The following is a 70,394-nucleotide window of genomic DNA, read 5'->3' as shown; positions in this document are numbered from 1 at the left end:
GATGACGGCGGAAAGCGATTCGCATCGGGCGGGCGACGATGTGGTTTCAACTGTTTCAACCTTCGCTTTTGGGTTTTAATTGCCGGACTTCGTTAACTTCGGAGAACAAGGCTCAAATGAGGGTGCTTACAGGAGGATTTGTATCTCGTGGTCGCGAGGAACTGCAACTTTCGGACAGGTGTACGGTCGAAACAGAGTCTGTCGTCATTGCCTGAACGGCTTCGTATATATACGCTTAGGGTAGGTTTGCGTGGGCACCGGAGCTACTTATGTAATGCACGTTTTCTTTTTTTTTTTGTAGGCTGGGGCCTTCCGTTGGTCCCAATATGTTATTCTTACAGGAGCAGCAACGAGAAAACCTATAAACGACGCTTACGTACAAATAAAGTTGTTTTTTAACGCTCGGAAGGTCAACTGCATTGGGGGAATTTATGGTTATTGATATGAACTATATGTGACATAGGACCGCTTGGGGATTACACAATTATCGTTTGTGCAATTGTTTTGCGTTGTTTGTACAGAGAGTCTTACACTGCGTCAAAATGAGACATATATAATGCGCCCCGTACTAATGAACATTCTGCTTCCAGAATAACACCAAGTGATGGACGTGCTTTTGTTGATAAAAAAGTCGACGGCTGACCGCGAAGAATGAGGAAGCGAACCAGCCTGGGAGCGCGTTGTGGGAATGTTGCCGAACGAGGTTTGAACAACGCGAATGCCACAGACAGAACGGCTGTATCGGAAACGCCTAGAGGAAAACTCCCGAGGCAGCGCAAACGCTACAAAACAGCAGCGAAGGAACTCAAGACGAGCGGGCAACGAGCGAAAACAAAACGCAACGCGAAGAGACAGCCAGAAAACTCAGCGGACTGCGTGCAGCACGGCGGCGACCGGAAAAGTGCCCGCACAAAAGGCGATGCACATAATATGCCCTTGCACTTTCAGGTTTTTTGCGACGACGACGAAGGCCTGCGCTGAGCGCGCTGTACGCGGCGCCGCTCGCATGCAGCTAGGCACACACACCCGCATCGACACACACACACACACTGGGCGGCAGCCACACACACGTTCTGCACTCACGCACACAAACACGCACGCACACTCGCGCTGCAGCAGCAAAGCCCACACGCACGGGCACAATGTCTGCCGAAGCTCCGCCTCCGAAAAACCATTTATCATCGGCGAGACACTCTCCGACAGCGCCCGGGAGGAGAGCGGGTGCTCCGGTCCCGAGGGTGAGAGGGAGAGAGCGGTGGCGCGGCCCCAAGCAGGCAGCAGCGCGGCCCAGCCACGCTTTTGTTTGTATCCCGGGGTTTCCTCGGCCTGCTGCTGCCAGCGGGCCAGCCAGTGCAACGAGAGTGAACCAGGGAGATTCCTGCCAAGGGTTGCACATCTTTCCCTGGCCGGGGGAGCAGCCGGCCGCCTCTCAGAGCGTGCAATGGCCGGCCCAAGAGCGGTCGAGCTGTGCCCGCCGCCGCCTCTGCCACGCGTGTTCCGCCGGCGAAGGCGCTGCGTAGGCACCGTGGTTTGCCCAGTGCCGCAGGTTCTGCTGTGTGGAGAAGCATGCATGGCGATAGGAACTGAATGCCGCTGGGGCTTTGCTCGTGAGCCTCTCGTGCGGTCCTCACTTCAGCGACGCTGCCGTGGCCTTCTGAAAGCATGAAGTTTACTAACAAGAGTCCTTGCTCTCTGTATAGGCCGGTATTTTCATGATAACAGCACTTTCTGCTTTTGAATGGGCTGAGGACAAAGTGCTATGAAGTGCTGTCAGCAGAGTCAGCTGGACGGGGTGAAGCCGTGCACTCTAAACATTAATACGCCTATGAGGAAGTAAAGAAAGGAGTAAGTTGCTCTCCAGCACCCCCTTTTATACAAAGGAGTGCGCTAGAGGACAGTTCACTCCTTTTTTACGCCTTTCTGTTTAGAGTGCATGCTAGGCCTCTTTTCTCCTCGGATCCGAAGCGAAAGCAGTCCTTTGGCAGCAAAATAGCGATCTCGTTATTCAGCGACTATTTCAGATGTTTCTTGGGAAGACAGTTTTACCAGGCTGCTAGGTTTACAAAGTGACCGTGATTGGATAGTTCAAAGGATCAATCCGTGCTTGACCCACATTTTCACATAAACGTGAGCTCGTTGGGTTTCCTTTGATAAGAATAGCCGCAATTTCACCGAAGACGGGCTCGAGATGAAACTGTCGCATAAGCGCGGATGCGTTGTAAGGAGGAAGCGTAATCGTTTCGCTCCGCCTTCAAAACCCAGATTCTCTCCACTTTCTGAGCCCGGCTGCATAATTTGCAGAATGGAAACGATGACTCAAATCACATGTCATAGCTTTCAGATAGTCGTTTAATTATCGTCACTGCCACTGAAAAAATGCGACCATCTCGAAGCAAAACACAAAGCTCGTTTAAATTCGCGCAGCTTGTTCGAAAGGGCCACTGCGTCGCCTGGGAGGAAAATGAACGGCTGCTTAATTAAATTGCGGCTAAACCGGTTGTTTTGCACTTTTTAAATTAACAGCCACTGCGAGCCTCTGAATAACATTTGAATTCCTTTCTATGATAACGCCTTGAGTGTTCGTTAGAGTCAGGCCCGTCAATAAGCAGCATGAAAACCTGTTGGCGTGCTCTTCAAGAAACTGCGCAAGAAAGCCGCATAGCCCTGAGAACAAAAAGTACAAGGCGAGAGCATCATCATGAGAGTTCAGGATGCGGTGTACCGCATCGACGCATGTCCAATGTAACAAATTGCTTCCCACCGTTCCTTATTCGCTATTCAACAAGTTATCTCTACAATGATACAACCGACCTGCTTTGTCATCATTTTCTTACTTTTTTTTTTGCCAGGCCTCTGCCGCTCGAAACTCCTGAGGGCGAGCGTCCAAGGCAATATTTCATGCAGGCAGGTGCGGTGGCAACCCGCGGGGAGTCCATCCATGTTGGTTTTTGACGCTATATTTGATAAATTCCTCGGCCAGTGTAGAGGAAAGAAAAACGCCCCGCGAGCTTGGAGACCCGCGTGAGACCAAGCGTGCATGCCGAGTAGCACCCTTTTGCTAATTAAAAATACCTCACCGCGGCCGCGTGTCGACGCGTATCCATTTTATCTATGTGGATGCCGTCCTCCGTGTTGCACACATGCACGCACATAGGCTCGGAGTGTGCCTCCGTCTCCCACGTATAATAATCATGCATATGCATGCACGTCCGGAGATGTGTTTCGAGAGAGTGTTGCACGTATATATTTGTACTTGGCAGCCATGACTCTTGGCTTCGCAGAGGCACAGTGACCTTTACAAGCAGGCTTCTTTGTGGCGCTTTGCTTGGTTCGCCCGCGAGACGTCTTTTAATTTGCAGTCCCTGTAGACACGGGCCCGTACAGGTATTTCCTCGCCGGGCGTGATTTTATGAGCGTGGGTGTGGCGCTATACGCTCGCGTGGTCGTCGTCGTGAAAGCAGGACACGTTCAAGTGTGAGCAGGTTCTGAGCTCCGTAGCTTTGTTTATGGATTTTGCTTTTGCTTTGCCTCATTCCGCTCCTGGCTAACTAGTAAATATAACTGACCTGACGCACAAGCTTTCCATCCACGTTCGAGCGTGTGCCTCGTTTACGTAATTTGCAGCTTTATTTTATGTTCGTGACTCTCTCGTCCGAGCACGCCTGCGAGGTGTTTTGCGAGCAGTGAACAGCAAACTGTATGCCTAATTGAGCCATATATCTAAGGTGGTGCACTTTTTATTCCAACTCCCTAAGTTAGGAATTCCGGTTAATTAGAACCGGTGCTTTTTGGTCCCGTGAACATTAAGTGTATTGAAGGGGCTGCGCTGAATTCTAACTCCATATAATTCCAGCAAATTTTCGCTCTGCTGTCGAGAGTCTGCAGTGTACAAGCGATGATATCGTGATCCCTGCATGGGGGTATCGATACTTCGTGTGTGTTTCGCAAGTGTTTGTTGACGTATGATAATATAGCCGCTGCACATTCTACATGAGCCAGAAGCTGGAACACTGTTACTTTGAAAATTTTAAGCCACCAAAGAAACTTCACAATGCGGGACTAAATGCAGGACTAAACTCTGCATTCAAACATTACACTGAGCTCTTTCTGTCCGAGTTGTGCCTTCCTTGCCTGTTACGAATTCTGAAAGGAGTCTTTGTCAACTGAACTTTGGTGTCGACAACTGTTACTTGTTAATTAGCCTCGCAAAAATCAAACAAGAAAAAGGTCGAACAAAGAAGCATGCAGAAAGAATGACATCGCGAGCCTTAAAATCGGTAATGACGCCGCGGAAGCTATGCACGCTTATTACCTTAAGTTAGGGGTGCGAATAATTAAGGCCTTTGTTAGTCGAAAAGCATGTGCGTCCTCATTCCCAGAATATCCGTATAATTTAGGATTCTACCTATGGCCAAAACTCTTACCTCTAACTGCAGCGATAAGACAGTTCTTGGCGTGTTATATATATAAGCAAAATATAATAAAAAAGACATATTGGAAAGTCAGACCAAACGGCGAAGTTTAACGTCTTGCCTCCATTATAAGTAACAAGTTATAATCAATGTTGATTTACTTACGTTAAACCATTCATGGTTGCTTATACAAATGGCGTTGCGGATCCTTGAAGTATTTGTAGCCAAGGGACGCACAGCTTGAACTGACTTCCATATATATAACATCACCTTGAGGGACGTCAGCTCTGTTATTAGCGAGGCTAATAAAGCGTTCAGCCTGGGACCAATGTTTGTCGTGTGCCACGAATGTGCACGTAGCTTTTCGACCAAATGGACCCTGCCCACCGGCTGGCGAGGTTGCAGAAAGACGTGCTTCAGTTGCGCATAATTCAACATAACTAAACATAGCTTAAACACAGGAAAAACCCGCCTTAAAGCAACGGCACTAAAAAAAAAAAATGTTGTAGGAACGAAATCTGCGAATCGTGCATGCTTCTCGCACCCGAGCGCTCGACGTGGTGGTTGCTATAGTGCGAATTGTAGGATGCTAAAGTGTATGAGTTTTGAAAGCTTGTAACCAGAAAGCCATTAAAGGAAAGCAAACCAGGACGTAAGAAAAAAAATTGGAGTAAAGTGACGCTGCATTTATTATACTATATGCGCCAGTCACGCGTCTGAAGCGCCTGTTCTGCTATACAACTCATTGTTCACTGCAAAGCTTTCTTTCGATTCCGTATTTAAAAAGAAAAAAGACGATGTCTCACGCGGTGCTGCTAAGCTGCACGCTCACATATTCGTACATACATTTCCGCGCAATCAAGCATCGACTTGCCCGTTCCCCACACCTTGTCGCGTGCGCGCCGAACTGTTAGTGCGCCGTTGCCATCTCTCGAGATAAGATTTTCTCCCGATGAGAAATTCCGCTGTATGCCGTCATTAAAATCGCATCAGCAGGTTCTCGGTCGCTAATGGAACGTAAGATATCATTTATTTGGCCCTCGATGACGCGACCCATTCAATCGAGTCGCACACGGAGGAGGGAGAGGGGGAAAAAGAAACCCGGCGCGGTTCACCGCTTCCAGCCCACACTCCCGCCACCGGGCTGCTGCTGTTGCGCGTGCGCTCTTGCGTTACGCGTTACGTCTTTTTTTTTTTTTTTCGGGAGATTTCCCGCGTCTCACCGCCGTAAGATGCGGTGAAAAAAGAAAGCAGACAAGAAACGCCACGTCAGGGGTAGCGTGGTGAGTTTGGCAGCAAGTGATCCGAGTAAAGATAGTTGGCGTGTGCGAAGAATAAGATGTGTTTACTAACGGCGCCTGAATGCGGGACGTTTCTTTAACAAGTGAGGAAGCTGTTGAAACTAGGCATAGGTTAATCTTACCGGTACTCACCTACGGGGCAGAGACGTGGAGGCTAACGAAAAGAGTTCAGCTTAAGTTAAGGACAACGCAGCGAGCCATGGAAAAAAAAATGATAGGTGTAACGTTACGAGACCGGAAGCGGGCAGAGTGGGTGAGGGAACAAACACGGGTTAATGACATCCTAGTCGAAATCAAGAGAAAGAAATGGGCTTGGGCAGGGCATGTAATGCGAAGGCAAGATAACCGCTGGCCCTTAAGGGTAACGGAGTGGATTCCAAGAGAAAGTAACCGTAGCAGGGAGCGGCAGAAGGTTAGGTGGGCGGATGAGATTAAGAAGTTTGCAGGCAAAGGGTGGATGCAGCTGGCAAAATATAGGTTTAATTGGAGAGACATGGGAGAGGCCTTTACCCTGCAGTGGGTGTAGTAAGGTTGATGATGATGATGATGATGATGATGATGATGATGATGAAGAAGCTCTTGAATGCTTCGGAACGAATCACGACTCATACTTCACACGAAATATGTGAGCTCATGGCGCATGCATGTGCATCATACTTGATAAAAGTTTACAAGGCAGCCTTCAGATATTAACCAAATAAGATTGTCTATATATAAAACTACGTTAACGAGGCTGCAAAGCGTATATCCTGAATTATAACTTACTCCTAAGTTTTAAACTTGAAGGCGCTGGATTAACTTGCTAAAGTTACTGTCACACTGATAGTAATTCTGCAATAAAAGACAGCCTTGGCCTTCCGTCATTACTAATGTAAGGAATACCACTTGAATTAGCTATTTTAAAGAGTATCAGTATGGATTAGAATTGCATGCTACATTTTGGTCATCATCATCATTAGCCTAACAGTCCCTAACTACGCCCACTGCTGGACGAAGGCTTCTATCACATATCTTCAATTAACCCTCAACCTTCAATTAGTCCTCTAGCTTAAGAAAATGCACGTTGATTGCCAGATGAAATTCACACTATCTGTGGCAACACACGATATAGAAATTCTGTTAATAACCGGGAAACATTTTGTACGTCTCATCCCCTACCTGACTCTCTTCCAACCCCTGCTACGCTTGTCTTCTTTGTAGCAGCAGATACAGAGGAAAGCGGCGAGGTTCACCTTTGGTAAATATGAAAACAGACTCCCTTACTTATCTTATGATTGCCATCAACATTCTGCCTGTATAGAAACCCACAGGAAGATGAATCGTTTACCCATTATATATCAAATTTTAAACAATAAACTTTAGCTCAGTCCACCGCGGTGTGTGAAAGTTCTCGACACTAGACCACGTGATCACCAAAATCACTCACTACAGCCATCTTTGCCGAAACAATATCTTTTACGCACAGTTTTTATACACGAAAAATTTCCGATTTGAATTTTCTTCCAGAATGCGTTGAATCCTCAAACTTTGACCAGGCACTACAACAATACCTATTTGGTTGACAGTGTGATTCTTTGATTTGTTTTGTGTTCGCACTGTTTTTTTCCATATTAATCACTTTAATAACTCTTTCGTCTGTTTGGTTTAGTGCGTTAGCACTTAAGCCCGCACTCAGCGGTTTTCTAGTTCTTGTAATATTAATTGTACTATTAATTGTATTAATTGTCGTAATCGTACAGAACCCATTTCTAGCACCGATATATAGCCCGTTCTTTAATCCTACGTTCTCAAATTCACGGCCGGAATAACCTGACCATTTCATTGGTCGCGATAGTAAAGCCTCATGACAAGCTAAATAACTGGACATTATTTCTTACTATAGCAAGAGACGAAATACACCATTGGTATGCAGTTCGTATTTATCCTCGTACAGTTCATTTTGCACTTACGCACGCCAAATAATACTTGATGCATTTCACTTGTGTTATTTACGGTGCATTTCTTCATTTTTCTTAAACTCTTTACGCGTAAATGTATTCTGCGTGATATTTACGTTATTGTTATTATGTTGTTCTCTTCACACTTGCTGCGCATTACCAGTTCGTGCTCACATGGCCTACTTCATTTTATTTCTTGTTTTTGTGAGCCAACCTTCATTTCGAATTAAGAAGAACAAGAAATTAAAGGAAACGGAAACACATGCTTACGATTTAGCTTACTGTGATGTCTTGAATCGCTTCCGGACTGAGGCTTTATCCCAAAGGACGGTGTTACGCTCACTTCAACTTTTTACTTCTAGTTCAGTATCATTCATCAATGACAAACCTGCCGCCATGCACAATGTCGAAAGCTATAAAAGCTGCGAATCTGAAACTTTTACAACCGGTTACATACAAGCATCAAAGTTTATTTTCTGTCTTATCTATGTTGTATTTGATCTTTAATTCAGCGATTATCGTGGATTTTGTAATGCATGGGAAAATTTGGAAGTCATTTATTTGTTTTTTTGCTCGCTGCACTTAACGGCTTCACATTTAGTGCATGATTATGCTATTCATAAATGCATGCTTCTCATATGTTATGCATGCATACCATATTTTCTGACAGTAAGTCCCATCACATATCATTTCCTGCTGTCAGCATTTCGACCGACGTTTGGGATTTTTTTTAGTTTATTTTTTCAACACTACCAGCCTTGGTGGCCGAGTCAGGAGTTGCAGTACAATAAAATACAAGGCAAGGTAACATTTAGCACACAAATTAAAAGATGAACAAACCAAATAAAACACATGCATGATTCGAACAAAAATAGGCAATTTCAACACAATTTCTTGCCAGAACTGCACATACAACATTCAGAAGTCTTTATAAAAAACTGTCAGTGCTCTCAGTGCTTAACAGTCCACTCAAAGGCAGCTGGTTCCACTCCGTTATTGTTCGGGGAAAATAAGAATATTTATGCAAGTTGGTTCTGGTACGATAAGGTGTTAAGGATTGGGCGTGACGATGTCTCGTTAAACGCGTCACCAGTGGTTTCATGTGAGTTTAGTGGTTTTATAGCAGCAGACCCACACTTTGTTAAACAAGAAGTTATGATTGGCTTCACGCGAGCCGTAAGGCAAGAGCGAACGGTAGCGGGTATTTGGCTGGACATGGCTTCCGGAGACATGGGAGAGGCCTTTGCCCTGCAGTGGGTGCAGTCAGGCTGAAGATGATGACGATGATGATGATGATTATGGCTTCCGGAAGGTAATTCCACGAACAAACCGAAAGAAAGTGCTCGGAATATACTCGTGTTACCAATTTAATCCCAGCCTATAAGCAAGGAGGCAAGCTTTGGTGTTGTCGTCTGCCAAGCGAAAGACACAATTTTAGCACGAGCACGGCCCAGCACTGCGTTCACTCCTTACATGTGTACAAGAATTGTGTGCAAGGCTTTTGTAAATGCCAACACGCTGAAAACACTGCCAGCGCGTTGTTGAATGATGGTGACAAAATTTTCTTCTCTTAAAAAGCACGCGTCGCAAAATTTCCGCCGCGGCTCAATCGCGCTACCTGTACGGAAACGTTTGAGCAAGCGCGCAATTGATTTTTTTTTTGTTTTCGGGCTTCTCGCCGGCGAGTTTTCACGCGTTGCACGTACGCGACATGGATTGCCCAACCACAGTTGAAGAACAGCGCAGTGCTTTCGGCGCAAACGTATAGCGTTGCTTAAGCTTCTTGAATAACAGCGTTAAATCACATGGTAATAGCGATGTGAATGATTTCCGTACTATTTCCATACATTTTCGTGGACTTTCCGTACGTCTCCATAGGTGATATGGCGACCATGAATGAATTCTGAGCATACGGTTGTATTCGACACGGAAAAGATAATAAAGATTGTGTGTACGTCGGAACGTGCACCGTTACATATTGCAGCTCGCACGTAATCCAAACGAAACACGTTATGGAAGTGTGCAACAGTATATTAAGAATATGTATATGACTGTGAGTTTGACCCGCCGCGGTGGGTCAGTGGTTAGAGCGCTCGGCTACTTAGCCGGAGTACCCGGGCTCGAACCCGACCGCGGCGGCCGCGTTTCGATAGGGGCGAAACGCAAAAGGCGCCCGTGTGCTGTGCGATGTCAGTGCGCGTTAAAGATCCCCAGGTGGTCGAAGTTATTCCGGAGACCTCCACTACGGCACCTCTTTCTTCCTTTCTTCTTTCACTCCCTCCTTTATCCCTTCCCTTACGGCGCGTTTCAAGTGTCCACCGAGATAAGAGAGACAGTTACTGCGCCAGTTCCTTTCCCCAAAAACCAATTTTCATTCTTTTTTTGTGAGTTTGACCGATCTGTAAATGTAGGGTTACGGACTTTGAATCTGCAGCAAACAGGGATCGAAAACAGCGAGCTTTGTAACATTACCCTTTATCTGGAAAGCTTCGATAGTCCCATCACAATCGCGGTGTACAATACGCAACGCAGAGGTGTCATGCAATGCCAACGGCATCATCATCAGCCTGACTACTCCCAATGCAGGACAAAGGCTTCTCCAATATCTCTCCAATTAACCCTGTCCTGTGCCACCTGCGGCCACCCTATCCGAGCAAACTTCTTAATCTCATCCGCCCACCTGAACTTCTGCCACCACCTGCTACGCTTGCCTTGTCTTGGTATCCAGCCCGTTACCCTTATAAGGACCAGCGGTTATCTTGCTTTCGCCTTACATGCGGTGCCCAAGCACACGCTAGCGGCGTGTAATATAGCACACTAAAGAGGACAAGTTCTGCGTTAAAAAAAAGAACAATTTCCATGAGCGGGTATTACCACCAGACGGGACAATGGCTCTTCATTTTAATTCGATAGCGCTACAAGCCCCATGCGACTAACAAGCCTCGTCGGTCACTAAGCTCGCCCAGTGGCTGGAGGTAATGACGTCACCGGACCGGAAGTATACATAATTTCCGGTAAAGGCATCAATAGCGGATCATGCTGTTGCATTGCCGACACATAGTAGAATTAGGTGTCTCAATTTTTTGTTTGGTGTTGCTGCCCAGACGGCCCGTAAAAAATTCAGTGCGCTTATCAGAACAGATGCATAATCGGTTAACGCGCTAATTAAATAACTTCAAGCCCAACACTACTTGCCTGCACTACTGGAGCTGCGAACTTGTTTAAAATACACGATTATAAGTTAGGTTCTGAGCAAAGAAAGTACACATAGTTACCTAAAGAAAAGTACCCAAACGTTTGGTCTTCCATTGCAACGTGGAGGCGAATCAATTATGGCTAGGTATATGGCACTCCTGTTCCACAGTGTGATGATGTCTCTCAGTTGAGACGGCAGTCTCTCTGATAAAATGCTCTTCCGCACCCACTACCCTGCGTACGACCCTTTCATAATTATTAACTCTCCTTCACCTTAATGCAGCATGCCCTTGCAACGGAACAGCAGATTTTTAAAATGTAATATTGTAACCGTTCGTGAGTTTTATGTACCCGAGTATATTCACATGCACGGTTCCCGTGAAAACACTACGTGCACCTGCGAAGCAGTAACACGCATGACATTAGCATTTTACCCACGTTTTACTAACGGCCAGTGACGCCATGATCAGGCTATGTGAAAGTGCGGAGAAGCAAACGAGTTATGAAAGGGCTTTTCTTTGCACATTTTGGTTGTGGAATGACTTTAGATAGATCCTTGTGGGAACTGCCAGCCAATCAGTTTGTTCATCACTTTCCTGAAATCCATGCATAATTTGCTAAAACTATTCATATTTCACGTTTCTGTTTGCCCAGTGTTTCACTACTGCCATGTGCACCCTGCAGTGTCTTACAGCTAGAATAAAAAGAATATGAACCAGAAAGACACAAACACCACTATAAACCCGAAGAAATGTTCCAGATTTAAAGGAAAAGGTCTGACATCTTCGCTTTATATTTTAGAACGCAGATGTGACATTCATAATTTTACCACACTCTGTGCAGTCCTGCTGCCAGCAGGCACCGGCCATCCACGGAGGAGTTCACTCTCCTTCCCACGTGATCGAGACCTACCCGGATGTAGTTCTTTTTGGTGGCACACTCTCAGTACCACGCACAGGACCCCAAGCCCCACTTGGTTTATACATTCGCTTCGGGCAGTCGGTGGACGTGGCGACCATCGCCGCGAAAGAGTAAAGCAGAAGTTAGGGAAACTCCCGCCAGCTCTTCTCAAAGGAGTGTATCCAGCCCACTAGCATGCCAGTATGTATTAAGCGAGTAACAAGCGATTCTTGCTAAAGCTTTGGGATGGGTCGCCGTACATACACCAATCAGATATGGAGTATGTATATCGCCTTAACAGAGCGGTTGGAGTCAGGTAAGGCTGAGATTACGCATGTCTCTTAAATAAGAGGACGAATTATGGAGTCGTCGGGGCCAGTGAGGAGACGTTCTGGGACCCCTGACGACAGAGGGTACGAATTCGCCGCTCACAAAGATACCGAGGACGCCACTCACACGGCCAAGTCTGTGCAGTTTACAACAGTGCGCAGAGACATGCTGTACCCTCTTCATTGTACCATGCAAGGTGGTGGTGGTGAAAAGCCTTTATTTAATGAAAGAGGTGAGGCTCTTTAAAGAGCCCCGCAATGGGTGGAGTCCTTATTCCGGGACCCCATTGGTCGAAGCCGCCAGCTTAGCCCTCTTGACCAAAGCCTTTTGAGACTGAAGGTCCGAACAGCCAAGCAGGGCCGCCTCCCATTCCTCTCTGGTAGGGTTGGGGTGGCCGCGTTGCAAACGCTGGCTCGCAATAACACGACCACATGTGACGCACGGTCGAGAGCGCAGCCTGCTGAGATAGTGTGGCAGTTCACAGGCCAGCATCGTGAACGCGGGAGTTTCCGATTGTGACGCACGACGTCGACGACTAAAAGCGGATCGGTTTTATTACACGTGTTGTTAAGCAGAGTGCCTGCTCATTCGTTGCATCAGAAGAAAGTGTTTCGTGTCTGTATAGAATGCACACCGGGGAACGCTGTACAGGCCCCAAGAAGACACACGAGCCCAGAAGATACAGGGACGATCAGCTCTTTTTTATTAGCGCTTATTTCAAATGAACTCAGTTTTTATACAACATTCATAGCGAAGAAAAAAAAGGTGAAAGAAACGTCCATTTCTAATAACATGGCTACAACACTTACAGTGATACATAATAGCACAAGCACTCGATGCCGGCCGGTAGAGGTGTCTCTCTTTTTTTGCTGTTGTTGCTGCTGTTGTTGGTTCCATTCACTCCGAGAACGTTACAAAAATGTTTCAGCCAGACAAAATATACATTCCACATCCAGATCACTGTGCTTGGCATGGCAGCCTCACATGCAGGCGACTGTGTGCCTCACCGCTATACAATCATGAGGTCGATGCGTAGGTGAGTCGGCGTGGGGACGAGACAGACCTCGGGCCGCGTCTGCACACGTCCGAAGAACTGCATCCACGCCCTCTGCGTCTTTTTTCCTGTCACATCTCCGCACGCGACTCAAGTTCCCGCGAGGGTTCTTCTCGCGGCACTGTCACCAAACGGGTCCTGTCACCTGGATGCGGCCACGAGCGACGCACCCAATGCACGCTTCCTCTTTCTAGTCGTTTGCTTACTCCACAAGAATATGCCGAGCTTTCTTTTCGCGGCGAAGTGAATTTACAAAAACGAGACATCCGTGCTTCGTAGACGGTCGTTCGTGTTTTTCAACGACTGCGGCTCTCTTTCAATGCTACACGAACTTTGCAGCAGTGAGAATTAGCAACTGCGGGAAATTTGTCCTTGAAAGTATGCCTTTTTCGAATAAGCGATCTCTGGTCGTCGCCACATTGTTCTCTGGACTGTTTTGCGCGCGCGGAGAAAGCACGGCGGAGGTGGTGGCGGGAACACCTTGCACCTGCTCCCAAAAGTTCTAAGAGCAGGTGCTCTGGCATCTGCATCTGCACGGTTTAAATGAATATGGTCGGGCTTCTCCTAGAACTGTGAAAGGCAGGTGAAACGCAAAGAGAAAGGAGGCCAGGGGGCAGACTAAATGAGCAGGACTTCACTTTCGCTGTTCAGATCATGGACATTTCACAAACAGTTCAGATGGCAAAACAATGTTGAAACCTTTTAAAGCAGTGATCAATATTCGATCTGCACGCCCCCGATAATGACCAACCTTACTGCGGCCATTATTTTGGGCATGTAAATATTAACTTTGTGTTCCGCCTACAGTTTTAGCATGTATTTGATGGCCCTGGATCCAGCTTAAACCAGTCCGCTCTGGAAATTTTGCAATCCTTTCTTGCGTCTATTGAAAATTTTCTTCGAAGTGATATCTAAGTATGATACTTCACAAAACGTGTGGGATACAGAAATAGAGGTGGAAAAATTCTTTTTTCTAGCACTTTGACGGGCGCCTAAAAGCCAAGTGCTGTTACAAGCGCTATCAGCACTTAACTGCCAATAACTACAAATACAAAAAAAGAAAGATTCTAATTATCTCACAGAGCCGTCCCAATACGCAGGCTTGCTGATTTTTTTATCGGCGCTCATCGTTCCACTTGAAGAGAATCGTCAGACAGTAGGAACTGAGCTCAAGATAAGATAAATTCATTTCAATTTGCGTGCGAACGTTAAACCGGATACTTAAGTTAATATTTATTCAAACAAACCAGAGACATAGTACGGAAGAAGTTCCTGCCGGTCGGAGCCCGAGCCACACATATGATTGCGCGGTCGTTTCGAGAAGCGCCCGTGAGTGCGTAATAAAAGGTACAAGCCCGTAATTTTGCGTGCAATAGGCTCATGCGAATAGCGGTGAGCCGACCTCAATTGCTGTAATAAAACGAGCGCTCCTCGGCGGTGCAGACGGACCAATCGCATGCTTATAAAGGCACCCGCACAAATGTTCTCGGAGCCGACGAAAAGGCAGGGACGCAGTTACGCCTACATAGCGCTTGAGTTGATCGGCCACCATCTGCATGAAGCAGAAAGAAGGCATTTTCGGTCATTCAGATGAATTCAGTGCTGCGAGCGTCGGGCTAAAAAAAAAAAGAAAAACGTTTAGTCTCAACTTCCTTGCATTCTAGAGCTGTTCGCGACTGTGAAACATGGACTCCGGTGAAAGCGCGATGCATAAAACAATCTTAATTTTTTTTTGTCGCCGACTACTTCCAGCACGAAGGAGAGATTACAGAAATAGGGGATTCTACAAAATTCAGAATTTAATAATTGACAGCGAGACAGCAAGACTTGAAATCTCCCAATGACTGGATGTATTGCCTCCTTTCACAGCTGCTTCTAGTTCAAAACTATAACCAAACCAAACCGAAACTATAACCATTCAATCTTCTAGCCGTTCTATGAGGTGAAACTCAAGTTTAGCCCGATGTATCATTGTTCTGCAGGATCTGTATAGGAATGACGCTGCATAACTGCAGTACTGAACCAGAATAAAGGCAAACCCAGAATATTTATATGTGTTCCTCCGTCGCTGCTGTCCACCTTCACAGTGGTAAGGCAGCCCGAGCTACGCAAAAACAGTCGCCTCAGCACCAAGACAAACGATTCAAGCTATTCAATCGCAGAACATAAACCGGGACGCAGTGGTTCCGCACGGCACTGTTATAAGACCTCCAAACATAGTTTTCGCTAGCCCAATGAATTCAAGAAGCGACCTACAGCACAACGAACACACACTAAAAAAAAAAGAAAAAGCAGGACAACAATAAACAGGATGCAAAAAATATCACAGATTTCCCGCTGGTGGCTTATGAAAGGGCAACGTTGAACGCCTGTCTGTCTTATTGTACTTCATTGCTGAATTAAGTTTGGTTTGATCTCTAGACCATCGAATTTTCCGGTATTCATACTAAAGAGGGTATCACAGACCGTAACCAAAACTATTGAACGTCATAATTTTCAGTGCCCACTGTCGCTCTGCAAATGTGCTGAACGACAGAGAGAAATGTGGACGTTGTATAGCTTCGAATCGCTTCAGCGCCGACAACGATACTGAATTAACTCCGGGTATAAATTAGGCCTACCACCAGAACACTTAGGACGGTGACAATATTTCTGTAGCGTCGCTAAAATATTTCGCTCGCGGCTGGGCTCACAAGATAGTATTCATAACTTAGGGCAAACACAAGGAAGAGGACAGAACTGTACAAAAGACGTTATTTCTGCGGTGGATATACTGTGTAGGATTCCGTGGCTTTAACCTGCCCGGAGACGAAAGCTTCACTGCCATGCGTCCGATTTAGAGTACACGATCGACACAACTGTAAGATCACTGCTTGGACAACCCAGCCCGCTCGTTTTGCGGACATGGGCACGAGCTCACTGTGCTCTCTGACGTGTCACTGCCACCGGACTGAAGAACAAGGAAAACGACACATAAGTAAACTGAATCTAACTGTAAAACCGCAACCGCGGGGACGAGAACAACGAGGCTTAGGAAGATTGGCCGCGCTGTCCATTCTTTTTTTTTCCTTCGAGGCGTGTAGCGCAACCTCCATCTATACAGAGGCGACATCACAGTGCGAGATCCCTAATGCTCCCGGTCAGATTGCTTCCCGCCTCGATATGCGCTGAATTCCGCCATAAACGTAGTTTGCTTTTCACTTTCGGTTTAGCCTGTGGTGAGTATTTGCGCCAGTTCTCAGCGCTGCGAACTTTCAAGGAAAGTGTGTGTAACGCTTACATGCTTAGCCTGTGCACAGTGACAGCACTCATTCGTGAGAGAAATGCCCCTGAGTATCATGTAGCCGTCCATTCAAAACCTCGGCTGCAGAACATTTCGCACGCCGCAAGGCTCCTGTTACGCTCTAACCCCGCTATTATTGGGCAATGTCGTGTGAGGTAGTAGTATCAGTGCAAAAGTAAGTCAGGCAAGGCCTGCTATTGCAAGGCCTGCTATTGCGGTATCATTTTCGCTCTTGTCAAACCTTCGCCTTCATGACTTCTTTTCCAGACTTTACTTTTTCATGTTCTCATACGTCACATGTTCTGGTGCCTGCTGATTCAGCGGATTCGGCGCCGGATTCAGCAACAGCGCTATCGAACTCCACACCTGTAGCCTGAAGCAACATAAAAATACATTTTTTTTTAGAATTCTGTTGCTTTAGTCGATTTCAGTTTTGAATAAAGGCTGCAGACATTGTAACACACCGCGGAAGTGTACCAGTAAGAGATCAGTAAGAGCTCACTAACATACTCATAACCTTGCTTTCTTGGCATCACAACGTATGATTTCACATGTAGGCGTCATAAAGACAGCCTTCTTATGTGAAACAAAGTTTGACATTAAAATTGACACGTTTCAATTTGCCGAATCTTATTATGATATCCTGAATCGAGGATTTAAAAAAAATGTGCTGATGGATTCTTGAAATCTCTAGCCATAAAGCTTCACTCGATCGGATTTCAGCCTTATAAGTACAAGCTAAGCAAAAATTAAAGTACATGACGGGTTGGAAGCAACAGGAGCTTTTGCGGGTGCCAAAAGACCCTGCAGCGCTTTGTGCTCAGGCATCATGGCGGAAACTCTCGGACTTCGTGAAAGGCATTTCCCTGGCTGCTTAGGATGGTTCCGAAGAACGCGGCGCCAGCAGCCGGGCGTTTCGAGATTCCTCGATATCCCGTGTTTTTTCTCTCTCTTCCCCCTCCTCCCCCTTTCCTTCGTGTAACGACGTGACAGCTACACAGCACTGCAAAAGCCACACGGCGCGGAGGATGTCTCGTGAAACCTGAGTTGTATTTACAAGAGAACAGCATGACACACCTGCACTAACTTGTCGACGGATGTGGTCCACGCGCACACACGCACACACGACGAACCCGGGGGCAGCACACACCGCAGGCGCCGCGAACCACCGCTATACTTTTTGTAACGTCACCACACCTTGGCGCGCGACATTCGTGTTCATATACACAGCGGCAGCTTCCGCGGCGGCGATGTCGCCACCACAATGAGGACGCGTGTCCGGGTTCTCCTGAGAGAGGAACTTGATTTTTTTTTCTCGAAGATTGCTTCCTTGCGGGCAGCCACTGGATCGCGGTTTGAGCGTCAGTGTCCGGAGAGCGCGCACTTAACCGCACAGCTTAAAGAGTCTGCGGATGGGAAGGGCACTCACAGGCACACGTCACCCACTAGAAGACCACGCGGTTCACAGTTCCGTGAGTCCGTAGTCTCCCTTGGTATCCACAGTGGGAGGCGGCGGCAGCGGCGACATGATGTGCGTCTGGGCCGGGTGGCCCAGCGGGTGGCTGTTCAGCAGGTGGGCGTGCTGATGCGGAGCCAGCGCCAGCGGATTGGGCACCTGCAGCGTCGGCGACGGCTGCTGGTGAGGCGGTGGATGGGGCTCCTGTGAGGACGCGTTCTGCGGATGCTGTTGCTGCGGATGCTGCGGCTGTTGCGGCTGCTGTTGTTGTTGCTGCTGCTGTTGCTGCTGCTGCGCACCCCTGTTGGGGTTGTTTTTCTTGACGTTCTTGGTGTTGGGCAGCTTGTTGTCCTTCTTCCACTTCATGCGCCGGTTCTGGAACCAGATCTTGATCTGGCGCTCGGACAAGCAGAGCGAGTGCGCAATCTCGATCCGCCGTCGCCGGGTCAGGTAGCGGTTGAAGTGGAACTCCTTCTCGAGCTCGAGGATCTGGTGGCGCGTGTAGGCCGTGCGCTGCCGCTTGGGCTCCATGCCCGTGAAGGTGCCATTCGTCGGGTCCGAGGCAAACAGGAACGACCGACCTGCGCATGCGCCGAGAGACAACTCTGTTATGCGACGATGCTCTGCGACAAAAAAATAAAGGCGGGCGAGTCTTACTGCTGGTGCCACTTTGATGGCTTGGGCGCTGCGCGGATTGTGTCGGTTTGTTGCGAAGCGTGTTTAGCTCAGCTTAAACTCGCCATCACTGAACAACTGCATGCTACACGCCGAAAGAAAATGAGTACTTGCAATATATGCACCGCGGTCATGAAGTAACGGTTTCATACACATTCTACTGTACACGTTTTGTAGTGATTCGGGCAAAGAAGGTACACGCACTTGGTTTGATACATAAACTGAATCAGATACATTACTTAAACAATCTGACATAATAATTCACCTAATTTGGTACTCGGGATGTTTATGCCGGTTTTCACGCATGCACTTTAAGAACTATTCCGAACAGGACATTGTATGAGGTATGTAAAGGCTTTCTCTCTTTGTATTTATTACGACGCCATGCTTTAAAGACCATTCCACGCCATCTTGGCGGTGTTTCGTGACAGTGCATAATAAGGCCTACTACAGATAATCATCCACGCGAATAATAATACTGGCCGTCACATACTGCAATGGCGATGATGATATGTGACCTATCGTCAAGATGTCGCTGAAAATTTGTAAGGCACGGCAGTGCATCAAAGACAAGGAGAGGGCATAACACATTAACCGTAATGTATTCGTACATCATCATGTTGTATCTGATGGCTTCGTGTTCTCCATGCGGTCGTTTCTGTGTTCTTTAGAAAAAGATTTCACATCCAAGATATGACAGTGATTGAGAGCGTCATCGAGACTGCTCAACAGTCTACCAAGCGGAAAGGGCGCTTTCTGCTTATTAGGATCCTGCAGCGTTGTCACGGACCAGTAATCAATGTGGTCATTAACAATGTCTGCGAAGTGCCTTTGCGATAATTCTTGTAACAATCGGTAGACATCGCTATAATGGCACATGAACCACGTGGTTAACACAGGAAAGCACACCGAACATAGCATGCAGCTTAAAGCGCCCGTATAAGCATTTGAAAATGGTTGTAAAAGACCAGAAAACAGCCAAAAGGGGGAAATTCCGAACAACGTGAAAAAGTTCCCCAAAACTGAGTCGGCTATTTTTTTTTTAGTTATTCACAGTTTTCTTTTTTGTGTGTGTTTGTGTGTGTGCCTCCGCTCCCACCCACCCCCTTTTTTTATCCGGAACAACTGTTCCTGAAAACGAGAAAATTTAAAGTACGAGAGACAAACGACGAATGGATGGCAGATTCAGGTGCCATTCTCCACAAGTATTTTTCTCTTTTTTTATTCCCAGATTTCCCCGATTGCTTGATTGTTAATCTGATCGCTCCGTTTCGTTTCAGCCGCAGAACCTTCAGCTTGAGTCCTACATGGTAAACCACACATTTCCATCAGAATTCCTGCAGCAGCACCGACGTGTACGCCACACGGTAGTAAACAAAGTCGAAGTTTTCCCTTCACCGGAGTAAAAGTATCGACGGCGCGTACACCACGAGCACAGCTGACGTACTGTGTCCCAGCGTGCACTAGCAACAACACCACATCGCACTATTCACCCCTCGCCCTCTTCCTCCCCCACCGCCAGCAATTACGTAACAGCAGCGCACAGCGGGTGCTAGACCTGTTCCCCTTGCATTCTTTATTCCGCTCTTGCCTGCGCTCCCCAGCAGTAGCACAACCAGTGTCTGCTGAACAGCCTTGCGCTTTTGTTCATCGCGCCAAGGCCGCGCATTGAAAGTTAATGATCTGCGCATTGTCTGAGCCGCTCTGGCGGCCTGCGCTGCTCCAGAGACAGCGTTCCTGCAGCGCCGTTCCGTCCCCGCAGCAGCAGCGGCGCTTCCAAGGTTAATCTGCAGCAGCCCAGTGAGTGAGAAAGATGAAGCCAAGCAGCGCAAGGAAGAGAATTAAGCAACGTGAAACGTGGCGAAAGAGCAAAGCTTGGGCGGATTTCACAGGGGGTATAACATTTTATCTCCTAACCCGACGTTGCCGCCGAGTGTGAGCGAGACAGCAAAACGCAAGACTGAACAATGCTCTGCACCAGTGCAGACGCTGCGGTGACGTCGTTACTGCAATCAAATGATAGTCAGTTTACTTTTAGAGTAATGTTTGGTGGAGATTAATTACCTCTTTGCGATGGTTATTACTCAGGTTGTGAATGACTGGTTTTGCAGCAATGTAACCTGGAAAAGCAGGCAACGCGGAGGAAGCTCTGAGGTTGGAAGACAAAACGTCGGAGTTTTTTTTTTTTTTCGAACTAATGGGACTGAAATCTCTCTGGTAACCAATCTGAGGTACAGAGGTAGCGCTCGAAAGCGCTACGTGCCTGCCGAAAACGACCCGCTGCGGTGGCTCAGTGGTTAGGGCGCTCGACTACTGATCCGGAGTTCCCGGGTTCGAATCCGACCGCGGCAGCCGCGTTTCTATGGAGGAAAAACGCTAAGGCGCCCGTGTGCTGTGCGATGTCAGCGCACGTTAAAGATCTCCAGGTGGTCGAAATTATTCCGGAGCCCTCCACTAGGGCACCTCTTTCTTCCTTTCTTTCACTTCCTCCTTTATCCCTTCCCTTACGACGCGGCCCAGGTGTCCAACGATATATGAGACAAATACTGCGCCATTTCCTTTCCCCCAAAAAACCAATTACTACAATTACTACTACTGCCGAAAACTAAATTATTAGCGACATTATTTCCATCTAAACCCAATATAAATGTAACTGCACGATTTTTAAAAAGTAAACCGCAAAGGTAGTTATTATTTTGAATAACTTAATGCCGATATTATAGCAACTTCACGATTTCGTACGGAAGATATCGAAAAAGAAAATGACACCAGCACCATCTCATCGGTACGGAACGAATACAGCGCTCGGAAATGCGCTAGCGCCCTTCATTGAGGGGAGTTCAGACATTCTGTTACGTCAGTCCAAGAATGGCGTCGTAATAGCCGTTATTGGCTGCTGCTGAAACGGCGAACCACGCGAATTGGAGCGACTCTGCCGCACCCAAAAGAGGTGACGACTTTTGTCATAAACAGGTTGAATCCTTGAGGAAAAAAAAAAAAAAGACGTGCTTATAGCTTAAAGCGTATTCACTTGAGAAGCTTCGAGACTAAATTAGCAAAGCGAAATCATCAAGCAGATTGTCTAAGTTCAGCGTTTCTCGGCACTAAACAAAGCGCTAAATAGCGTTATGCAGGTGAAAAACGGCCAGGGTAAGAACAATCGATCTGCAAGCAAATAATAAAACGTATTTGGGCTCATATGTTCTGATATTTCAAGATTTCCGGCACACTGCAATTGTTTAGCCTGAGATTTTGCATTTCATTTCAATAAGTGCCATTCTTTCTGAAGTTTTTGTGATGCTTGTATTATGCATTGTACAAAGAATGTTTTTGGTTCAGTTTATGAAGAAGTAGAATTCCCCTTGCTTTTCTTTTATTTATTATATTTTGTTCGGTTCAAGTAGTAAATGGTCTGTGGGGTGTTTAACGTCCCAAAGCGACTCAGGCTAGGGGGACACCGAAGTGAAGGGCTCCGGAAATTTCGATCACATTTGGTTCATTACTCTGCACTGACATATCGCACAGCACACGGGCCTCTGGAATTTCGCCTCCGTCGAAATTCGACCACCGCGACCGGGATCGAACCCACGTCTTTCGGGTCAGGTTCAGTTCATGTGTTTTCCTAGGTTTGCCAGTTGTGTTTTTCGCTGAATTTCCCGGTGCCTTTCACAAGTTGAGCTAGCTGCGCGTAAAGGGACACTGGGGACAAACAGAAGTACGCCCGCATAAATAGGGTATCGTGCATTTTCTAATCACGAAGACCACTCTCGCCGAAAACTGAGACTCCATAAGCTAGAAAAGGCCAAAAATGAAATACACGTGTCGACATCAGCGGCCGATTTGGCCAGTAAAATGGGTGCGTCGGCTCCGATTTTTGGGTGCGGATCTCAGAGGCTACGCTACAATGCCATTCTATTTAGAACTGTGGCAACCCGACTTTTTCGGTAAAGACGTCACCAGTTAGAATCGATTGGACGGGAGATTTTTAAATTCCCATCCTCTCGCCGATAAATGCGTCTTCTACTGGCGGACAAACGTAAACATAGCCTCAAAGAACCACAGAATCAATTTTTTATCGAGAACAATAACTTGACGAAATTCTATTAAGTGCACCTTAAAGCGGGCTGGAATATGGTGTCGCACAATGAGATGAATAAGGCATTATTATTATTATTATCATCATTATTATTATTAAATTCACACGTATGATCGACAGTTAACATTTGCGGATACTAAGCGCTGGCGCTTGCCACTGTGAAGATTAAATGCCGCATTTGTGATAGTGTGTGTATGCTATCACGTGCAGGACAGGATTAATTGGAGAGATATGGGAGGGACCTTTGTCCTGCAGTGGGAGTAGTCAGGCTGATGATAATGATTGTGACTACCATATGGGTGTAAAATGCGCTAAAGAAAAGCTGGCAGAAACTACTTATTGTCCATCGTTATTCCAGAGCGCTAAATTCGTTTACCAATCTCGTAAGCAGCATTCGAAATTGAAGGTATATTGCAGCTAATCATATAACAATACGTTTACTGCGCGAAGTTTGTTGACACCGTACCGTATTAAAGCCACCCGTAACACATATTACGAGCAGTGACACTGCAGGACAGCTCCATGAAGTTGTTCTTAGTAATATTCATTTTCAGAGGCTTTCGTGCCACCATTAACGTTACCTCGGCGCCAAAAGACGCCTTAGCTGCTCAGAAATTTAGAGCTGGAATATTCTCTTTCCAAACCTTTCGGTATTCATGTTGACGTCAAAGGTTGTCGTTTGTTTCAGTTTTCACGTTTAGTTTTTCTTTTAGGCGTCCTTTTGCGATGAAAGTGATCTGTAGCGGTTTCCCAAAAATTTTTCTGACTATACAGGCGAGTAATACTTTTTTTTCCCCTCTGTGCAACAAAATAAGCACCTTACGTCACCGGATTGCAGTTTGAAAACGGCTTGTGTGTGGTGATACCTGTATTTTGTTTGGAGCTATTTTCTCTCGATCATAAGAACTCTCTTCTCAGTAAAAGTAATATTTTGTCATCGTAAAGCGGTAATCACTTCGATCTAGCCTAACTTCAGTTTACCCTTAGCGTATCGTCAAATAATCAAGGGAAATGAAGAAACAGCTTCGTCGAAGCGTAATGCTGTTCATCGCACACTGTCGTACACTGTATAACAGTAACAACTGCGATAGCAATTTTAATGACTGTATAATCGTAACAGTAAAGTTGTCATAACAGCGAAGAATGTGCAACAAATATCGTCGTTAGGTACTGCTAACGTAGCCTGCAATTTCACCACACGGCTCTAAATGTCTTGCATGTATTTGAAGGAAATAAGATGTAATTCATTGGGTAAATAAGCTCTGTAATTTCCTCACAATGTCGATAGCCATGTATCGAAGGAAACCTGAGATGTAGGCGTCAACGGGAATATTTCTGAAGGTCCTGGCGACTCTTTCGCTAAGAACAGACGGCACAGACATGCTATAGCAACAAAACAAGGAAAGATGTTCTGGCTAAATTCTAGACTGTAGTAACTCGCACAAATCCTGTCGCCAATTCGAGGCGAGCTCTTTGTTTTAGGTGTAAGAGCTCATCGTAATGTTTCATTTCTGAAGCTTTCAGAGATACAGTATGCTGCTACTCATGGCGCGTTCCTTTTGTTCTTCAGTCTGTATAAAAGAGCGGATACAGGTATACATATAAACATCCACGACACACGATCCAGGAGGCGACCATACGAGGGACCGTCGGCCAAAAATGTTTGCAACCAACTTTTCGCACAAAGATTTTAATGCTACCAAAGCTCCGTTCAGAAGACTTCACGAGTTGCTTGAAAAGGCCGACCACTGATATTTAAGGACAGTATTTTTTTTTCTTTTTGGCTCAACGGTAAGTTTTGTAAGCAAAGTACCCGATCACGCAACGGTTCCGTACAAACGCCGTCAAACATCTTTGGGTAGACCTTTTCGATCAGTGGAATATAAATTTTGTTCCGATAGAGAAAATACTAAGCCAGCGCTATACAGCAACCGCACGCCTGTAGAACAGACGCGGCCAATGCATACGACGCCTGCGGCGATAAAGTAACCTTAAAGTAATTTACGCTATACAATCCGAATGCAGCCCTGGCATGTGCCTTCGGGAATTTTTCATTATTTCTGTGCTAATATATAGGTGTATGTACAGAATTTTACGTTTGCATTTGTACAAAAGCACTGACGCGCCACGTTATGCAAGGCTGTAAAGTGTTCGGTTGTTGCGCTCGCCGACGACGCAAAGGTCGCGCCACTCGTCCGGTTTTAAAAGTCTATGCTTCTCTTTTACATGAAAAGGCGCTCCCAGGACAGCTCAATCGCTAACGAATACGTCAGCATGTTAAATAACGCAAATTATTCTTTCAGAAACGACCTGGTTATGTACTAGATTTTGTTAAAAATATACAGACCTACGGTTTTGCTTGAAAGCCACGTAACGGGGCCCTCTAAAACACTTCATGAAGTCTCCAACTTCAGAGGAGTGAGGGCAATAGTTTACCTCGCTTTTGATAGATTTGGAACGCTCGTGATAGGAAACGAGCCAGGCTGGAATGACGTGAAGCAATCTAGGTGGTTATGGCGCTCGGCTGTTGATCCGAAAGACGCGGGTTCCATCCCGGCTTCAGCGGTCGCATTTTGACAGAGGCGAGACGCTAGAGGCCCGTGTACTGTGCGATGTCAGTGCACGTTAAAGAACCCCAGTTGGTCGAAATTTCCGGAGCATTTCACTACGGCGTCCCTCATAGCCTGAGTCGCTTTGGGATGTTAAACAACCATAAACCATAACGCAAACTTTTACTCAATTTGCTCAAACAAAATTTAAAATCTTGTTACACGGGTAATGCAAGCCATGACCACATATAACTATGACGCAATAACTTTTCACTTACACTTTAATCTCATGATACGCGTGATTACTTGCATAAACTAGTATCGCTGAAGCAACAAGCGTCAATCGTGCACGGGAAAAGGAATTCGACGTGTTCGTTGCCCCGCGATGGAAACGCTTCGCATTTCGTCGAAAGTATATACATCGAACGGCTGCTTCTCAACGAAGCCGTTGTTTCCCTGTGTTGGCATTAGAGATGCAAATTTCCCTGACATAAGATTACTTTATCGGCCTCCAGGCGGGGACACAGGCACAGTGCATCGTCCCAATATACGCTCGCTGGCGCTCTCTCAGAAAAAGGGATGTAAATTTGTTCTTGCGCATAAAATGCAGACATCTGCTACATATGTTCTGTTTTCGACGCGTACAATCGTTTGACGTAATTTAATCAGTACGGCGTTAAATTGCAGTCACAAAAGGTACCGAATTTCAACCTGCTCGCTGCATTGTTAGCCCCACTGTATAGTTGCCATTGGTTTGTAAGCAGTACTGCATTGGAAAGATGTAAACAAAGCCTTTTTTCTTTGCGAAGGTGCATTCCACCCAAACCAAAATTATGCGAGAGGCCGCCCCATGTAGCAGAGAATATGCGCCTACTTATTTCTTGAGCAGAAGTCTTGAGATATTCAAGCATGACTTGCAAGGCCAAGGCGTTTGGTTTTCACACCATCGAGAGCGTCAAATAGGGGAGTGAATGATGGAAACACTGTATTGATAATCATTTATAGTATAATATATCTATAGTACAGCACATTATAGTAATTATTTAAAGTATATTTATTCGCTGTCATTTGTTCACGTGCTTTATTTTCCCATTAATTCAAGTTTTGGGTCGACGTCAAGAACTAGCAGCAGCTGCGTCGTCTGCTGCGGTTGCTTACTGGTTTGGATCTTTACCGAAAACCGCGCGTAAGCTTATAAGTATAGGCGACTCGAAAGATTCAGCGACGATTTAGCGAACCAAGCAGACATATTCAGTGTGTTCTCACACTTACGTGTTAGTTTGGTATAGGCTAAATCCATGCATCTATGCAGGAAACATTGTCTATTCGACACACGAGACATCATGAATAGAAAACAAAAACAGTGATTTCGGCAAGTGTCGAGCGATGAGGATGCGTAAAGATCATTGCACGAAAGACTCCAGGAGTGCTTTTTTTTTTTTTTGCAGAAATCAACCTCGATTTCGTTAACATAGCTAATGTGATGTTAGCACGCTGAATTCATGCAAAAACAATTTCTTTGTGCGTTTGTGGGCCACGTCTGTACTATATCGTCTACTGCTTACTGTCACTTTTGTTCGCACGTATACTGTAGGCGCTCCCTTGTTACCAATGTTATAAAAAGCGAAAAAGATTTACACCAAATGCTTGGCGCTCTGGGAAAGCAAATTATAACGTCTAACATAATGCACCCAGTAAGCTTAAAAGCCTTAAACATTGCCGCTGCACGGTTACACACGAGGTAGTTGTCACATTTCTCGGTATGTGCATAGCGACCCTATATATGCGGACAAATGACTTCGCACTTCTGGACGTCGCATTATCCACAATTCACATGAGCTAAGCTACCTCAATCTCATCATTCAAGTTGTGGTTTAAATGGCCAACCTAACCTAAACTTCTAGCTACTGTAGCCGACTTCACCGTAACCTCACTCAGGCCATAACTCAGTCACCCAGATATTGAAGCTTCGGTCACTAAACTCACGAGAAGCTGACACTCTTTCTGCAAGGGAGGCCAGCGTTCTTTATGCGAAGCACGTGGGTGGACATGCACCTCCGCGTGGCTTATTTACGTCGCATAATGTAGTCTACTGTACGCAACCTTGGCTGTGAGAGTATATGATTACCCGGTACTATTGAGTACCACTAGCCCTAGCGCTGCACAGGTATAGTTCCAATATGAAAGGCAGCAGTCAGTTTGTAAAGTAGAACGATTTCTCTTGTTTGTTTAACGCTGAAGTTGAAGATGTCTCATGGGCATTGTCCATTCAGAGGAAAGCTATGTACACGCACCAAAAAAGCGATATTTTACGCATTTTTAAAGAGTAATGCTTTAACGCTTTATTGCTTTAACGCTTTTAAGTAATGCTTTAACGCTTTAGAGAGTAACGCTTTAGACTGAAGCTACATCGTACTTGGGTGCGGTGTTAATAGATGAAGGCGATGACCACAATTAAAAATAAATATTCCAGCAGCGTACTGTTCTGTCGGAGCTCTAGGATAGGAGCTTATCGGTATGAAACTTATTTACTTGCGTTTTATTAAATATGTCCACCCATGGATTTAACTACGTTTGTACGCAAAACTGAGAGCGTAATCATGTAAAATTTTACAAATATTGTAGAGCGCAAACCCAGATTTAAACGCGGACACCGCTACAGTAGCAACAGCTGCTGCTGCAACTGACAATGATATCGGAATGCATGTATGAAGAATGGTCAAAGTGACAAAGCGAAACCTTTCTCAAACGACATTGACCGATTCTCTTCATTCTGCGCAAGTTGCTCTCAGAATTTCCTTCATATTTCTTTATATTATTGCTTTTTGATCTTTGCTGCACTTCAGATGCGTGTTATTAATGCAAATTGCGCGTTCTTAATAACGGAGCAATTGCTCTATAGCACCCACTCAAGCGCAGCTATATACGGCTACAGCGGAAAGCCGTATCTGCGATTAGGTAGAGGCTAATCGGTAATATTACTCCGCACTACAACTTTACTCCACCTTGGGGGAATCATGTGAACTCATTGGGCGATGTCCGTTCTCGTTGCAGTGTATAGGAATGCTCTGGATTCTTAGCTGTCCTAGCGTTTACGCAAGTGTGCTGAGAAACGTCGCACTGTGCATTATTTCCATGATGACTTTATGTGAAATCGGTGCGGCCACACTCAAGGACACGGCATTGTTCGCTAACAACATTTTAGACAGATATAATCGAATTCTGGCAGCATCCGAACTGGATGCTGCTAGAAAATAATGGCTTGGAGACGTCTGGGACATATATATTATAAAATCGACTTCTAATACGCTTCGAAGTTCTAATATGGTCGCGGCCATTTCGCGTTTCGAAAATTATGCGAACTGCTAGTACCAAACATAATGATATTGCTAACATAACCTAATATTATAGCTTCAAGCAAACTGTTTTTCAGTAAGATAAAAAAAAAAACTGGCGGTGGTTTAGCTCTGGTTAAACCTGGAGTGACGCGACAGCTACAGCTGGCTGAGTGAAACTTGGTCACGTGACCAACCACGTGACGAACCACGTGATCAGCCACGGCCCCGCGCCGTTGGCAGCTGCTCCGCACCACGTGACCAACCACGAGACAGCGTGGCGGTTGCGCCGCCACGCTGAAGCCTCGAAATGCTGCCGTAATGTAGCTATCGCTACAAAATGGACAATTTAAAAATTTGAGAATAATAGAGAGCACTAGGACACGTTAATATTCTGTGAAGCGGAGCAATTACTTTCCAGTACGTTTACGCTCTGCCTTCCATCGTCCTTGCATCTGCATGGCTTTCACGATGCAGCTGCCGTGCCCCTTCTAGCCACCTGCGGTGTAACGTTTGCCTCGTTTGGAGGGCCAACTATGAGGGACATTTGGCACTTCATTTTTGAACTGCGCGCGACTATCTACTAAACTTACATATTAGAGACACTGAGAATAAATTGAAGTTGGCATGTATGAAAGAGCACAGCGTTCTAATGACAAAAAGTGTACTTATACAAACTGTGCTCTTAAAAGGCAGAAAAGGTTAAAAAATTAAATACCGGTGTCGCCACTGCAAACAGTTTTCGCAACATATTTGCAGTGCGTCAAGACAGCTTTTTTTTTTTCTCGCGTGAATTATAAGAGTATAGAGACATCGCTAGCCACTGCCTTCCAAACGGTGACCACGGAGTCGTTCTCGGTCCTGACGTCACCAATTTGAATCGAACGTCCAGAAAATTCGTGAACAAAATTTTCTCAGCATTGAAAGCGCCTTTTGTTGCCGTACAAACATCAAAGTAGCCAGAAAGAGCCATGGACTCAACTTTAACAGAAATCAAATTTGTTGGAGTTGTCCTTGTGCCCCTTTTAAGGGGCTCTGAAACAGCTTCCGAGGAAAGCACATCAACTCGCTTAATCACTGCATTGTGTTGTCATGAAAAGCTGAGCCAAATAATACACTTCTACACGCAGCAGAGGACCCACAATCACACGCGAAAGTTGACGAGCCCTCCCCGGCGACTTTCTCATGCTCGCACCCTCCTCCGACGCTCGCATCTACGTATACATGTTGAGAGGTGGCTACTGGCTAGATTCTTTCAGACGTCAGGCAGCTACCAAGGCCGCGGCCAATAAGCCCCGTAGCTCCGGCAGGTCAGGAAGCTCTCCCCCGGAGGTATGGCCGGCGGAGGAGCGCCGACCTTCCAGCGTGCAAAATGTGACGAGAGAGGGAAAAGCGCGAAGACACTGGAATTCAAATTTCGACTACAGATAACTCAGCTTCAACAAAGTGCATTAGAAAATTTGTTGCTCGAAAGTATTCGTGAAGAGGCATGCTTTAACATCCCAGCCATACTGCAATTTTATTAGAGCCCCTTTAAAATACGGCACATAACACTCACGATGCCCTTCTCTTTTCCTCTTTGCGAACGGCGGAAGCTATAGGATAGTGTGACTTCTTTGAATTATAGATAAGTCACCACCTTGGAAATAGCGCTTTCGTGCATTGAATCACGAGTTTTTTTGCCGCTGCGTGAAGGTTGCATGTGCGAACAGGAAAAATAAGGCACAGTGGACGGGAACAGCACCTGAAAAGCGAAAAGAAAAAATAAAAAGGTGTGGGTGTGAAAGGGAGGGGGGGCTTGCTTTGCAGTTGTGTGTCTGACACAAGTTCCTAAAGAAACAGCATGTATCGTAACGTACATGCGTGCAGAAGTGTGCAAATGTTTTGTAAATTTGATAGCAGGAAAGGGCACCCAAGATCACTCGCGGTGACGAAATTAGCAATATTATTAATAATAGTCGCCACAACCGGCATTTCTGCAATAAACTATACCTGCACGAGTCTCAGGGTGGGCAAGGCTGTCATTTGATTCTCTGGTGTCTGATATCCTTTACAAGTGACCGCCGGGAAAACGTCAATGTAAGCTGCCGTAATGTGTGCGCTGGCATTAAAGGGAATCTGGCGCGAAACTAGAAATCTGTCGTCAGCAGAAACCCCGCAAGCGCCACTTGTCGCTCGAAACCCCGAAAACCATGTACAAGGCTTAGAAAAAAAAAGTATTTTTTATACTCGCTTCTTGAAGTCGCGCATAATACGATCCGTAGCAATTACGTCTCCTTTTATTCGATACCACTACGTCACCCCCTCCGCCATTCATTTTTATATTTTGTTTGAAAAGTTTTGATGGTTTTTGTGCCTTTCACTTATTTTGTACCATGCACTTCAAAGAACCGCTCCATTACAAGACACAAATGATCTCGTTTTAACGTGTTTTGAGAGGTGCTATTAACCGGGCACAATTTCCGAGACATTGAACTTACTCGTTACGTAAAGACATGTATTTGCTGAAATCCGCGCTATATGTGACATCACTGTAAGCTGGTCCGCTGATCCATTAAGCCTAACTTCATAATAGTGCTTTGCAGTTGTGCGTCGTGGAACGCGACAAGTGAGTTTAGTTTTCATTTACCCCCAGAACCACGTGACGGAGCTTCGCGGTGCACTGTTATTTCAAAGAAAAGCAAGGACTGAACTGCCATGCGACAGTGGTTATGACGTTCAATCCTCAGCGACAGGCTCGCGTACTTTCCTCTTCCGCTTCCTTCAGCCACTGAATCAATCAAAATCAATGAGGCACCTGTGTGCCCTGCTCGTTCACAACAACTTATCTCTGGTCGTTTATAATCTAGTCCCCTAAATACTTAACTCGTGTATGCAGAGGCGGACTTAAAGGGAAAGGGTCGGAAGTGGGAGGGCCGCCAATAATAATAATAATTGGTCTTTTGGGGAAACGAAATGGCGCAGTATTTGTCTCATATATAATTGGACACCTGAACCGCGCCATAAGGGAATGGGAAAGGAGGGAGTGAAAGAAGAAAGGAAGAAAAAGGTGCCGTAGTGGAGGGCTCCGGGACAATTTCGACCGCCTGGGGATCTTTACCGTGCACTGACATCGCACAGCACACGGGCGCCTTAGCGTTTTTCCTCCATAAAAACGAAGCCGCAGCGGTCGGGTTCGAACCCGGGAACTCGGCCGCCAATTCCAAGCGACAAATTTTACACAGAAAAACTAAGCTGAATCCCATCCAAGCGACAAATTTTACACAGAAAAACCAAGCTGAATCCCATTTGTCGTAATTAGAAAAGAGAAGGAAATGACAGTGCCCAAGATATAATTGGTTTTGGGGGAAAGGAAATGGCGCAGTATCTGTCTCATATATCGGCGGACACCTGAACCGCGCCGTAAGGAAAGGGATAAAGGAGGGAGGGAAAGAGGAGGTGCCGTAGTGGAGGGCTCCGGAATAATTTCGACCCCATGGGGATCTTTAACGTGCACTGACGTCGCACAGCACACAGGCGCCTTAGCGTTTCGCCTCCATCGAAACTCAGCCGCCGCGGTCGGGTTCGAACCCGGGAACTCCGGATCAGTAGTCCAAGAGAAACATGTTTTCAACATGACCCCCCCCCCCCCCCCCTTTTGTCTCCAAGTGAATGTCAGTATACATGTTGGAGCGCAACTGATCTCTCGCCCACGCACCTTTCCAAATATTGGAATCGTGTTCACATTTCACTCGAGATTTATACGCACAAAGTTACTATAGATGAGAAAAATAATTACTGCAGCTCGATTAAAACACGATTACAGGGCGACGTAAATATTCAGAACTGTAAAAGGACGGCAGACTGGGCGAGTTGGTGCTCCATAACATGAATTAATTTTCAACAGCAGCGCCAGACAACAGGACCGGAGATTGGAAGAGACAAACACGGCGCCGTGTTTTGTCACTTCAAATCTCCGGTCCTATCGTCTAACGCTGTTGAACATTAATTCGTGTAAGTATTCAGAGTGAGAGACAATTTCCTTGCCGGGACAGCAGAAACTGATTTTATACTTTCACGCCAGTAATTAGGAATTTGCCGTCGCTATTTCCATTCCCATTTCCAATCTGACACCGCAATATTCCATAGACGATGCATCATGCGCTTTGTGAGTGCCCTCATTACACCGATGCGAGGGGAGCACAGGAAGCCACCGTAACGATAGGACTCTCGCCCTCTCTACGACGAAGCCCTCTTCGGAGCCAGGCGTGACGACGGTCGCTCTCAAGTTTTTATGCGAGATAGCATTAGATACACGCGTGTGACACTTCACGACAGCTGTGCTTGGATTACACGATTTACACGTACTGATAACCACGCATGTGTATAGGCGTGTGTGATGGGACATGTGTGTGTGTGTGTGTGTTGTGTCTACGCAGGCTCCACTATTAAGAGAGCGAAAGCCGCATGGCCATACGTTAGTGTGCTAATTGGCGTGTTTGCACTGAAGCCCATCTATGAATCGAGTGTAATTGATGTGATGCGTCTCTGTGTGTACAAGAGTTGGACATCGTATGCTGTGCGTCGGATCTACGTGAGAGACGAGTGGCCAGTCAGTGTGTGTGGGAACATCGCGATTTTCCGGGTCACTCCATGCAATTCATTGCATTATAGCGTTATTACCCTCCATTCGCACTCTACCTCTCCCTTTCCATCCCTTACTCTCCTATGCAGCAACATTCCACTGTGATGTGTCCGCCGGCGACCGTTGCGCCTTCCCTCTCATTCCTCATAGAAATGGTCTATAGAGTTCTTATAGACTCTATTGCTCTATTTTCTTCCGATAGATACTTCCTTCTGTGTATTCACAGTCCTTTCACTGTATGCAGACAATAGTCTACTAAATGTATATGACCATAAATGTATGATTATATATAGACTGTCTATAGGGTTTGTATCACCTATAGGGACTGTCTATAGACCGTGTAAAAAAATGTAAGAGATTAATGCTAACTCTATATCGGAAGTGAAAAGTGCAGCTGCGGTGTTTCATCATAATTCATTGTGGTACATTAAGGACTGCTAAAAAAAAAACTTTATTGTAATGTCGCTCATGTTTTCTCTCCCACAAATGTAATCAGATGTGGCGTCCTTTTCTGTACACGGCCTTTCTGCAGTTCAACGGGTGACGCTGGCGAGACGAATGCGGCGGCACACAAGAGAAGTCTCGATGTGTCTTGTGCTTATTCCTTTATTAAACTGGCAAGCCAGCTTTCGCACTTGACTATCGCAAGTCAAGTGCAAAGATGTTTACTCGCAAGAGAGCCAGCGTGCACATGAGCATGCATTGTGCAGTGGCATTAATAAGCCTCGCAGACTCTTTGCCCAATGCCTTTGGAAGCGTGCTTCACACGATTGAAGGAAGAACCGCCCAGCACGTTACTCCCGAAGATTATCTGACAGAAGCAATATCTTATTTGCACGCTTCGTGTAATGCAGTTGCAGCAGATACAGTTATGCACTAACGCTCAGTGGAGTGGGCGTAATCAGCGTTTTGTAGGAAAATTATGCATACCCCGCCTTTCCTTCGTGCTTGAAACATTCCTAAACCAAGCATCAAGTAAACAGCGACAGATGACTAAACGTATAAGAACGCAGTAAAACAAGTTATAAAGATTACAATGACACAGCAACATAAATGGAATGGGGGGGGGGGGGGGATAAGCAGCGCCAAAAAAAAAAATAGAAAGGCATTGCCATTTTAAAACAGGAGACGCGAGAGAGATTCATGACAACATTTATTTCGGTCCCTGTGCCCAATCAAATACTATGCGATTTTGAGAGGTCACTACCAAGAGCAGCGTATCTCTTTATAGACAATGCCGCGACAAGGCACCAAAGCCGCAAAGGTCACGCCGCAAGCATGTTCCCCCAAGACCATACCCCAGCCTACAGACATATATGTGTTAACTATTAATACCTTATTTTCATCTCAGGAGAATGTAATATTCAGTTATTATTACTTCCAAGTCTTCCTCTTAGGTTACACATGAATTCCCGAAACCACGCCCGCGTTATGAGCGACGCGAGTGCTTGTACGGAAACTTCAAAACAAGCTCTTCTGTCCGGGTGCACGAAAATACAGCGCGGTGAGGTAATTGCGTTTGTGACCACTATAACACTTATATAACAGTGCATATATAACAACGTCACACCGCTCTTCTTGGCACTTCTGATTTGCTTCAACGCATTGCGTTGCTACCTGTAGCCTGGCGACGAAGCACGTTGTTACTGAAAGTTATTTAACCGTTGAGTTCCTTTTTTTGCTGCTCGTTCATAGCCTTCGATAACAATTAATGATTGAAATGCACAACACACATATCCTTCCGGCATCCTTAACCACCCCGAAAACAGATGCAGCCCCCCTGTCACACAGAAAAGTTTGCGATTGAGGGTAGCATACCGGGCGCTGCCTAGTTAACCGCCCTGCCTTTCCGTTTGTCTTTCTCTCTCTCTTTCTCTCTCTCTCTCTTTCTTGCGATTGAGTCTTTTTTATTTGCTATTTCATTTGGAGTAGCTGGCACCAAACGTTTAAGCTGTCTTTAAAGTGCTCAATTTATTCCCAGCATTCGAGTTATTCGTTTTTAAAACACAAATGTTTCGGCACGTCAGCACTCAAGGCGTGACTCTCTGCTCCGGAGGACCTCTTTTTATTATGCAAACAATTCAATGCCGTGTTGGCGTTTTGCTCGCCTCGCACTATTCCTATTTGTTCAGAAATTCAGGGCAGCCGAATGTTAATAGGAAACACAAGCACTGACGACGTTGCGCTGTTATACGTCGAATCCGACTAAAAACCGATCCTAATGGCCCGCAAGCGCTGAGCAACAAACGCGATAGGCGCCTCCAGCAGAGGCTGTCCCTTCACACGTCACATTATTCCGAGACAGGAGGCACGAGTTACCGCCCCCACGAAGCGCCACGGCGACTTCATTGGCTGACTACGCGAAGCCCGTCTTGGGGAGATCACAAGAACGCAGAAAGGCTGACAGTTCCTACCTAACACTTCCCCCTGTCCATTTTCGCTGGTAAGTGAAAGCAAATGGACTATACGAAAACAAAGGGTTCATTATAACTGCATTGAAAGTCTCCTTTCAACAATTTTTGCAATGCTCGAAACAACTATCCTAATGATCTTGCACTACCGCAGTGGTGCGGCTGTATGTGATGCGGCTATGTTTTGTATATAAAACCAATGCAAAGTTGAGTATTTTTTTTTTTAAGCTTACGAAGCGGAAAGAATCTGTAGTAATGCACCCGTAATGCTTTGCGGTCGGCAGAAGATACGAAAGAAAGTCGACAAAACGAAGAGGAGACATTGAGGACATTTGCAAGGCTTTTTTTTTTTTTTCCTCAGTAAAATCGGATAGTTTGGCCAGTAAACAGTGCGTTTGGGCATTTTTTCCCCCTCCTCTGATTCAAAACCGTGATGATGATGATGACGTCGAGCGCGAATCAGAGCGCCAGATTATTTTGTTTCATCAGCTACGATTGGGTTTTGTTATTCCTGTTTTCCGTGTAATCCTTCGTGCCACGTGGTACTTGCGGTAATACATGGCGTTCTATGTCCTCCGCAAAGGACGACACCGGCTCTGGTGAACACTCTCAAGATTAGGTTACGCACAACTTAAACAACGCCGAAAGTGGGCAAAAGCCCGATAGCCACCGTTTCGTGACATAAAGATGTCGTGGGTTCGGATCCCACTCGCGGCATGTGGTTGTTCTCTTCTCTTTCTAAGCAATTATCTTTCATTTGATAAATTGTTACACTAGTAATTTCCCGTTCATCAACACCAGAAATAGAAAAAAGAAATTCCTCTATGCTTTTCCTCACTGACTGTTGGCTTCCTTCATACAACCTTTGTCTGTAAAGTTTTGAGACTGATTTATTTTCTTCTCTAGAAATGATTCCCCAAAACAAATGTTGGTGCTTATGTGTAGCGCCATCTTTTCGGGCTAACCTGAGCTATTTATGTTAATTGCTGTGGCAGCTGCTACATGACACTACATGTTGAAAAATCCGTTGTCACTAGTCGTCTGCGCATTCTACTGCGAGTGAATGTGGAGAGATGGACGTCCGCCTCGAACAGCGTATAAACACCAAATTCTCTGTGAAGCTTGGCAGGACAGCTACACAGGCGTATGAGTTCCTTCGTGGTGTTTACGCCATCGAGACATTATCGCGGGCCCGATTTTTCGAGTGGCACAAGAGGTTCGTTTCGGGAAGAACGTCGGTGGAAGAAGACACAGGGCAGGGGCGCCCTTCAACCTCACGGAATGAAAACAACTTGGCTCGGATCAGGGAAATCGTACAGCAAGACCGTACCATTACAGTCCGCATACTATCAGATGCTCTCGACATTAGTTAGACAACTTGCCACCAAATTTTGCGTGAGAACTTGGGGAAACGAAAGCTGAATGCCAGACTTCTGCCGCACTCCCTAACACAGGACCAGAAGGACACGCGGGCATCAGTGAGCGCTGATTTGCTCTCCGAGGCAGAGAAGGATGCTGCATTCGTCCACAGCATCATTGCTGAAGTCAAAACATGGTGTTTTCTATACAATCCTCAAACAAAGAGGCAGAGCGCCGAATGGTGGTCCACAAGCTCTGAGGCGTTGAGAAAGGTGTGGCGGCAGAATACCAAAGCAAAGGCGATACTTATAGTTTTTTTCGATGCCAGGGGTGTCACACACCACGAGTTCGTCCCACAAGGGTAGACGGTGAATCAGGAGCTTTATATCTGCGTGCTCCAACACATGCCTGATGCACTGCGACACCGTCGCCCTGACTTATGGGCATCTGGACAATGGAGCATTCTGCACGATAACGCAAGGCCGCACACTGCTCTCAGCTTGACAAAATTTCTCGCCAATCACAGCATTACTGTACTTCCCCATCAGCCATACTCGCCTGACCTGTCCCCACGCGTTTTTTTTTCCGTTTTCCTCGTGTGAAGAGAGCCCTAAAAGGTCCCTGGATGGGGAGCGCGGAGGTCATTCAAGACGCCACGACAAAGGAGCTGACAGCCCTGCCAAATGAAGCGTTTTCCAACTGTTTCCAAGATCGACGTCAAGGAGCGTTGGAAGCTGTCCATAGACTGGAACGGAGACTATTTGGAAGCGGTGCTGCACAAATTGTTTCAATGTTAAACCCATTTTTTCAAATGGATTCAGTCTTGGAACTTTACGTACAAGGGTTGTACGTTCGTTTAATTAGGTTAGCCTCAGCGATTCTGCTTTAGATCGCTGCGGACATCACCGCAGTTTATAAGCGGTCTGTCGTGGTGACACCTGCCTCTCGTTTCTCGCACTTTTCTGGCTTACAAGAGCTCTGTTTTCCAGTAGCTATAGACCACTAGAAAGTAATCCTCATGTTATAATATTAGACACCATGTTTAGTTTACAAGAACTTAGAGGCCTTCTTATGCACATTCTTAAAGAAAATGCGACAGCATTTGAAGTTCGCGCACCCCCCGAAAATCCGGAAAGACCCCCAAAATTTTGGAAGTAGGCCTTGCCGAGAAACCGAATTAAGGTAGATCAGTGGAGACTGTTGAATGGATTAAGGTGTATTATTGGCAATTAATGGGCATATTAGGGTAAACCGGTATGCCGAATTATATCATACGCTAACCCACTGGAAAGTATTCGAACATTCTAGTCCTCAGATTTTCAAACATGGAGGTGCTGATGACGTCACGACCCTCTCGACCAGTCGGGAATCTCGTGACAGAGAAGACAGAAATTTTTTGTGAGATGGCAACCTAAATGCTGTCCCATTAATACAAAGGGCGCACGCGGAAGCCAGGGTCGACTGGACGTGCACTCTAAACACGAATACGCCAATATGGGAGTAGCCTGCCCTCCAGCGCACTCCTTTCTATAAAAGGGCATGCTCTAGAGGACTGCTTTTACTCCCTTTTTACTCCTTTCAGTTTAGAGTGTACCCTCTGCGCCGTGGTATGCTGCGGTGCGCGATTCGAAAAGCCGCCTTCCATGTAAAGCCATCTAGCCTGGCTAGTTTAGCAAGACCGTGATTGCGAGTAAACGTAGTGCCCGCAGTAGCATGTCGCACTACAAGAGGACCTTGAACGACTCGAAGAAACTCCACGCTGATCCAGCGCCTAGACGTTGTGGAGGTGTGTCCGGCATCGCAACACAAATTTATTGGTATCTTTCAGGACGATGTCAGCGTCGTCTACATCGCATACTTTTGAGTGCATTTTTGGAAACTACTCGCCATGGACAACGAATGGGCGCGTCCATAGGTTCACTGTGAATGGGAAAGTTCTCTTGGAACGTTTTGTTTACATGTGTTTACATTTTCCCTCCTAGAGGTGACTCCCACACGTGCGTATCGTGCTGTTTTAAAAGCACATCGGTCCTTAAATGACCTTCCGTAATTACACATTATCTTGTGGGTTGTACTCGGTTTTTGTTAACGAAGAAACGACTCACAGATGCACTGTGAAGTCTAAAAACTACATCGAAGACATTTGTTTACGTGTGTTTTTGTGGGCAATACCCACAGCTGTTACCCACACCTGGCGACAGCAGTACCGTTGCATCCTGCATACGTCACAGATCAGTTTCTTTATACGGAACAGCAGCTGAAACAATCATGTTTATTTTTTGCTACAGCACTGAAGCCACTTTTAATGACAAAAATGCCTTCTCTCTTTCTTTTATGTTTTGGCAAAAGCAACGAGTGCGCGGGACGGAAGGAACGTGTTTTTCAGGCCTCCAAACGTGGAAACATTCCTAAACATTAAAATTCGCCGAATGTTCACACCATTATTAAATTTCACATTCGCAAAACTCGATTATTTGCGGAACTTCATTTCTGTCTCAAGACTTAGTTCAAGTGCAAGAATTCTGCACTTCTTCAATAAACAAGAAGCAGCGTGAAATAAACCCTGTACACAATCGCTCATTAAGCCTAAACATTTCGCGTATAAGCAGGTGAAAGAGTGCTTATGTTTTCGCAGCTGATAACGGGTGCATTGAAAGAAATATGTATTTGTACAGCCTTTTACATTAGCCACAAAAATAAGTGCAAACGTAGTGTACTCAGAGCCCGGAGTGCGCAGTAGTGCGCACATGCGAAGTTTACCGGTAAGCTCACTACGTTCAGACGAGATAGATCACAAATAGTTTGAAACATACGAGCAGAAACTAATTCTATTGTTGGCAGGTCACTTCAGAAGCACACGACGCATCTGTTTCGAACATGTTTTATACAATAGATATGTATAGCCTCCATAACTATAGCCTCGTTCCAATACATACATACAGTTGTCAGTTTTATTTATAGTTAGTTTCGACAGCCTCCCTTTTAGGGAAGAGTCTGTTGTTAGCTTTGACGGGTCTTAAAGACAGTGAGCTTAGAAGCACATAAACCTGCCTATGACGTACTGGTGTCCAAAAAAAGTGTTCAGAGCACGCGAATCATAAGAAAGACAAATTATTGGGCAGCCTAAGCATGCAGCCGCCAACTGAGGGGTGTGTGCGCAACCCGCAAAATTCCCACCTTAATGTCTATAGCTTAGTCAGCGAAGAAATTAACGTTTTTCGTTATTTCGGCGATCCGAAAATTTTTGTGGTATGCCAACTATTGTTATTAGGGATACGTAACGAAACTAACATCGTCCAATAAAGAAAAGAAAATTCTATCACTATCCTTGCGAAAAACGATCAAGTCTATGAAGCACAGTTTGTCCACGTCGGACGAGAACAGTCGCGTATAAATAAATCGTTCGATTGGTTCAAGGAGCATCGCGGTAGATACCGCAAATGTATTCCCTTTAAAACTGCTGTTTTCGGTATACTTCTAGAGTACTGCACTGAAAAAAAAAACAAACATGTGGGTGGTTACACAGCCAGATTAGTAAAAATATTCTGTTTTGTCGATGCGTCTACGTCCTAAAAAGAAAACGTAAATTACGGCGGTTTGCAGCAGGCGTAACACTCCCGTAGAACCCCAGCAAAGCGAAATCACTGAAAAGTTTCGGTTTTAATGTTGCGCTACAGTTAATCGCCTTCCTAATTTATTCACTTATAACTTTGTGAGGTCATAAATTTGTAGCGCGGGGTTGACATCGTTTCCGATGTTTCCCTAAGCATGTATAGGTGTCAGGCGATGCAGAAGATAGAAAACCGGGGGAGATTCACCAATATGCTTACAACAAAAACAGCGAAAGAGGTTACGAAACAGAAGCACAACGCACGGGACACGGCGTAATTTAATAAATGTAACAAATGTGCGGGCTGTATATACGGCTATGGAGACCTCATCACAATGATTTTTCATCTGAAACGCCGCAGGGTACTCCAGCAACGTGCTGCTTCAGCTATATGACTTATTTTATCGGCTATTGACAACGAACGTGAGATTTAGCATGGGTCCCGAGAACAGAAAACTCAATCTATAAATAGCGTGCAGAAAGGGAAAGGAAATATTTCCTTTACAATAGGATACATTTCTTGCTGTAAGTAAAGGCTGTCTTTACATGTAGACGGCTTATATTATGGCCTGTACGTGCATGGTTATATAACCACCACTAATATATGATTTACCCTGCCGATCAGTTGTTACCGAGAGCAAGTCCGCATTTTTTTCGCTTGTAAATTGCAAGTCACAGATTCTGTTCTTCTGACCAACTGCACACATTAGTGGTGCGGGCGAGGTCTTTCCTCTACCGACCTCAACCTATAGCAGGTCAATAGTAAATAAAAAATTAACGCACGGTCATAGGGCGGCGATTAAGACTGCACATTCTTACTAACCCGAAAACCATATTCGCTAAGATTACAAGAATTCGAAATAAACTATTTTAGTTCCCTTGGCTGCCACCACGTGGCGCATGGCTTCAACCTTCAAAAGTAGCGCGTTAACGTAATCTCTGACGTAGGAAAGAAAGAGAATGACCGAATGGCTGCAGAACAGAAGTGACAGGCCGCTAGGCTTAGCGGCACTGGCTGTCCAAAATTCCTGGAAAACCTTGTGTGCGTAACTGCTTTCAACATACAACACCTATTGGCGTTGCTATACTGGCACCAATACCCGGGCACTGCGAAGACCTCCCGCTTTATTCTTGTTACAGCAGTAACGAAAAAGCCTCCTTCAAAGAAGCAGAAAACGCAATATGAAAGCAGATTAGATCTATCGGTTATCAATAGTGACTATTAATCAAACAGGATTCATAAAAACAGAGCTTTATTTAAGGCGCCTCTGACGCCGTTTCGTGGGAAATTTACCTGCACAGGGAAGCTTGCAAGCAGTCGTCCGTTATAAAAGTGATCTATAGATAGTTTATAGACTTCCTATGCACTCTATAGCATTCCTACAGATATTTCCTTTTCTCTATTTACAGTCTATGTACTGTCTATGGACAATAAAGTCTAGTAAAGTGTAGGGCCATAAATTTATAGCTTGTCTATAGACTGTCTATTAAATTTGTATTGTCTATAGGCTATTCTCTAGGATTTGTCTATAGCCGGTCTTTAGACTTGATAGACAAACGTGTACGGACAGTCTATAGACTATCTAAAGGAATTTTTGCAAGGGGTGTAATGAACGCGCCCTCTAGAACCTCGCTCCAGAACTCGTTACCAATGAAGTTAAAGCCACCGCAATAAAGCAGTTTAGATACACTTCCTCCATGCTGGCCCTTTCCAAGACGGCTTCTCTCGCACGTGGGGTCGACTATAATAGGCACAAGAAAGATGTAAGTACAGCCACGTGTATAACTCAAGAACGAAGTTGCAAATGCCTCTCAAAGCAGACAGTCCAGCCAATGCCGTCGACCGATTTTCATGACCGCAGCAGTTAATCCGTTTTCATGCTAGCGTGGCAGGGGATGAACAACGGATTAATTTGTCGCGACAGGGGATCAACCACGGATTAACCGCTATGTCACGAAAACAGGTCGACTTCATTGGCTGGAGCGCCTTCTTTGAGGAGCATTTGCCGCTTCGCTCTTGAGTTGCAGCCGACTATACCATCTTCTTCCCTGGTTTTCGGGGCGGTGCCAAGTTGGGTCGAATGCTACGTCACGGGTTAAGTCTGCGCCATGGTGGCCAGGACAGATATTCGCTGGGGGACGTGTTACATGCACGTGTAGAGCACTGTAACGCGGGAGCACAAGGTAATAGATGCACGCGATAAAGATATGACCAAATAACAGAAGAATGAATCCAGCGAAGCGACAAATCGACGTCATTATGTTCAAAAAGAAATGGCGCAGAAAAATTAGCAGGGCGTCCGCACAGAGCAGCGCACAAAACGCCAGGGAAACTCTACACCAATCAAAACGGTCATCGACTAATTGAATTTTATACGCCATTAACGCGGCGCTTATAGAATCTCGTTCTGTTAGCGCCGAAAGAAAGGTAATCGCATACTTCGAGATGAAGCGTGATCGGGCTCTCGCCGGATGCCCGGCAGTGATCTGTAATTGAGGGCCCTTCGTTTCCGGGTAAAACCAGATTTTACCCGATTTCTGCCAGAAAAGAAACCTTCTGGGAAACTCAGTTTCTGTGTGGACATAGCTGAGGACGCAGGCAAATAAGCGAACATATTGTGCGAAAATCCAGAGTGGCGCGATTTCGGTCAAGCGGTCATATTGAACGTCTTTGAAGGCTTCCTATTTATTATGACGGTGCTTAATTTGAGGCCACGTTCGGACAGAACGTTTCGGAAGCGAGACGCAAAAGCACGGACACTGACAATTGGCATCAAGCGCTGCACGTGCAAACAGCGGCCTGCTGCATGGCTTTAAAATGATCGCAATGACGTTGAATGAATGTTGTCGCAGTGCACAAAGGTATATGGGTGTTTCACGGACGCAGAAGTGTTACGCAGTGCATGGCAATGTGCACAGCGAATTATTTATAGCAAATCAGAAAAAAAGAAGTAATATATTTCAGAAGAATTGCAGTGCCTTTACAAATATTTCTTTAGACAGTCATAGACTGTCCATTAACTCTTGTCTATACAGTCTATATACTTTCTATAGAAAAGTCCTATATTCTTTTCTATAGGCAATAAAAGCCATATAGACAGTATTTAGAGTATAGATTTATAGCCATACATTCTTAGTAGACTTTTGTCCATAGGTATAGGCTATGGATAGACAAAAGGGGATATCTATTGGCCTTTTCACAAACAGGTGCACTGGAATGTGCTCGTAGTACAGGAAAGAGTTGAGGATTTAACTGCCTCACGTTCTCACCACAGCACAGAAAACCGATTTTCCCGAGGGTCGTGAAAAGGTCTATAGGGAGGCAATATAGTCTATAAGAAGTCTATAGACACTCTGTAGACCATTCTTATAAGAATGGAATCTGCTATTTCCATATATTGTTTACAAAACGATGTGCAAAAAATAGGGGATTTAATGCCTCGCACGAAAACGAGCGCTAATTGCCTTTTGTTACAAACTATGACCCGACACGTGAGCCTAGACGATGGAACCTTTTGCTGAATAACCCAATTTGTACCCGAACTTCAGGTCGAAAAATATAGCCCGATTTTTGTCCCCCTCCCTCGAATTCCTGAAGAACTCGAAAATGAAGGGCTCAAGATATATTCGAATAACGATGTCAACCGCCAGACCTACACGTTGCGCTGGTTTATATGCAATATCCTAGCGTGGTTAAAGGCGCGTTATGAAAAAAAAAAATGCCGCTGTCAACGTAAAGCGTCGCAGACTTTTTCGCACAATCGGATTTTTTTTTTCTAAATCGACGGCAACGCCGTGGAATAATTAAAAAAGGATCAGCGCGCGCGGAACCACGACGTTTTCTCGCCAGCACATGGTGACGTTGTTGTCAGAGTTCGTTCCAAAATAGATTTTAAGAGCGCTGTTACAAAAATGTTTGCACGCTTATGAGATTGAGGAGCCACTAACTGTCACTTCGTGAGTCTTCTGGTGCCAGTAATAGAGAGAGAGGGGGGGGGGGGAGGAACTCTGTGCGCTTAACCCTTAAAAAAATGGTCAATAGACAGTTTAGACTTTATATAGACTCCATTGCCTTCCCATAGATATTTATTTTTGTATACTCATAGTCTATAGACTGTCTATAGACAAAAGTCTACTAAAACTGTATGACCATAAATCTATAAATTTCTATAGACTATCTATAAGATTTGCATTGCCTGTAGACTGTTCTCTGGGGTTCGTCTATAGAGAGTCTAGACTTTATAGACAGAAGTCTATGGACAGTCTATAGACTGTTTAAAGAAGTTTTTGTAAGGGTTGCAGGCCCATGACGGCGCAGTTCTCGTCAGGCACCCAGTCTACTATTCTAAAATTATGATTAGTCCGGATTAGACGCGTGCCTATGTAAATACGAGCCGCTGTTACAACATCGCTCTTCAGACGTGACTGACAGGCACATTTCAAGCGCGACGAGTTTTGTGCTTGACTGTCTGTGTAGTCGCATGCGTTATTGTGTCATGCGTGCACTGTGATTAAGGCGCTTTGTTTTCCGCGCAGAGTACATGACTTGACGATTTGGTTCGATTTCCATTTCGTTCTGATTTTTTTTTGGCGTATGGATTGTCCCCCCCCCCCCCCCCCCCCCCCGTTGCTGTAGACAGTCAGACAGAGTCGGATGGCAGTAATCAAGTTGAATCGAACGAAAAGAATTGTACTATAGCAGCCCTACATTCATTAAGTGGCGTTCCTCTATTGCTTACGAACAAAGGCCCGGTTAATTGCTCCGAGAACACAGTCCGTGAAAAAGGGCGACTTCATTGTTCCCACTTTCCACCTGTACATACGGTTATTAATCTACCTATATTTAAAGTAGTGTACGACTAATAAAATTTGAGCACGATAAAACGAAGAATGGTGTGGCTTTACCAGCTAAAACTCAAGAAACCGTGACTGGCAATCTTTTGTAGCTTGTTTCATTAACAATCACTGGCTCTCGCTTATTTCTAGTGTAAAATATTGCACTTCTACTTTTGTCACTGCTTCCTGTACAAGTCTTCATTTTCAGTGTCGTTGATTTTAAATTATCTCCAAAGCATTCGTCGACGCCTACCACACCACTTTCACGACCGCCGTTTTCGAACGCCAAATAGCGATCTCTATCTCGTCTCTCGCAGGTTCCCCTGCACCATGCAGAAACGAAAGACTGTTTGGCTCACAGGAATGTGTGACCATCTACAAGCAAGGGCAAGTTTTATCATGATATATTAAAACAAGCGCGATTCTACCCAGGCTGACCTCGCTGGCAGTCCTCCGTAGCGCCGCCGTGTTGAATAAATTGGACTGTAGAGGATTAAAATCGCCCAATAAGTTATGACAACTTTTGACACTACCGAGTTGATTGACCGAGCCACATAAACAGTTTTGAAGAGATAGCAATCCTCACAGAATGATAACACAACGCTCTACGGTTAAAAGCACCCCCCCCCCCCCCCTCTTGCCCTCATTTTATACGTGTGTGGCTGGAAAGCAGAAAAATCCCAAAAGCAAAGAAGTCCCCAAGGTGTCGTCCCAAGAAAGAGTACAAATTGTGACGCGCATCTACAAATCGTTGCGATTGACGTCATATACGCAGGCTACGGTGCGAAACAATATTTCGATCGGAAGAGCCTAATCATGGCGATCGTCGCTAAATCGTGACGTTTGGCGATCTGAATTCAATCACCGTGGTGCGAAAAGCGTGATCGCTCACCTAAATGCGATTTCCCCGTCCGCAGGAGAAAAAAAAAAAACTTGCAACCAACAAACCGGGACGTAATTGAGAGAGGTCAATTATTTGACAGGACTACGGAGATCAAACAAAGGCTTAGGAGTTCGAGTTTACATTGCCTTGAAGCTCGCACAGCCGACGTCTCTTCGACGCTGTCAACATCTTCGCTTTAATGTATATTTTCTGCAACTGCGGAGCAAATTGGTTTTTGATGATATCATCTACATTGGAACTGGAGGTAGAACTGCTAAGCTTTATATAATAAACGACGCGGCATCTGGTCAGCTGCGAAATCTGGTCACCCTCGTCATGAAAGGGCGCAAAATGCGCAGACATGACTATCCGAATGATTGATGATTTTCTAATGAAGAAAACATAAAGAAGAGCAGATCTGAAGTCTAAGTAAGACATCAAACAGGCCACCTAGCGGTGCACTGCAAGCGCCCTTATACCTCCTGGCTAATAGGCCTGTGACCAGGTTAGCACATTCTAAACAAACAGCTGTAGGTGTTTCAGCTAAGATTTTACACAATTTTTAAAAATGTGCTTCTTGAGCTTGAAGCGTGTTATTTTTCGGCATAGCATCGTGAGCAGTGTAGTACATCAGAATACACCTAAGCCGTGCTAACTAGCATGCTGGTTAACTAATACTGAATAGTTACTTTTTTAACTATTACTGTTAAGCTCCTTAATTATTGAGAGGCGTCTAGCCCACCGTAATTAATACCCATATCAGTTCTTATAATTTCGAAAACGCGGTTAACCTCGGCGCTGTGGACCTGCAAATTTCGGCAATTTCGACGAGTTACGTGGACTGGAGAGGTTGCTTTGCCTGCAAGCTTCTCGAAAGCGCATGTATTTTGGCGCGATGTAGCCAAAATCTGTAGCGCCGAGGGCAACCGTGTTTTCGAAATTATAAGAGCTGATATGGGTATTAATTACGGTGGGCTAGTTAATTAAATAGCCGAACAGTAATAGTTAGTTAACCAGCCTGTTAGTTAGCACGTCTTAGCTTTATTCTGGTGTAGTCCACCGCTGACAATGCTATGCCGAAAAAAGTGCTCTCCTGGCTCAAAAAGACTATAAAAAATGCGTAAAGCCTTAGGTGAAACAAACACCTTGCATGTGTAGATCAGGAGGTTCCCCAAGGACTTCGCGAAACACCAGATCCACACGCGCTTCGAAAAAAACGACAAAAAAGCAAACCACGCCCCTTTCAACCCGGCCTCTGCCATTCCACTCGTCCGCACAGGTGACGGGAAAGGTGCATAAGCGTGATGCTTAAGCCCCAAAGAATTTCATTGGTCGATCGTTTTGACTGACGGGTGACGCACCTCCCTAAAGTCTGTTCGCCGGCGCTCGGTAGCCACGATCTTTTCCACAAGTCGTCCGTTTTTTACCGGGAAGAAGCCAGAGTATTAGCTTTGCTCTGTCTTGCAACTAGGAAAAGCGGAAGCTACATACACAGCTTGCACACCAGCGCTGTTTTCAAAACCTCACAACGCAATCACACGGGCTAGGAAACCGCCGCCTTGCGTTTCTAGCTGCCGCTCAACTGCATGCGTGTTGCAAGACAGCGTATAGCCGCATCGCGTTCATTATTATTATTATTATTATTATTATTATTATTATTATTATTATTATTATTATTATTATTATTATTGTTGTTGTTGTTGTTGTTGTTGTTGTTGTTGTTGTTGTTGTTGTTGTTGTTGTTGTTGTTGTTGTTGTTGTTGTTGTTGTTGTGAGCACAGTATGCGCCTTCGCCTTTTCCATAGCTGCGGCTTCACCCTTTTTCACCTCAGAATACTAATCGTCATTGCTTGGGCTGTTCGCTCGGGTCGGAATAAACCAGGTCCGTGAAGTCCTGCCTTACATGTGGTGAAGGTGCGGGCTATTATTATTATTAGTCCTGTGCGTTGTGTCGCACTTCTGATGCTGTTCATTTGCTCGTTTTCTTTTTGTCGCGGATTTCCCACACATCCCGCAAACTGCCCCTCCAAAGCAGCCACGTTAAGTCCGCTGCTGACGAGTTGTGGCACCGTACCTCACTACAGCCGCAATTGCGCTTTAGCAAACTGATATACATCACGGCGCAGACGGGAAGTATATATCATGTGGAGTTCAGGCGGAGCTTCGCGCCTCCCCTTGAAGTGGAGGAGAATGGGAAAAATAGCTAATCAGCCTGACAAAATTTTAGTGATAACAAACTTTTTTCTGGGGAGAATAACATTTTTTGCCGAGCGGCTGCCCAGAAGCCCTACCTAAAGGAACTGCCGTATTATCTCCAAAGGTGACGACAAGCTCGCGCTACAAATCAGATTCCTTCGAGAAAAACTGGCAAAAAATTTTTTGTGTCCATGGCAGAGAGAGGGTTAGTATAGATGGTTCTTAACAACCACAAAGTGAGCAAGGGAGAGGGAGAAAGCCTCAAAGTGCTTCCCAACGTTTCGACAAGAGGACTTGTCTTGGGCTTTTAAGGGTATTTGGTATTTTTATCGGGGAAAAAGATTCGATTCTCGATAAGAGCAAGCGAAGGTATTCTGCTGTAAACGAAAACGAGGTGACAAGGACGTCACGTGGTTACGACTGTACTGAGCATGTGTACACTTGGGACCATGGTTTCGAGAAAAACTCACGGTGATGAGACAGGTTTTACATATTTTTAAAATTTTATTTATAAATACTGCTGTCTCTGGTGAAAGACGTCGCAGGAGTGGTTACAAATGGGAATACAAAAAAGAACAGGGTGGTAGCTAGGTCGTAATATGAAAACGCAATGTACTGGCAAACTCTTCAAGAGGCGAATTACGCAAGGAGCCATCAAGGTTGTTTGTTCCAGATTTCATTCGACATGCGAAAAAAAGAAAACTGAAAGATGACAAGGGAAAACGAAAAGAAAGAAAACAGTCTAAAGAATGCAACTTGTGACGCGTCGATGAAAAATTAATCTAAAGAAAAATCTGGTCAGTTTGCAACGAATGTTTCTCAACAGTCTTACGTGTATTCGTGACGCCACTTCCCTCCACACGCCATTAGGAAACGCCTATACGGCCAGTGCCTAAACGGTGCAAAATACTTTAGATTAGTCAGCGCCGGCCTGTATAGCACTTCTTCGCTGATTACGATATTCTTTTTTTTTTTGTTCTAACACTTGCCGTAAGGCATAATTTGACTGCGATATTCACAACACCATCTGGAGAGCCTTCATAGCGAAGGCAGTTCTCGCACTGCCACTTCAGAACTTTCGCAGCCGCGCAGCTGATGCCCTGACTGAACTTCGCCAATTCGCAAAGCTTCTCCGAGGAAAGAGGGCTGACAGTTCGTGGTATAGCACTCAGAACTGTGGAAATCTGACAGCGTGTGTCTGGTGGTATATTAGGTTGTGTTCCTTCCAGATGTTTCCCAGAAATGTGACAAAATCGGAATCGAAGTCTAATTTACTGCTTAAGATGGACGGCGAAAGAGCATTATTATTAGACATTAGACGTTTCGGTTTTCATTTCTTGTAAACTTAGTGGGCTTCCTTCGGCGTCCGTTTTCAGAACGCAGCTTTCGTTTTTTTTTTCTCGATTAACACTATTTTCTGCGGATGTATTAGTGGTGCTTTTTTTGGGATGCAATATGGTGCTCCTGTGCGGGAAAACATAACTTAGAGTATTTGCCTTTTTCTCAGCACGAACAGTCTATAATTACCAGTAACTTAAGCACAAAGGTCCCACTTACAGCTCTGCTAGTAGGGGAAAGTGTTATCGCTCGTAAAGAAAAACTAACGGAAGGTAAATGGTCGAGCCGCCAGACAAAAACGGAAGTGGAAATTTACTTTAAAAAAAATAAACTGGCTTGTATGGCCATCATTCGGTTGTTGCGCTGAATTGAGCGAGAATAAAAACCATCACGGGGTCTGCATGTTGACTGAGGCCAGCGGTGGAACTGTCACTTAACCATCGCGGTATCCAAAACATCACATTTTTTCGTGACGCCAATGCACGGTTTCGCGCCTGTGTGCTTATGGGGAAACCTACCTTACCTGGTAAGTGTCCTAAGCGGGAGATAAGACCGAGCAACAAGTGCTTCGCTAGCAGAAAGCGAAGTGAAGACTCCTACTCAATAGCCAGCTAGCTGCGACTTGCATTTCAAGAATACTGACATTTTTTTCGGAGCAGTTTAATCCTTTTTATTTTGTTTAAACCTAAATGCCGAGCCCTTAATTGAATCTTGGGTTTTCTGCGCTCCACAACGCAACACTACTGACGATGAGACAGACGAGGAAACAGACAAGCACAAACGAAGAGCGATGGTTGTAGTGCGCAGAAAACAGATGCAGAACCAATTGACCCCTGTTTTAGCACTGCTTGCATTTTAATTGTAATTCCAGTGGAACGAGATCGGTCACTTCGATTCGTTCGTAACGCGAAAATTCGTTATATCAATCCTTTTATCGGCCCATCAAAACTACAGCTTTACGTCTGCGCGATGTACAATCCATGGGGGCAAAAGAAACAGACCCTGCCTCCTTGTTCCACCTACGCCACTCTGCGTAGGGGCGTCACCTTACAAAGCACTTCTGGTGTCGAAACAGGCCCACTGCCCCGGTCGCGACACCAGAAGTGTTTTGTAAGGTGGCGCCCACACGCAGAGTAGCACGGGCCGGAACTTGGAGGCAGGGTCTGTTGCTTTTGCCCCCGACGGTGCACATCTACAGTTAAGCTAAGGCCTCCCGCGTCTGTGTCAAGCGCTTTTTTTTTTGTTTTTCAACCACGAACACATGATAAGCAGAACACACCTTCCGAGGGACAACTGCACAAGTCAAACGGGATTAAAAGCATGACCAAACAAATTAAATGCATAACAATGCAATTAATATAAATGCTCAAAAGAAACAACTGGCGCACGCTGTCACCAAACGTCAGCCTGTGTTCACGCGGAGATGACTTCAATATCCAAAAAAGAAAACGGAGAACAAAAACTCCAGCGCCAGCTTTACAACGCTGATTTGCATGCCTGCGCTGAGTGAGACACTAGCAGTCGTGCCTCTGCGTGATGAATACCCTTTCAGCGCCCGCGCGCTCTCGAAATAGCCGGTGCTAGCGGCGCCGACGTTAATGAGAAGCCGCGGCGTCCTCCAGGACAAGAGCACGACGCCGCTCAATAACCCAGCCATCGCCACGACACCGTATAGGCGCGAAAACACAGATACCCTTCTCACTACTGCTCTCTTCGTACGTTTTATACTCGCCGCAACTGCAGTGCACACGCGGCATGCTGCATGAAAGCCATATCCGGCAAACACGCGTCGCGCAACACCGTTCTCCACGAGCAGCTGCCAGCGTTGCGGCAATACGAGCCCACGGTACATGGATCCGCGGCAGAAGACGCACTGCAGCCGAGAGACTGATCGGTCACCGGCAGCCGATAAGAGAGACCACACGGAAGGCCTGCCGTACGTAGGAGTGTTTAGGAGGAGCAAAGAGTGAGGGAGGGGGGAGGGTGGGGAGAGTGAAGGCGAATAGCGATAAAACAGCCATTTGCCACCGGGGCACGTGGCTCGGCAGGGCGGCGAGCAAACAGACACGATTCCTAACCATTACACGTGTCGGCCAGCAAAAGCGATGAAAGAGAGGGCGAGAGAAAGGGGGAGAGACGCACACGGTGGCGGGCAAAAGCGATCAGTGGCACCGCGGCCGCCGCCAAACGGGCCCCATAAATATCCGCGGGCGCCCAGAGAGCGCCGAGCAGGACGCAGCACACTGCCGACGCGCGGCGGGCGCGCGCGCGCGCTCAGTCGCTGCTTTGCGAGCATTCGCAGCAGCCGGCAATAAAAAGAAAGAAGAAATCGGGGGAGGGGAGGGGGGAGGGAAAAAGGGGACCGCCTGAGTGAAAGAAAACCGTTTTAGAACCCCGGGGCTCGCCGACTATGACCTTCCTTTTGAGCCCTCGAGAACTCCATAAGAACCTCTTTCTCACATACGCGCGCCGCTCTCTCGTTTTTCCTTTGCTTCAATATACGAGGGCAGCGTGTTTCTTCTCTCTATCGCCGGGCCGTATTACACTGCGGTCTCGCAGAGAACCCCCCCTTCCCCTCCTCCTCTTCATTCGGGCAGCAGCAAATGGACAGCGCTTCACTCGCCGCCGGCCAGTTAGTGTGTACGCACGCACAGACGCGCGCCGCCGGCGGACCGCAATAATTTGTGTCACCCCCGGGCCGAGAACGAGTGTTTACGGTCGTTCTTTATGGCGTGCCAAGTGATTGCCGATTTCGGAGAGCGGGGTGCGTGACGCGAGCTCCCCTCCTCTCCACTGCGCCGCCCTTCGTGCATGCCCTCCTCCTATTCCCCGGCGTCTCGTGTTCAATGCGCAGCTTTTCACAAAAGCCCACGCGCTTCTCTATGAACAGCAGGTGTATTACGTAGCATTCGGGGAGTACGCGTGAGCTTGTGCGTGCACGGTTAAGGGCGCGAGAGTTGTAATAGGTCCGCGCCATGCGATCGCGTTTCGTCTGCGCCTCCAGCTCATTAATCCGCCGCAGGGGGCACGCGTACGCTCTCTCTTTCCCTTTTCCACTGCCTGCAGCGGCGATAAGACTAATCGAGATTTTCGGCTAAGCTTTTGCGCATATAAGCGTCCCCGCTCTGCTTACAAAACGTACAGAAGCCGGGAGAAAAGGTGTTACGTTCTAGATTTGTTCTTACATACATCCGCTTGCCACCCTGCAGGCTGGAAAAAAAAAGAATAAGATGTCTTACCACGGTGTAGGTACTCAGGCTGCTTTGGAAGCGGGGCCCTAAAGACGCGTGTTTTGATTCTCTCGGTTACGCAGGGATTACTTTTTCGCCCTCTATCTAGAGTCGAAAAGCACGGGAACATGCAAACGTGGTTCCCGAAGCACTGCAGGCCAGCTACGTGTAGCGAGCGTATGCGTGTGTGCATCCGCGGTACGCAGTAACGGTCCACGATGTAAAGAGACGTGTAATGGAGGCGCGAGTTCGTCGCGTGCCACGGAGTTCTTCATGGCTTTTTAGTGACGCCGGGGAAATCACTCCAGAACACGCGAATGTCACGATTTTCGCGCGCGCAAAAGCTCCCGTATTTCTCGTCGGAAACGTCGACGCCGCCGCCGCTGCCGCGGCCGCAAACGAAACGCACTGTAAAGCCTTCCTTCCAAGCTTTGCAATATTTTCGCTTGCACTATGAAATTAGTGAGTTGCGCCACTACTACTGTACTCACTATCTTATTACGCCTGCCTTTCCGTTTTATGCACCTCGGGTTAGCCGTGCAAAACTTTTCTTTCCTGTGCTGTGATTGGACGCCGCCTTTCTCGTGGTTATAATGACTGACCAATCACGTACAGGGCTCTTGAGATTAGCGGTTTTATGAATGTTGCCATCGACGAGTTAAATGTGTACAATGTAGATGTGCGCCTTCATTATGATTAGGGACACACATCGCTATATTCTAAAAAGTCGGCTAATCTATTCGCTCTCCTTATGCGGTTACCACGCTTCGACGATAGCTAAGTTGTCCAAACTTGACTGGGATATTAGCTCCGAATATATGAAAAAAAAATACAGATACGCTGCAAGAACGAACGTATATGAATAGTAATTACATATATGTGTCTGTAATGGCGCTGAAATATAAAAACACCAGTGTGCAGTGCGATTTCAGCGCACGCTTAAGAACCCCAGATGGTCTAAATTAGTCCGGAGACCTCGACAACGGCGCCCCCTATAGGTTATGTGTCGCTTCGAGACGTCAAAGCCCACGATTTACAACTTATGATTTGTTTCCAATGGAGGATATTAATTTTGCTTATATGCTTCCGACGGACACGGAACAGTCGCGCCTTTGACCTGGACCTAATAGCGGAATAACGCTGTTTTTCGAGATAAAATATCTATGACTCACACAGCGTTCATGCCGTGTCTCCACCCAAGTTCACTGACGAAGCCACACCTGTCGCCGGATGTAAAGACATATGTACCATCGAACACAGCTTGAACAGCTGTCACACGAAAAACTTTTCAACAACTGTTTACTTCTGAACATGTCACATTTTCCTTCCAAGCGCAAGCGAGAGCATGTATGTGCAGGTTGTTCGACCTCTAGTTCACCCGTAATTACATCGCCGATTTCACTGCGTAGTAAAACAGCTACGAACACGTCGTAACTCAGGATGATGAAAGACAATCAACCGGGGATTATACTGTTCAGCGATCTGTGAACATGGTAAGGTGAAAGTGGCCGATATTACGTTTCAGTACGCTCTAAACACGAATACACTTATGTGGGAGGAAAAACGAAGTAACCTCTTCCCGAAACTTTTCACGAATTTATTACCTCCAGCATTAGACTGCGCCAACTTTGTGCGGTAGGTAAATTCAAGCAAACAGGCAAGACACTCTTGGTGCTCGTGCAATGGCCGTAATTGCAGGCTTGAGAAGGCATAGTGTCAAAGCGCGTGTCTAAGCATCCTAAAAGGGGCTCCGTCCATTCCTGCCTACTAAGATTCTCTGCAGGTTGAAGACTACAGTCCTATGCAACTAAAGAACGAGGTTGTAAATGCCTTTCAAAGAAGGCCCTCCAGCCAATGCTGTCGACCAACTGCCAAGATGTCATGGTTAATATTCTTGCACCTGCTAGCGTGACATCGCAGGCTGCTGTAAGCGGTTAATCGGATTAACTGCGAAGTCATGGTACTCGGAATATACCTGCGCACCTTCCGGTTCGTTCTTGATTCGTATCCGACTGTCACAAATTTTAGTCTGCGCTGCTGCCCATCCCAGTGAGCAGGAAGTTAAGTGGCGCAGTCGACAGGATCTTGCTGCTATCAGAAGACACACCAGGAGAGCGCAAAGGCAAGGAAGAGGTGGCAATTCTAAGAACGCGAGTCAGCCGTCGGAAGCCTTAGGGCACCGAACACGCGTGCTAAGCGGGCAGTGTTCGAGAGTTTGGTCGCCTGAACAAGCTATAGCAGCCGCATCCCAACTGCAGAAAATTTACTACTGGCCAATGGCAGCTAAGTCACGCTCTCTTTTAAAAGCAGCAGAGGCCCACGCACGACGCGATATATAACATCGCCGTTCCCAGCAATTCTTTCGCGCTGCCACTTCGAACACGCCAGCTCGCCAACTCGAGAAGTCTCGTTGAAAACGCGAACAGTATAAGTAACACTTGCCGGCGCGGTGTGCACCTGACGGTGCCCGCCGTGCATGTTGTTGCAGGGTTGGGCGCGAGGCTGTTTGTTGTTGCGCCAGTTGGCCAACACCGCTAAAAGGAAACTAACGCGCGCTCCCGCTCGCTCCAAGGGTTCTAAATCGGTCCGGCGACGCCGCCGCACGGCGAAGAAGAAGAAGAGGAATCAGCGGTACTCGCTCGCTCGCGGAGTGGGGTTCCAGGCGCTGAAACGCGTGCGCATGCGCCAGAGTATATAGGCGCGCTCGGAGAGGACTGGTTGGTTGCCGACAGCAGAAGAAGAAGCCGGGGAGGCCCGTTTTAGCGATGCCTTCAAATTTAGATGGAGGAGAAAAGAGAGCGGCGGCCCATCGCAAACGTGCCGCCGTTACCGGGCCTCGCATGCGCGGGGACGACTTCCCTCTTTTTCCGCGTCTATTCGAGCTATATGCGACGCGCCGAACGAGAAGGGACCACGCGACGAGGTTGCTCGCGCGCGGACTTCAGGAAGGAAGGAAGGAAGGAAGCGGCGAACGATGCACGGACAGCCAGCTGCTGCACGGGATCGCTATTTGTCTCGATTTATACACTCTCTCTCTCTCTCTCTTGAAGGAGGTGAGTGAGCAAGCGACAGCTCTATGGTGTTTCCTGCAGCGATGAATGTGCTGCTGCATGCGGCAGATGTACGACTACGCGGGGTAAGGCAAAGAATGAGTTCTGACGAATTAATTAAACATACTGTAGAAGTATTCTTAATACCACCGGGGCCAGAAGTACACTGACTTCTCCTGCAAGTTCTGAACCCCAATGCGCCGGACTCGGCGCCAGGAGTGCATCATCTGGTGGTGCCCAAACGCAGTGCGGCACAGTTTGGATTTTTTTTTCGGGGGGGGGGGGGGGGGGTTACTGCTGTTTTTGATAATATATTCAGCTTCGTTCTTAGTTCTCCAGACTGTCCCATTCTCTCGAGCAATCTCCTTTGTTATCAAGGTACTTACAACGGGAGACTGTGACGTAGTGCAGCTTCATGTCAGCGAAGACTGCCATCTTACCGCTCAAACCTAAGCGCGTCTTTCACATTCTAAGAGGATTCTGGTTTGGGCTAGTTGGTTCATACTTTCTACAACGCAGATTGACACAGCGCAACGGAACGAGAAGAAGAAACAAGAAACACAGGACGGGCGCTGATTTTTTTTTTTTACTGTCAGCTAGTGGGCATTACGAAAAACCCCTCACACGCTGACGATCATTACACAGTGAAAAAGTACTCATGACACGTGCAAGCACTAACATGCAATACCATTACTAAACGGGCCACAGATAAAAGGCGCGCATGAACCAGCTACGGACCTTAGACAATGACAGGTCTGAAAAGCGTGGATATGAGTACGAAATCTTGGAGCTATGTCCTGTGTTTCGTGTTTCTTCTTCTCGTCCTCGTTCCGTTGCGCTGTGTCAATCTGTGCGTGTTTTACGTCAAGAACCGCAGCTGCACAGTTATCCGGGCAATTAATGAATATCGTTCGTTGCGTACTTGCGTAATGTGGTTTACGATGCTCTCAAGAAACCTCTTCGTGACGACATCTGGCCAAACACTTTCGTCAAACGGACCGGCTCAGCGAGCTATAGCTGCGCTGTGGTTATTCCTCTTGAGCCCCGACTTAGCCCTGCAGGTGTTTTTGATCCGTTTAGAAAAAGCTGGCAGCTGCTCGCAACGTCATTCGAAAGCCGAAGACATCGATGACGGAGTTTACCTCATGTGGCGCCGGTTGTTCAACGATGCTCGGCTGTATTATGATGGAACTATAGAACTAACTGCTCAGCTTTCCGGGATAAAAATAGGCTGCAAAAATGCCCAGTTACGAGAAAAACAGTGAAAAGATAAAACTAAGCGCAGTGTTAAGGAGTATACATGCGTGAAGAGCACGTAAACACAGTAGTTCCACCCAATATATGGTACCTGAGTAATTTCTCAAACATGGCGCATTTTTTATGTAAATAGGCAATTATGTCGATGCACTGAATGGTCGAAAATGAAATCCTGCTATTACTGATGTTAGTGCGTGCTTTTGGGGACAGGGAGGTTCTACGAGACGGTATACTACTATGAAAGCAACTATTTTAGTGAGGCTAACGAAATGCCGCTTTTCTGAGAGGCTATAGAGGCCAGAAATTGAAAAATTGAAATTGAAAATTGTTTTTTTTTTGGGGGGGGGGAAAGGAAATCGCGCAGTATCTATCCACATGTCGGCGGACACCTGGACTACGCCGTAAGGCAAGGGATACAGGATGGACTAAGAGAAGAAAGGTGCCGTATAGTGGAGGGCTCCGGAATAATTTCCACCACCTAGGGGATCTTTAACGTGCACTGACATCGCACAGCACACGGGAGCCTTTGCGTTTCGCCTCCGTCGAAACGCGGCCGCCGCGGTCGGGTTCGAACCCGGGTACCCCGGATCAGTAGCCGAGCGCCCCAACCACTGAGCCAAAGCGGCGGGTACCAGAAATTTGGCACAGGCCAAATTCACGAGAAAAAAAAAGGTAAACAAGAAAAAAAGACAGGTAGCGCACATGTTTAAACATTAATATTTCAAAACAAAACAGTTTGGCTACTTCAAGCAAAGGGTGCTTTTGTAAAGCTGGCGTGCAACAGTTATATTTATAGAAGGGTGGTTTGGGTGTTTCCAAGTCTGCAAGCAGCAAAACGAAGCGTCCGCCATGCGCATATTTACTCGATTATTGCGCAATAGGTGAAAAAGTGACTGCTTCGAACGCTGTCGAGCGCCCTGGGGATAGTTTTAACGGTGTTCTTATTGAAAGGGGTCAAATTACTGTGATATATTTCTTATTTCATGCGCCATAACAGCGCCCCATTAGCGTAGCCTTTCAACGTGGCAGGAGAGGCGATTGGTGTCGTGATTAGAGGGCAATTTGTGCGGGAGACCTTGCTTGAGAGATCCGCCATTTGCAACGGTCCGCCAGTTACGAAGCGGGCGCAATGAGACGACGGGAAGTAAATGTGACAAGAAAGAACTCGACTGCTTACGTAAAAACAAAAGCTGTGACGAAGATAGCCTGTCAAAATTACAATTTTCACATCAGCATAGAGTAATCGAACATGTGGTGAAACAGCGTATGTACTTATGGGAGAAAAAGTGAATGGACCACGCACCTGTAATAATAATAGTAATTGGTTTTTTTGGGGAAAGGAAATGGCGCAGTATCTGTCTCATATATCGTTGGACACCCGAACCGCGCCGTAATGGAAGGGATAAAGGATGGAGTGAACGAAGAAAGGAAGAAAGAGGTGTCCGTAGTGGTGGGCTCCGGAATAATTTCGACCACCTGGGGATCTTTAACGTTCACTGACATCGCACAGTACACGGGCGCCTTAGCGTTTTGCCTCCTAAAAAATGCAGCCGCCGCGGTCGGGTTCGAGCCCGGGAACTCCGGATCAGTAGCCGAGCGCGCTAACCACTGAGCCACCGCGGCGGGTCAAACCACGCATCTGTCATTTAGGTTCTTATTGACTTCAGGACAGCGAACGCTGCAGTCGGCAAACGCTAATCGCGGTAGGCATGGTCCACCACGCTTAGCATCTTCCGAACGCGTCTATAGTTTACTACAACGCCAAGTTTCAAGAAATAAGATTTCAAATCCGCTTCCGTGCTCCATTTACTACTTGTCAACATGGTACAAATCGAACCCATTCATGGATTGGCAGAACTCATTGACGCTGTCGTGTTATACAGCGTAACGCAATTCGTCACGCAGCAATTATGAAAATCGCGTAGAGGCAATGAATGTGAAATTGCCGGAGCAAATTTCGCTGAAAGCAAATAGCGTTTACCCGCCGCGGTTTGCTCAGTGGTTAGGGCGCTCGGCTACTGATCCGGAGTACCCGGGTTCGAACCCGACCGCGGCGGCTGTGTTTCGATGGATGCGAAACGCAAAGGCGCCCGTGTGCTGTGCGATGTCAGTGCACGTTAAAGATCCCCAGGTGGTCGAAATTATTCCGGAGTCCTCCCCTACGGCACCTCTTTCTTCCTTTCTTCTCTCAGTCCCTCCTTTATCCCTTCCCTTACGGCGCGGTTCAGGTGTCCGCCGATATGTGAGACAGATACTGCGCCATTTCCTTTCCCAACGGCATATTCAATTCAAACACCGCGAAAGAGCAAGCGAGGATGCGTCGCGTACGTATATGTGATGTAGCATTACTCGCGTCTTTTAGATTCACAGGCGATGGGAAAGAACTGTACATTCTCATATGTATGTCGACATTTTTATGCCACAAAGTGGCAATCAATGAGGAGTACTCGGAGCAGTTCAACTGACGTTTAGTTTCTAGGATGTTACAACCTATCAATTTCAGGCCCAACGTAAACTTACGCCCAGCGCCTTGATGGCATGCGTCCACGTCTGAACAGAAAAAAAGTGGTGAAAATTTTTTTTTTAGCCATGCAACTTTTCACCTCTCTTGCTGCTCTACTAAAGCTCTCGCGAGTTTCTGTGTAATAGCATGACTTCAGCGCACGAAGGCTCTAACGACGCGTTACCGACAACGCAATCTTCCAAACTGCAATGTCATGCATCCAACGATACCAGTTATATAACAGACAATAATATGTGGCACACGTGGCAATATACTTATTCACATTTTCCTGGCAATTTAGCGCGTGAATTTTCGCCCCTTTTTCTGCCGTCGTTTCCTATAAATGGCTATAAAGCAACAGTGTTAATATTTAAGGCAAAAGAGGGAAAATAAGCAAAAGGAACAGACAGCTGCTTATTCTCCAGTCTTGATTGCTTGTTGTATCTTCAACACTACTCATTGTATAATTACGAAATTAGCGGTCTTTCAGAAATGCTCTTACAGATGCTGTCCTTTTGCATTCCCTCAGCCTGAGGACTGACGAGTGACCCAGGGTAGCATTTAAAAAGTTTCGCACGATCTATGAGCCGGAAGAATTTATATACAAAATAGGCGGTTTGTAGTGTTACACAAGTGAGAACAACGCAAATTAATTTCTGCTAACACCACGAAGCCTTCCACTGATGAGACGGTGCGCGCATGTTTCCAAAGAATAGCGGAGCAATTAAAGCCCAAGGGCTAGCTTGTTTATACTCTCTGTTAAGCCCTCTTGGCCGTACATGCACATATAATTATCACGAAACGTGAGTTCTGTGTCTCGAATTACTGCTCTCTCAAGAACAGCGCGAAAGATGGGCAACACTACCGCTGACTATAAACTGGCGATTTTATATCCGAAAGCACGAAAATATAGGCTTTCAAAGGTAAATGCCTACACCTTTTTCCACCGTCAAAATGAGGTGTGCACTTTCTATTTGCATTTTTCTTTTCAAGCCGTTCGAAGTTTATATTTTCGTGCATTGTCCGTCTTTCGCGCTTTTTGCACGATGAACTCCCACCGACAAGCCCAATTTTCGGCGTTCGTGATCCCTGATGCTTGAAGAAAACTGCTATTATTACAGAAGTTTTGCTTCAGAAAATGTAACAGGTGCGCACTGAGTCAAAAACTGGGCGCGCACAATGAGCCATCCCCCTGCGATGTAAACGCGAGAGTTCACATAAAGCGCTCAAATGAGGGCCCTTTCCTTTCTTCCTTCCCAGCTGATTACAGAGGACATTCAAGGCTCGATTATCGCGCTCGCCACTCAGTCTTAATGATGGCGCGCACGTGAGCCGGACTAAGCGCGCCGGCCGACGCTTTATGTGTGTGACGGCGCGGCGAAACACTGCCATCAATTTCTACACTTTGGACCCTATCGAACTACGCCAAGCTTGGTGCAATGCAAGCTAGCCTCTCCCCGTTTGCGGCGAATTTATTAAGGCAGAATACTTTACATATCATTAGCGGTAACACGTGCGCGCTTGCATTTACGAAAACGTTTATTTGCCCTGCTAATAGGTTCGCGACAGTGCCTTTTTTTTCTTATTTTTCTCTATCATGGTGCGCTGTATAATTGGGGCATGCGCCTTATTTTCGAGATCGAAATTGTTTATGCCGAGAAAAAATGTTATATATGTGGAGATATGCTCATTCATTGAGGTAAAAAAGCAGTATTTGTAAACAACGTAAAAGCTCCCCAAAATGACATGCAGGAAAAATGTCACTGAGGTCGTAACAATTTTCATTTTTATAATTTAAGATAACGTCTGGAATACTTCATCTTGCGTTTCGATGTCGTAGTAGTGAATAAACATAGATCGCGCCTGCACAGTAAGCGTAAATTTGAAAACTGCATTGCCACCTATATTGTTTGGTGCCTTGGGCCAGTCGTGTTTCATCCACTGACATCAGTCCAATTCACTTGCGAACGGCCCAAAATGACTTGAAACCGATTAACTCTCGCCTCCTCCGTCAGTATCGAGAATGCACGTCACCACCGCCTTAGTACGGCCGTCATATTCGTGGTAAGCACTGAGCGGTATGATAGGCCAAACGATGTTGCATAAGTGACGCATCATGAAATAGGAGGGCAGTGTGACAGATGCACATGTTGTTTGCTACAGCGTGCCCAAGATAGGCGTTACGAAATATCTCGGGCTGTTTTGTCACGAGAGTAGCCAATCACGTCGCCTGTCTTAAAGACCGTAAATTAGTGGAAAAAGAAACGTCACATAACGCGGCATCGCCAGAGGTGCCTACAGTTTCGCTTTGCAACTCGTGATCTGCTGGACAGTGAGCAACCGTTTGCCCGAACCAGAGTGTGTCGCGTGCATGCAAGCAGTCATCGTTTCTGCCGGCACTTTTTTTTTTTTTTGGGGGGGGGGGGGGGGGGGAGGGGGCAATTTATCTGTCGGTCGCTGACGATGCTGGCACATAGATCGCGTGCTAGCCGCATGCCTATTGGAGAGGGCGCGTCACTTGCCTGCATTCACGTGCGCCTTCTTCATCCAAGGGTAGATGACGGGCTGGCCGGCCTGGTTGCAGTCTCCGCCGGCGACGGTGGTGGGCGCGGTTGCCGTGCCCCCGGGGCTGTGCATGGGTCCCACGACGTGCGGCGACTGCGGCGAGGGCCGCAGCATGGTCGCCGGCGGCGGAGGCGACGGCGACCGCTGCAGCGGCGCGGGCGGCCCCGAGTACGGCGGGCTGTGTCCCCCGCCCGCGTGGTCGAGCCCAACGCTGGGCCGCGACAGCGGGCTCAGCGTGGTCTGCGTCATGGAACATGAGTGCTGGTAGTAGTGCGGCGACGCGCTCGACACGTAGCCGCCGTTCTCGGTGGCGTACGGCGGTGCCGCCGCGCCTCCGAACGAGGCGTACGGGTGCGCGGCCGCGTGGTGGTGGTGGTGCGGCGGGGCCCCGGCGTAGTAGTCACCGGCCCCATGGCTCGGTATGTAGTTCCCCTGCGAGTACTCCTCGGGTGGCGGGAACTTGGGGTCCACGTAGGACGGCGAGTTCATCAAAAACGAACTCATGGTCATTAATTTTTGCCCGCTGAATTGGATGATGGAGATAGTTTTGCTTCGGGCTTGTCGCCGAGCAGCGCCATGGCTCCGCCCCGCCGCCGGAGATTAGCATATCACGTGATGGACGCCATCCAATGGTGGAGGCGGCGCGCGCGGCGCTGAACCCGGCGGCGCTCCGGCGTCAGCGGCGACGATGATGGATGGCGACCGCGCTGGCCGCTCCACGCACATGCGACTCCGCGGGAAAGCCGCGGCTCTGGCCTGTCCGATGCACGGGGCGCACGCGGGTTCCGAGGGACACACCACACAGAGTCGGCCGAGCAGCGGCGGCGCGTCCACAAACACGCACGGTGTAATCCAGGCACGGGCGGACCGATGCGGCCCGCGCCAGCAGTCGCGATCGAGTGGCGCTCTCTCACGTGGCAGGGCGGACGCGCCAAACTTGCCGACTATAGCGCTGCCGCCGGCGACCGGAGTGTTTGTTGGGGAAAGGGGCGGGCGGGGGAGGAGGGCACCTAGGGGGAGGAGGGCTCGTGGGAGGGCGCTCGCCCGAGCGGCGGCGGCGGCCGGAGCGGCGCGCTCGGGCAACAAGTTTGGCAACTCCGCTCGGCCGCGCTGGCGCTGCGGGCGCGAGCGACGCTGGCAGCCGCTGCTTCGCCGCAGGCGCTGCTCCCCCGCACCCTCTTTTCTCGGTAAGCGAGAGAGAGATTTCCTTCCTCTCTTCCATCAACTACCGCTAAGTCTCTAGAGCTGAGATTCCTCCGAACAGGGACGTGCGAATGTTTAAACGCGACCATGTTTAGCGGTTTGTATCTTGCACAAATTCAACGCGCACATGGGGGAGGCCAAACGTAGAACCTGTGAAAATTTTCATTCATTACGTGCAAAGGCAAGTACATTTTCATCAGAGTAGTTTCAGTCGAGTACTTGCTATCGTCTGCACCCGGTCACCCGCAACTAAAACTTGTACATGTGCAATAGTGAGAGCCTCATATATTTAGGACACATTTTTAGCTGTGCAGTATTTTTTTCTTCTTTGCTTTTTAGACTAGCAAAAGGTGTTTTCTTTTTCTTTTCCGCCACATCCGAGGCTTATACCGTGTTTTAGTGCCTCTTGGTAGAATTTGCTCTTAAGTGCTCTTGCATTCAAGTGTGGTCGCAGCTGTGCAAGAACTTGGAAACATCATGTAAAGATGTCTGTCGAATGTTATCTGTATGCCATGTTTTCTTTCAAATGAATGTTTGCAAGACACGTTAGTGGGAGTGTCTCCATCCAAATGTCAGAAACACGGCTTTCTTCAAAATATATAGTATGTTAAACATATGCCCTGTCAAATATAATATATAGTTTAATAAGTTAGTACTATTATATAGCAGACAAGTTTAGGGCAATAAACAACTCGCCATGGCACACATAGGAAGGAAGCCAACAATTACTTAAACAAAGGAAAGCATAGGGGAATGTTTATTTTTATTTCAAATTTCGCAAAAAAAAAACATTTCCGCATGGTAATATACAGCCCAATCAGTATTATGAGTCGTAGAGTGGTACTATCAGTTACCCACGGATATCCTGAGCCTCGTCAGCGGAGTGACGAGAATTTCTGTAATCTTGAAGACATTTGGAAGGTTAGATGCGTAAAACAGGCCACACTGCATGGCACAGAAGCCAACCACGTAGCCTGTATATTTTCTAGAAGGCCTGTACATTTGGCCAAGCCAGATAAAGAGAGAAATACGAACGGAAAGGCAAGGTGGTTAACTAAAACACGCCCGGTATGCCACCCTACACGTGGTAAGGGGAACGAAGGGAGAGATAGAAAGGGGAGAGAACAAAGGGAGATGATCACTTTTCCACATGACCGTTGACCATTACTTGCAGGGTGTACACAGGGCACACACTGACAGTTCACAACCTTGTACTCAGTCCTGAGTCCTTTAAGAACTTGAAAAGTGCCTACAAAGCTGTCCTCTGCGATGAAGGCATACTCCAAGGAGACGGAATCTTGGCTTCAGTAAGGGGCCGAGGATCTAAACGGCGGAAAAATTGCAGCCAGGAGTGCACGCTCACGCTGAAACCGAGGGCAGTTACAATAAAGATGTTCTATAGTTTCGTCACACCCATAGATCTCACACGCAGGAGAGTCTGCCATTGCGATTAAGTGGGAGTAGGCATTTGTGAACGCCACTCCCAGCCACAGGCGACACAGCAGTGTAGCATATCGCAGCGGGAGAGGCCGGACGGAGGACTGAGTTGAAGTGAGGGGTCTAGGCGGTGCAGACGGCATGTCGAGTTGCCAGGAGAAGACGATGAAGCTAAAATCTTTCTTCGGCCAAGCATTCGCAGATGTCTTGCTGCGTCGGCTCTTGTCAACGGTATCTGGACAATGTTGGCACCAACATTTTTAGAACGTTGGTTGGCACTGCCGTGAGCCGGTCGAGCTGCAGCGTCAGCTGCGTCGTTTCCGACAATGCCACAGTGTCCCGGTATCCACTGGAAGACGATGTCATGACCCTCTTCCTGCGTCTAATGTTGGTGATGTCTTAATTCAGCTACGAGTCGATCGTGATCGCCATGGCGTAAAGCACAATTAAGACATTGTAGGGCTGATTTCGAGTCGCAGAAAACAGCCCATTTGTGAGGTGTTTGTGCACCGATGTACTGCACAGCCGCACGAAGAGCGGCCAGTTCTGACCCGGTGGAGGTTGTCCGATGCGAAGTGTGCTGGATAATACTGGTCTGTCTCGCAGGAATGACCACGGCGTAGGTTGAACTTGTACCTGAGACCGAACCATCTGTGTGCACATGAGTGCGGTCACTGTATGCGACGTGGAGTAGATAGGGTGTCAACTGTTGGCCAAGCCAGACTGAGCAAATATGGATTCAGGATAAAAAGAGGCTACGGACGGCGTCGAAGTAGAAGTAGGTTCACAATGCGTTTACAAAATATAACTCAGGTGTCAAACAAAAGGTTTCGCTTGTTTACCTGGAGCCAAGGAGCTGCACGGTAAATAAAATTGACCAGAATGTAGGTATTAGCGTACTTTAAAAAAAAGCTACTGATTGAGTTCTGTGCGATTGTCTCCCATGTTTGCACCCTCGCATATCCAGAACGAGTTGTTTTCACAGGCTTCTCTCTCTTCCCTATAGGGCACCAGTTCTACTGCGAACGGCAAATGCTCCTCCTCAAAGCGGAGAAACTTGCAGCGACACATTAAGACCTAATGGTCGCTTCTCTTTTGCAATCTAAGTATGCTCTATGTTTGCGTTGACATACTCGTGCCTAAAACACCTGACATGCCGCAGCGCAAGAGGTTACGTATCTGGCGCCATATTCGCGACAAAGTATACCAGTGCGTGAAGAGCATTATCCTTTCGAGAAGCTATACAGCGAGAACTTGTGCCCGGAGCTCCAATCTCCAATCGAGCGGAGAGGTGAGGAACGAGGAAAATGGAATCAATTTGCTGGGTCCGAAAACTGTGATATGAGCGGGCATGAATCATTCATTTGGTCCCGACTGCTTCGGTGTCCATCCGCCGGAGCGGTTTGCTTCGAGGTGGGCGATTCGTCATCAATCTTGTGATGTCACGTGCACGTCATCTGAAGAACGGAAGCGCTCTCAGTTCACGCCGGACTTGGCACACCAAAATTGAAACGGTAATAGATATATAAAATAAGCATACCCGTAATTATCTCGCCCTTGATCTTTCGATATCACTTGACGGGTTTTCTGTGTATGGTATGCGAATGAAATCAGCTGGGATGAGTTTTTCGGTCACTTCAACCAGAAATGTCATGCAGCCATTTCATCTCAACTGAAGTGAATACGTCAAAGGCAAATAACGCTGAGTGCATGAAATATTTATCCAACAAAGACTTCACGTTGTGGGCACTATACGGTTTTGGTGCAGCGCGATAGGTGCGCATTAAATGCAAAAATTACTCTACCCATGACTGAGCCGTTAATGACAAGTCAGCTGTTTTTCTTTATTTCATTATGCCTCATATATTTTCATTATCTTTTCGCTCAAGTATTCGAGCAGTTGATATAAAATGAATTAACAAATGTCATCATGCGTAGATGTCTTATCATCGTTCTGTTTTTTCAGGTCTCATAGGGGACGAGGAGTAGTCAAGCTGCTGCTGCAGTTGTTTGCCTCACCTCGCTCATTGCTGATGTCAATAAATTAAATAAACCTGACTGTTGTGCAGTAACGACCCGTTATCAAAGCTGGTACAACTGTACAGTCGGCTACAAATTATTTGATTTTCGAGTTGCCGCTGAAAAGCAGTACAGTTAGAGGGGAGGAATTATGCTATTACATGCGTCAAACTTTTGCGAGAAGCATGGTCAGCTCGTCCATGCTTTACGATGCGGTGATGCGTACAAGTTGTGTGAATGAAAGTTATTTAATAGCCTGACTCCAATGTATTTATAACCACTCCCCAGGGTGGACAGGATATTAATTAAGCGAGAAATGCCCCGAACCTAGACGAATTTTTCGTCACCCGCGAAGCTTCAGCGAAATTTCTATAGCTTTCCTTTGTGGTCGTATGGCTGTGCTGAAAAAAAAATGCTAATGAGTAATTAATTCTTTAGTTCATGATTTCACTTTAGACAACAGTGCTGCTGACCAAAAGGCCCACTCTGCAGTTCGAAGCAAACTGCAGTCGGGCATTCAATAAGAAGTAGGAAATCAATAAACGATCAGTTTTAGGAGTACGGCTTCATATGGCGTCCTGCAACATATGACAACGTTTTTCTGAGGTTTAATTCCTTTTAATATTTTACCTTCCTGAGAAGCAAAAGAATTGAATGAATGCATCACAACCACGATTTACCCTCGATTATTAGCGTTTATTCTAAGCCGAGGCTTCGCACACGTGGCAGAATTTTTCAGGGGGGTGAAGGTGAGTCCAGGGTGGCGATGTGTGGGTGGGCACTGCTTTCGCAGTAAAAAAGAAACTGTACAAATGAACGTACGTATCACCGTCTTTGTGCGCATACATACACTGATAGTCCTCACCATTCACTGATAATCACTGCCATTAATTCACTGTTTGGGTATTTGTTTGACAAGTATTTAACGTCGCCACTTTCACGCAATACTGCGACCTTACCTGCCGCCGCTGAGTCATGAAAAAAATAGCCTACGTAAACGGCTATACTTAAGGAAGAGTTGTAAACAAAATGTACGAGAGGTGTGCAATAAATACGTTTTGCCTCCTGCGCAGGGATGAAAAGGTTTTTACAATTTTATACCTTTTTCCCCGTCTTCATTGGCAAAATTAAGTGCTGTCACGACCGTGTTATTACCTTGATCGTTCAGTTAGGAATGGGACTGAATCGCATGGAAAGAATCATTATAGAGTATACCAGCCCTGGACTGCAACTTTTCGAGTGATGAAAATGAAATGTGAAATCAGTAGTTTCAAGTTTCAAATACCTTATGTGAAGCAATATAATAACTATCCAACAAGTTTCACTAGGATATATGTTACAGGTCCCCTCAGCCTTCAGATTTACATTAATGGTTTTCTTACATGCCTAATAATCCAAACTGCGTTCGGTACACTGATTTCACATTTTCTTCTCGTGATAATCTAAAAGGCCAAATATATAAAATTATGGTTTATGGGGATTTAACGTCCCAAAGCGACGCAGGCTATGAGGGACGCCGCAGTGAAGGTCTCCGGAAATTTCGACCACCTGGGGTTCTTTAACGTGCACTGACATCGCACAGTACACGGGCCTCTAGAATTTCGCCTCCGTCGAAATTCGACCACCGCGGGCGGGGATCGAACCCGCGTCTTTCGGGCAAATATATAAAATTATGCTGCCCTTTTAAATGTGATCTTATGTACTAAAAATTATTTCAAATAAACCGAGCGAAAAGTAATTTAATGATAATTCATTCTCAATTCAAGCCATTCCTCATGTCTACAATTATAATGTCGTCATCCTCTCATCTGGTTATGTTATGTTCTTTAACGCAAGAGTTGATTCACATCTAAATTGACTAAATATAAGGAAAAAAAACAGTTTGGATTTCGTGCATTTCTACTGATTATAGAAAGCATTATTTTGGACGACGCATTCTTCGGGCACTTTATTAAGCATTTTTTCTATTCATAATCATTCTAATTGCTTTTTATTATCATGAGATAACACATGCGATAAATATCTGCTATCTATACATCATATTAAAAGCAAGCAGTTCGAATAATTATCATTAGCTCATACACTGAAACTAGCGCTCCTATTTACTAAAGACGTGGTATTTTGCGTATCGTGTGTTCACTGCTATTGAAATTAGGTTTGTTGATTTTTGGCGCCAGATGTAATAGCCTTAACATCCCAAGCTTTACATCATATTACTCTGACACTAATAAAAGTACCAGATTTTCTGAACAACGCAGTTCCTAACTTCTGAAAGTCAATGCTGCTCACAACAATCAGCTTTAATTTCGACCACGCGTCTATGGAATGTGATATCACCTTTCATGAAATCATTCTGTCCGGGGCGCTAATTCTGTAATACTAATCTAGCTTGAGAAAACCAGTTTTTTTAAGGATCTAAATTTGCCATCTATAGTGATTTTCGCTTGTATGCTTTTATATATTTCAGTGTTCTCTTATTGTATTGTTTTAATTAACATCCATTTTCTAATATTCGGCGCACTTCAGCTACTCTTCACTTGTCGCATTCGGTAACTCCAGTACATTTATTGAGCGTATTAATAATCTCTCGAAGTTTACGCATTTTTCTCTCGGAGGGCTTTCACTTTGGGACCTCCTTGTGTTCTAATCAATTTTCATGCATCCCATATGTGTAGATTTCTGGTTCAACAAGCCTGAAATCTCGACTGAAAGTTTGGGATATCCTCTTTCCCGGGAGCGCACCTCTTTCCGACATACAGCCCCGCTTTACACGTTTACCAACTTTGATTCAAGTGTAATGTCTTTCACTTCCTTCGCACGCCAAGAACGTCAGAGCAGGAAGAAAAGGTTATTCAACATCAGTCGCATATAAAACCTTTCTCTTAATGTGTATGACGATTTCTTTGCTCCTGTCAATGACTTATAGTAGATAAGTCGCCTTCGCTTTAAAAAATTCCATAGACACTTCATAGACTTCTGTCAACAAAGTGTATAAATATTCTATACATAAATTATGTACACTAGCCTAGAGACAATACAAATCCTATCGACTAGCCTATAGACAATAAAAATTACGTAGGAGGTTAACAGACTATTTTTCTATTTGTGATCACGAACATTTAGTACACTCTTTTATAGAGAGTCGATAGAATCTGAATAGACAAAAGGAAATATATATAGGACGGCAGTAGTCTCTATATATAGCTTTTATAAGGGTTTATGAATGCCTTAGTTTTTATCCCTTATTTATCAAATTTAATGGTCTTACTTTTTTTCCGCCATTAGTTGTATTTAATTTTGTGCCAACAATAGGTGTTGTACTAGCGGAAGTAATGTGCTTTTCGATACTT

At 46.3% G+C, this 70,394-nt stretch overlaps 1 protein-coding gene across 2 annotated transcripts; it reads right to left on the bottom strand.

Annotated features, from left to right (window-relative positions):
- Window positions 1–12,757: 12,757 nt before the first annotated feature.
- LOC144093840 (homeobox protein Hox-D4a-like) lies at window positions 12,758–63,340 on the bottom strand. Of its 2 annotated transcripts, XR_013306340.1 has the most exons (3): window positions 62,343–63,340; window positions 17,490–18,449; window positions 12,764–14,681 (listed from the first exon to the last, which is right to left on the bottom strand). XR_013306340.1 is itself a non-coding variant. In XM_077627560.1 (2 exons), exons 1-2 carry the CDS (start codon window positions 62,893–62,895, stop codon window positions 17,875–17,877), a joined length of 1,128 nt encoding a protein of 375 aa, XP_077483686.1. In that variant the 5' UTR covers window positions 62,896–63,340; the 3' UTR covers window positions 12,758–17,874. The 2 variants fall into 2 exon arrangements, 1 of the variants encoding a protein (XP_077483686.1); XM_077627560.1 differs by having other exon boundaries at window positions 12,758–18,449.
- Between the last annotated feature and the right edge of the window lie 7,054 nt (window positions 63,341–70,394).

Source organism: Amblyomma americanum, chromosome 6 (assembly GCF_052857255.1).
Source record: "Amblyomma americanum isolate KBUSLIRL-KWMA chromosome 6, ASM5285725v1, whole genome shotgun sequence".
In the NCBI taxonomy this organism is placed as follows: Eukaryota; Metazoa; Arthropoda; class Arachnida; order Ixodida; family Ixodidae; genus Amblyomma; species Amblyomma americanum.
This window is presented reverse-complemented; position numbering and strand designations above follow the sequence as displayed.

Excerpts from the sequence above, each read along its gene's own strand:
- LOC144093840 (XM_077627560.1), bottom strand. The coding sequence starts at position 62,895 with ATGACCATGAGTTCGTTTTTGATGAACTCGCCGTCCTACGTGGACCCC. Across the intron at positions 18,450-62,342 it reads GAAGGCGCACGTGAATGCAG|GTCGGTCGTTCCTGTTTGCC; the intron begins GCAAGTGACGCG and ends GCGCATGCGCAG.